The following is a 72,089-nucleotide window of genomic DNA, read 5'->3' on the forward strand; positions in this document are numbered from 1 at the left end:
TGACTATACCTGTGTCAGCCTTTATAGTGACTATACCTCAGTGAGCCTTTATATTGACTACCAGTATACCTCTACGTCAGCCTTTATACTGACTATACCTGTGTCAGCCTTTATACTGACTATACCTCAGTGAGCCTTTATATTGACTATACCTGTGTCAACCTTTGTATTGACTATACCTGTGTCAGCCTTTATATTGACTATACCTCAGTGAGCCTTTATATTGACTATACCTGTGTCAACCTTTGTATTGACTATACCTGTGTCAGCCTTTATATTGACTATACCTCTGTCAGTCTTTGTATTGACCATACCTCTGTGTCAGCCTTTGTATTGGCTATAAGAGTGTGTGGACCTAGTAAGAGTGTGGGGACCTAGTTAAAATGTGTAGACCCAGTTAGAGTGTGTGGACCTAGTTAGAGCGTGGTGTGTGGACCTAGTTAGAGTGTGTGGACCTAGTTAGAGTGTGGTGTGTGGTGTGTGGACCAAGTTAGAGCGTTTGGACCTAGTTGGTGTGTGTGAGTGTGCCTAGTAAGATTAACGTGCTATAGCTGGATGTCATGGTGGAGGAATGACTCAACACTGGTTGATGATTGTAGGATTTTAACACATTTGTACATACTGCAAACACAGATGGCCCAACAAAGCCAAAATCGACCTCCCAAGATATTGAAGAATGCTAAGGGCATTAAACAACCTTCCATATCACAAATGTTCAAAACCTAGACACTGAAATGTCATCAAGTGTGAAGTTGAACACATCTCCAAGCGGGTCAAATGAAACTCCCAGGGGTCTCTGGTTGTTGTCAACAAGAACAAGAACCTCACAGTAATGGCTGTACAATCTTCAAAGCCCTTCCTGGGTCTAGCCATGTTTCATTCCCATGTCTTGGTTCAGGATCCACCTCAGTCTTATTTACATGTCGTCGTTCTCTAGTTTCGATGCGGTTTAGACGTGCGTCATGCTACGTATCCTTGTCCTGTCCAGGTGCCGTCACCATGTGTATCAACACCTCGATTGACTTCTGAACTCCCAGTTTCTTCACCATTGTTGAGAACACCTCCGGTGTTTCAGCCAACGTGTCATCCTTGTCATAGTCAGCCACTGCAGCAGAAAATCCCCGAGTTGTCACCAATAAATACATGGTTGGCAATCAAGAATAACAGAGAATTGTGGCAACAAGTACAGAACACATTTTCATTATAATGAGTGAGGTTGATGTCACAGCTCGTAGGCTTATCTTTGCCTTGGACAACACTGATGGAACTGACCCATGATGGAACTGACCCGTGATGGAACTGACCCGTGAAGATCCTGGTTAGAATAGGTCTTCAGCAACCCATGCTTCCCTTAAAAGGCCACTATGCTTGTCGTAAGAGGTAACTAATGGGATCGGGTGGTCAGACTCGCTGACTTGGTTGATGCTTGTCATTGTATCCCAGTTGTGTAGATTGATGTTCATGATATCAATCATTGGATTGTCTGGTCCAGACTCGATTATATACAGACCGCTGTCATATATTCAGCTAGAATATTGCTGAGTGCAGCAATAAACAACAAACAAACAAACAAACTGATGCCAGGTGTCAACATAGTCAGACTGTCATTGTGGTCATCAGAAGCCCGGCACCTCTCATCAGAAAGAAGTACAAAAGAACTAATTCTTCCATGTACTCAAGTTAAGGGTTTACAACGAATACAACAGGTCTTACTTTTCTGTGGCACCTTTACGGCAAGGGTGAGATGTCGATCAATGCGGTACAGCGGACTGGCCATGAACCCCCACTCCAACACACAGCTGGGTCTACAACACAAGGAACATGGTGTCACTCGGAGTAGATACACTAAATTAGTCACTGATAAGTGAGACTGGACTGGTCTCCTGTGGTGGTCCTGATTAGTGTGTCAACAGTGGTGGCTTTGGCCGATTAAGTTGACTGTCACCTGTTGTGGTCCTGACTGATAAGTAAGTCATCTGTTGTGGTTCTGACTGATTAGTTAGTCACCTGTTGTGGTCCTGACTGATTAGTTAGTCACCTGTTGTGTCCTGACTGATTAGTTAGTCACCTGTTGTGGTCCTGACTGATTAGTCACCTGTTGTGTCCTGACTGATTAGTTAGTCACATGTTGTGTCCTGACTGATTAGTAAGTCACCTGTTGTGTCCTGACTGATTAGTTAGTCACCTGTTGTGGTCCTGACTGATAAGTAAGTCATCTGTTGTGGTTCTGACTGATTAGTTAGTCACCTGTTATGGTCCTGACTGATTAGTTAGTCACCTGTTGTGTCCTGACTGATTAGTTAGTCACCTGTTGTGGTCCTGACTGATTAGTTAGTCACCTGTTGTGTCCTGACTGATTAGTTAGTCACATGTTGTGTCCTGACTGATTAGTTAGTCACCTGTTGTGTCCTGACTGATTAGTTAGTCACCTGTTGTGTCCTGACTGATTAGTTAGTCACCTGTTGTGTCCTGACTGATTAGTTAGTCACATGTGGTGTCCTGACTGATTAGTTAGTCACCTGTTGTGGTTGTTGTCGTGGATGACCAGGCCGTGCAGCTGATCCTGGTGGATGCGGCGGACGTGGTCAGGGAACTTCTCCACACAGTAGCTCATCACCTCCTCCCGCTCCTCTCGCCATCGCAGGAAGGACACAAGGATTGTGAAGAATCCTGGGATTTCTCGGTCCTCTGTCAACCTACACAGAAATACATGATACAAAGACAGCTGGACTCCCTCCTGTAGCTGGGTCAGCTAAGGGTTACAATATAAGTAAGCTGGAGGGGCATATGGTGTGATGTACCCTGTGTGTGAGCCTACGTACACCAAGCCATCACATATGCCCCATGGGGTCGGTTGACAGTGAATTATCTTACTGACTTTCATTCATACAGACCCCTAATATATGTCTGAAGTTTCACTGAGTACAAATAACTTGTTACACTTGACTTGAGTAAAAACAACAACACAACCGATACTGAAGTAGGCAGCCAATTTCACAGCTAGCACACAAACATACCGAGTAACTTCCATTTACCAAGTGCAATCGGATAAACATCGGTTCATTTCAGCTCGACAATACTTATGTGAGATAAGAAAGTTACCTTTGGTGTGTTCCGATTGATTTCTCTGTGGGCTACATGAGCAGGCTATATGGAAAATAATTGCCCTTTCCTTATACAATCAGGAGCAAGAATTTTAATATAAGGCGAGATAATGACAGTTAATATTAGATGGACTCCTGTAGCTAGGGTTATCAGTTAACCTCAGACGGACTCCTGTAGCTAGGGTTATCAGTTTACGCCAGACGGACTCCTGTAGCTAGGGTTATCTGTGAAAGTCAGATGGACTCCTGTAGCTGGGGTTAACAGTTAAAGTCAGACGGACTCCTGTAGCTAGGGTTATCAGTTAACCTCAGACGGACTCCTGTAGCTAGGGTTATCAGTTAACCTCAGACGGACTCCTGTAGCTAGGGTTATCAGTTAACCTCAGCTGGACTCCTGTAGCTAGGGTTATCAGTTTACGTCAGATGGACTCCTGTAGCTAGGGTTATCAGTTTACGTCAGACGGACTCCTGTAGCTAGGGTTATCAGTTTACGTCAGACGGACTCCTGTAGCTAGGGTTATCAGTTAACCTCAGACGGACTCCTGTAGCTAGGGTTATCAGTTAACGCCAGACGGACTCTTGTAGCTAGGGTTATCAGTTTACGTCAGACGGACTCCTGTAGCTAGGGTTATCAGTTAACGCCAGACAGACTCCTGTAGCTAGGGTTATCAGTTTACGTCAGACAGACTCCTGTAACTAGGGTTATCAGTTTACGCCAGACGGACTCCTGTAGCTAGGGTTATCAGTTTACGTCAGACGGACTCCTGTAGCTTGGGTTAAAAGTTTACGTCAGACGGACTCCTGTAGCTAGGGTTATCAGTTTACGACAGACAGACTCCTGTAGCTGGGGTTAAAAGTTTACGTCAGACGGACTCCTGTAGCTAGGGTTATCAGTTTACGTCAGCCAGACTCCTGAAGCTAGGGTTATCAGTTAACGCCAGACAGACTCCTGTAGCTAGGGTTATCAGTTTACGTCAGACGGACTCCTGTAGCTAGGGTTATCAGTTAACGCCAGACAGACTCCTGTAGCTAGGGTTATCAGTTTACGTCAGACAGACTCCTGTAACTAGGGTTATCAGTTTACGTCAGACGGACTCCTGTAGCTAGGGTTATCAGTTTACGACAGACAGACTCCTGTAGCTGGGGTTAAAAGTTTACGTCAGACGGACTCCTGTAGCTAGGGTTATCAGTTTACGTCAGCCAGACTCCTGTAGCTAGGTTTATCAGTTTACCTCAGACGGACTCTTGTAGCTAGGGTTAACAGTTAACCTCAGACGGACTCCTGTAGCTAGGGTTATCAGTTTACATCAGACGGACTCCTGTAGCTAGGGTTATCAGTTTACGTCAGATGGACTCCTGTAGCTAGGGTTAGTAGTTTACATCAGACGGACTCCTGTAGCTAGGGTTATCAGTTTACGTCAGACAGACTCCTGTAGCTAGGGTTATCAGTTTACGTCAGATGGACTCCTGTAGCTAGGGTTATCAGTTTACATCAGACGGACTCCTGTAGCTAGGGTAATCAGTTTACGTCAGACGGACTCCTGTAGCTGGGGTTAACAGTTTACGTCAGACGGACTCCTGTAGCTAGGGTTATCAGTTAACGTCAGACAGACTCCTGTAGCTAGGGTTATCAGTTAATGTCAGACGGACTCCTGTAGCTAGGGTTATCAGTTTATGTCAGACGGACTCCTGTAGCTAGGGTTATCAGTTTATGTCAGACGGACTCCTGTAGCTAGGGTTATCAGTTTATGTCAGACAGACTCCTGTAGCTAGGGTTATCAGTTAATGTCAGACGGACTCCTGTAGCTAGGGTTATCAGTTTATGTCAGACGGACTCCTGTAGCTAGGGTTATCAGTTTACGTCAGACGGACTCACTGTTGGAGCTGCGTCCCTATTGTAGCCTCAATGTCGTCCTCCACATACAGTGTGACCTCTGTGACTTTTGTACCTTGACTCTTGACACTCTGTAAAGAATACAGCATTATGTAACCAACAAGAGCTACCTCAGGATCCACGAGATGATACATTTCCTGGACCTGCTGTCATGTTTTACACAGCATGTTAACTCTCTGATTTCATACTCGTGAAAAACATAAACAAGCATACAAACTCCCATTGTCGCCATGACCCCAACATGAGATGCACAGTCAAGCAGTGCACAGTAAAGCACATGTAAAGGGAAGTAACTGCATGCTATTTTGGATCACATTGTTCTTAAGTATAAGTATTTTTTATTTTTCTTGAAAATGGCGGAGTGAGTGAGTGAGTGAGTGAGTGAGTGAGTGAGTGAGTAAGGTTTTACGCCGCTTTTAGCAATATTCCAGCAATATCACGGCGGGGGACACCAGAAATGGGCTTCACACATTGTACCCATGTCGGGAATCGAACACGGGTCTTCGGCGTGACGAGTGAACGCTTTAACCAGGCTACCGACCGCCCCTGAAAATGGCGGACGTTATGATGATGCGGGGGTGCCTGAGAACCAAGACTATCATTTTTTTAGGGTTTATATGACGCAGAAATGTGCATCAAGCCAGGACACATGTCCGGAATGGACGCGGAAACACAATACAGTGTCCCTCAGGATGCACAATATGTATTTACCAAATCCTTGACAAGAAATCTAAAGGCCCTGTAATTACGCTAATTATCAAATCTTACAGTACAGTACACTATATCATGTTATTACTTTACAGGAACCTAATATTGCTTAGAAGGACCTTTGATCTACATTACCTATCTACACAGTCCTTCTACATATATATTACCCTCGAGTCAGGACTTACAAAATCCTCCAGTATGTCGTACGTGAGTTGGAAGGGTGTCCCGTTGCAGAAGCCTTCAATGAAGTGCTGTCTGCTTAACACATCCTGGTCTGTAAGACAAACAGTGAGAAACATCAGAACATACTGACAGACAGACGGACAGCCAGACAGACAGACATGTGACAGACAAACAGACATGTGACAGACAGAAATGTGACAGACAGACATGTGACAGACAGACAATTGGTAATTGAATCTAGGCCTTTGGCATGACAAGCGAAAAAAGTTAACAACTAGGCTACAACACCGTACACTGTTTAGCATAGACTCACCTTGTTCCAATGGGATCCAGTTAACAACTAGGCTACAACACCATACACTGTTTAGCATAGACTCACCTTGTTCCAGTGGGATCCAGTTAACAACTAGGCTACAACACCATACACTGTTTAGCATAGACTCACCTTGTTCCAGTGTGATCCAGTTAACAACTAGGCTACGACACAGTACACTGTCTAGTATAGACTCACCTTGTTCCAGTGTGATCCAGTTAACAACTAGGCTACAACACTGTACACTGTTTAGCATAGACTCACCTTGTTCCAGTGTGATCCAGTTAACAACTAGGCTACAACACCATACACTGTTTAGCATAGACTCACCTTGTTCCAATGGGATCCAGTTAACAACTAGGCTACAACACCATACACTGTTTAGCATAGACTCACCTTGTTCCAGTGGGATCCAGTTAACAACTAGGCTACAACACCATACACTGTTTAGCATAGACTCACCTTGTTCCAATGGGATCCAGTTAACAACTAGGCTACAACACTGTACACTGTTTAGCATAGACTCACCTTGTTCCAGTGGGATCCAGTTAACAACTAGGCTACAACACCGTACACTGTCTAGTATAGACTCACCTTGTTCCAATGGGATCCAGTTAACAACTAGGCTACAACACCATACACTGTTTAGCATAGACTCACCTTGTTCCAATGGGATCCAGTTAACAACTAGGCTACAACATCTTACACTGTTTAGCATAGACTCACCTTGTTCCAGTGGGATCCAGTTAACAACTAGGCTACAACACCGTACACTGTCTAGTATAGACTCACCTTGTTCCAGTGTGATCCAGTTAACAACTAGGCTACAACACCATACACTGTCTAGTATAGACTCACCTTGTTCCAGTGTGATCCAGTTAACAACTAGGCTACAACACCGTACACTGTTTAGTATAGACTCACCTTGTTCCAATGGGATCCAGTTAACAACTAGGCTACAACACCATACACTGTCTAGTATAGACTCACCTTGTTCCAGTGTGATCCAGTTAACAACTAGGCTACAACACCGTACACTGTCTAGTATAGACTCACCTTGTTCCAGTGTGATCCAGTTAACAACTAGGCTACAACACCATACACTGTGTAGCATAGACTCACCTTGTTCCAATGGGATCCAGTTAACAACTAGGCTACAACACCGTACACTGTTTAGCATAGACTCACCTTGTTCCAATGGGATCCAGTTAACAACTAGGCTACAACACCGTACACTGTCTAGTATAGACTCACCTTGTTCCAATGGGATCCAGTTAACAACTAGGCTACAACACCGTACACTGTCTAGTATAGACTCACCTTGTTCCAATGGGATCCAGTTAACAACTAGGCTACAACACCGTACACTGTCTAGTATAGACTCACCTTGTTCCAATGGGATCCAGTTAACAACTAGGCTACAACACCGTACACTGTCTAGTATAGACTCACCTTGTTCCAGTGGGATCCAGTTAACAACCAGGCTACAACACCGTACACTGTTTAGCATAGACTCACCTTGTTCCAATGTGATCCAGTTAACAACTAAACTACAACACCATACACTGTCTAGTATAGACTCACCTTGTTCCAATGGGATCCAGTTAACAACTCGGCTACAACACCGTACACTGTTTAGCATAGACTCACCTTGTTCCAGTGGGATCCAGTTAACTAGGCTACAACACCGTACACTGTTTAGCATAGACTCACCTTGTTCCAGTGGGATCCAGTTAACTAGGCTACAACACCGTACACTGTTTAGCATAGACTCACCTTGTTCCAGTGGGATCCAGTTAACAACTAGGCTACAACACCGTACACTGTTTAGCATAGACTCACCTTGTTCCAGTGTGATCCAGTTTGTGGTGTTGAACTGCAGGCCGGTCAGCTTCTGGTTCATGTCAAGCTGAGGAGGCCAAGAGCAGTGGCAGATGTGTAAAATACTCATGTTAGAACTGTCATATCTCTCAACATTTGACATCAGCTTCATTTGTTTTATGTGTAAACTGCGCAAATTTAACAACTTATACAAGTTTGTAATATGAAACGCAATCATGTAATTAAGGTTAGTTCAAGAAAATTTATAAATTTTATGTTCATTTTGGTCTTAACCTCTGTATGTTTAAAAATGTCAGGATATTTTTATATAATAATTTATGCAATAATTTTCTTTCAGGAATAAATATGTGAAATATTGGTTCATTTGTCCCGTGTTTAATGAAGCCTCGACTGTTTGAAAGCACCCACCCCCTTTAAAATCACCTTATGATAAAGTAATCCAGCAGGCAGGGGTGAAAAGTGTGTCTACTTCACCAAATATAGAACAAATACTATGTGCATGTTATGTGGAGGTGTGCATGTTAGGAGGAGGTGTGCGTGTTAGGAGGAGGTGTGCATGTTAGGAGGAGTTGTGCATGTTAGGAGGAGGTGTGCATGTTATGTGGAGGTATGCAAGTTACGAGGTGTGCATGTAATTAGATGTGCATGTAATGAGATGTGCATGTTACAAGGAGGTATGCATGTTACGAGGAGGTGTGCATGTTAAGAGGTGTGCATGTTACGAGGAGGTATGCATGTTATGAGGAGATGGGCATAACATGTTAGGAGGTGTGTATGTTAGGAGGAGGTGTGCATGTTATGTGGAGGTGTGCATGTTAGGAGGAGGTGTGCATGTTAGGAGGAGGTATGCAAGTTACGAGGTGTGCATGTAATTAGATGTGCATGTAATGAGATGTGCATGTTACGAGGAGGTATGCATGTTACGAGGAGGTGTGCATGTTAAGAGGTGTGCATGTTAAGAGGTGTGCATGTTACGAGGATGTATGCATGTTATGAGGAGATGGGCATAACATGTTAGGAGGAGGTGTGCATGTTAGGAGGAGGTGTGCATGTTATGTGGAGGTATGCAAGTTACGAGGTGTGCATGTAATTAGATGTGCATGTAATGAGATGTGCATGTTACGAGGAGGTATGCAAGTTACGAGGAGGTGTGCATGTTACGAGGTGGTATGCATGTTATGAGGAGATGGGCATGTAACAAGGAGATGAGCATGTGACGAGGAGGTGTGCATGTTAGGAGGAGGTATGCAAGTTACGAAGAGGAATGCACTTTACGAGGTGTGCATGTAATTATATGTGCATGTAATTATATGTGCATGTTAGGAGGAGGAATGCATGTTACGATGAGGTGTGCATGTAATGTGGAGATCTGCATGTTACAAGATGTGCATGTTACGAGGAAATGGGCATGTAATGATGTGTGCATGTTACGAGATGTGCATGCTACGAGATGTGCATGTAACGAGGAGATGTCCATGTAATGAGATGTGCATGTGATGAGGTGTGAATGTAATGTGGAGGTGTGCATGTTACGAGGAGGTGTGCATGTTACGAGGAAATGTGCATGTTACAAGGTGTGCATGTAATGTGGGGATGTGCATGTAATGAGATGTGCATGTTACGAAGAGGTGTGCATGTTAGGAGGTGTGCATGTAAAGAGGTGTGAATGTTAGGAGGAGGTGTGCATGTTACGAGGAGGTGTGCATGTTAGGAGGAGGTGTGCATGTTACGAGGAGTTGTGCATCTATTGAGGAGGTATGCATGTAACGAGGAGGTAAGCATGTTAGGAGGAGGTAAGCATGTTAGGAGGGGGTAAGCATGTTAGGAGGAGGTGTGCATGTTACGTTAGGAGGAGGTGTGACTGTAATGAGGTGTGCATGTTACGAGAGGGTGTGCCTACCATCTCCTCCAGCTTGTCAATCTCCTCCTGCACCTCTTCCAGGCTCAAAGCCGACACATCGGCATCTCTGCAACAGATCCAGCCATCAGATACAGTGGGGGTAGATACAACCTCAACCTCATTTCAGAAATTCTCTTTGCTGCTTTCATATTTTTATTAGCACTAGATATTTTATTCAAATAAGGCCAAGGTAGAGACATAATTTAGCAATTTTCTGTTAAGAGATGCTATCTCACTCTCAACACCATCTTGCTGCTGTTCACCTCAACCAAGCTCGAAAATCTTCTTCCTTCCCAAATGATCTTTTCTTTTCAAGGTCAATCTTCACCTCAAGGTTGGAGATCTCTTGTTCAAGTTGTAGAACCTGTGTATGAAGCTGAGATCCGAGCCCTGTGAGTTCTCTCCCTTGGTCAAGTGATGATGCGTTGTCCAGGTTGTCTGTGTGTCCTGTGTCTGTGTGTCCGGTGATGTCCGTCTGCTGCTGCAGTACAGACATACCTGGCTCAGTGTCACTTGTGTCCATTCTGGGAAGAAAGACTTTCATTGTCAGCATAGGATATGCTTGACTGACATTTGATCTCAATTCCAAAAAGTCAAACACATCTTCCCGAGGCAAGGGAGGAAACTGACTAAAAGTCCAGTTTCCACCCTTGCCAAACTTGGCTGGAATTTCTGGTCTCGATAGTAGCACCATCAGTGGCAATTACGAGTTATGTCCCTCCTACTGACTAATCAGATTCCACCTCTCATATCACTTGCATTTCCTTCAAACAAAATGGTGGCACCGAGTCTAGCCAATCTGATTGATAATCAAAATCTATGTTGTAATAAAACAGGTCTTACTTTGCGAAGTGATCAAATCATGTGAGCACCTTGATTAAAGACATGAAAAGATTTGGAAAATATCTGTTGACAGCGAGCTAGCGGTACACATGCTTTGCAAATCCTGCAATCCACCGAAATCTGCATTGCAGTTTACAATTCAGATGTTGATTTCGTTATGCAATTATGATTTGACTATGCATAGACTTGTTAGTCCAGCCAAAATATAACTCCATAGTTCCAGCCTGGTTTGGCAAGGGTGGAAACTGGACTTTTATAGTCAGTTCCCTCTGTTGCCTCGGGAAGATGGACACTGAATAACATACTTGACAGCAATCACACATGTACGCCATGAAAATGTCAAGTCTTCCAGTCACCAAGTCAGTCATCAATCTCAAAAATGATGGTAAAAGTTGACGGTACTGAATTCTTGAGGTAGGTCAAACTGAGACATTGTCTCTGTGTACTTAGGGTCATCACTAACTGTTAGACTGATACAAATCATAAAACTGGAACTAACTGACTGAGATCGTAGCGCCACCAGTGGCTATTATGAGTTATGTCCCTTCTTTGTCCCTCCTATAGACCAGTCAGATTCCATTCTCATATCACTTGCATTTGCTTCAAACAAAATGGCGGCACTCAGTGAAGACGATGGGATCGATAATCAGGATCTATATTGTAACAAAACGGGTCTTACTTCGCGAAGTGCATCAAATCACTTGACCACCTTGATTAAAAACATGAAAAGATTTGCAAAATATCTGTTGACGCTGAGTTGACAGTACATATGCTTTGCAAATCCTCCAATCAAACGAAATCTGCACGGCATTTTATGAAACGGACGTTGATTTTGTTACGCGATTTTGATTGGACTATGCATAGACTTGTTAAACGAGCCACAATATAACTCCATAATTCCAGCCTAGTTCAGCAAGGGTGGAAACTGGACTTTTATAGTCAGTTAACTCTCTTGCCTCGGGAAGATGTGTTTGAGGAACTTGAACTACATTTGCTGGCACTGTCAAATAGACCAAACCTATAGTCCCCTTTAATGTCTTAGTGGGGTTTTAGCTAAAACAGCATATCAGCAAAAGGTCACGAGCAAAAACAGCACCAATTGGAGAGAACAGAACCTCGTCAAAAGCAAAAAATGGCTACCATTGTTGGACAAAAAATGGCACCTATTTTTTTCTCTCTTCGCTTTAAAAACAAGATATAAATGAAAATAAATACAGTGACAGGGGTAACCTCTTTGGTCATGTGGATAAGGCTTCCACTCTCAAATCAGGTCTGTGGTTCAGATCCCATCACGGGACTTGGACATTTTATGGCCTCTACTCCCATTTACTTGCTGACTTTGATCAGGAGGCGCAACAAGTCATTGTGAAAACATCACATACATGTACAGGAAACTACGTTTATAACAAACACGCGATATGATGAACTGACGGATATACCGAACTGACGGATGTAACAAAATGAGGGATATGATGAACTGATGGATATAACAAACTGACGGATATAACGAACTGATGGATGTGATGAACTTTCGGATATAACAAACTGACGGATACAATGAACTGACGTCTATACTGAATTGACATATCTGACAAACTGTGTTTCGGGGGCCTGGACATTTGCTGTACATTTTATCATATAAAATTGATGGATATAATGAACACGCCATACTGAAATATTGGATACCGCGAACACACTTTGTGGTCCTGTTTATGTTTATATTCATAAAGAACTGTAAATGTCTGAGATGGTCACATGTCAGCAATCAGCCTATCAAGTGGTTAACTGGATGAAGTACCGATACCTCAATATACACCTCCAATGAATCATAGTGTCATCGAAACTGTCTGAAAACACTGATGACATTGTGACAACCGATCACAACAGATCACAATTCAAAATGTATTGATGTGTGTCAGGGAATATCAGCATACTTTATCATGTAATGAGCGTGACCAGTAGACAGATTGTGTTTGTGGTGCTGGATTTGCTGTAGCTGGGTAGAAAGCACTGTGGCTTCGGTTTAGAAGATGAAGATGATGGAGTAGTGCACTTTTTCAGATTTCAATTAGCGCCTTGTGGAGGATTGAACTCATGCTGCTTAGCCATACTGATGAGGTTTTCCAATCAGCCAACACTTTACTGTCGGCATTATTAGGGCTGGGATGGGTAACTCAGATACTCAGGTCGGGTGGGTCCTGACTAGGACCCGGGTACCCACATGACTACCCGGACCCATGGTTAGTCACATGATATATTGTTTAATGACAAAAAGCTCAGTGGTCACACTACAAGTCGCCAATGTTCGCATCTCTTTCTGATGCACACATTCCTTTTGAATTGTGTAGGTTTGAGTATAGATAAAGCTTTAGTCAACTTCAGTGAACACATGATCTGATCGTTTGATACAAGTATCTAAATAATTTTGTCCTGGGCTGCGGTAAAACAATTCCCAATCAGACATTTTGTTCCCAACTCTTATGACCTGCAGTGGGTACCTGGGTAGGGTTGTGTAATAGGGGGTCAGGTACCCGGGTAGGGTCGTGTAATAGGGGGTCAGGTACTCGGGTAGGGTTGTGTAATAGGGGGTCAGGTACCCGGGTAGGGTCGTGTAATAGGGGGTCAGGTACCCGGGTAGGGTCGTGTAATAGGGGGTCAGGTACCCGGGTAGGGTCGTGTAATAGGGGGTCAGGTACCCGGGTAGAGTCGTGTAATAGGGGGTCAGGTACCCGGGTAGGGTCGTGTAATAGGGGGTCAGGTACCCGGGTAGGGTCGTGTAATAGGGGGTCAGGTACCCTGGTAGTAAATTTGGACACATCCCAGCCCGAGGCACTATCACAATAATTACCAAGTGATCAGCCTTGGTTAAGGGGATGAAGGGGCGAGGGGTAGAGTTGGGGGTAACCTACCCTACCACAAATATCTCTAAGGATCAAAGGGGCACGTGAGATCTGTGAAGTGAGAGCCACAGCCTGCAGGTTGAGCCAGTTAATGCTGTATAAGCTGCTCCCGGTAAACTCCATTGTTGCCGAAGATGACTATGCCATTATTATTTTAAAAGGATATAATCTTCGAGTTCTCTATTTTGGAACGATGCCTTTTATTGAACAGCCATATCAATTGTCATTTATTGCGTTATAACGCTAAATCTGACCACTTGTGAGTGCACACATTCGGCCTGTCAACATTGGGTTCATGTGAAGTATTGTTATCTGTCAAAACCTTTGGTGCCCCTGTCATAGTGAAATTAAAGAGCAAAATAGTGTGACGGGGCAATGGAGGTCACGTCTTTTATCTTGTAATTTTCCTTTCGGAATATAGTTGAATTCTATTTTTGAAGATACCACTTTCTGGTACGAAGCAATGTTATCTTAAATGTTCGAAAATTGGGTACGTCAAATATTTATTAGTGGAAACCATGGTTCACTAAACTAACATTCTTTTGTTCATGACGCGTTCGTTCATAGGTTTAAACGTCATCATATCAAACAACACTAACGTGACAAATTAATAATCCCTACTGGTCTATTTTTCGCTGTACCGAACTTGCGATGGTATCAATTTCCAAAGAACCCGCCATCTTCTTGTAGAATAAGGACCATTCATTGCTTTGTGACACACTGAAGATTTGAATTTGGTAAAGGCAAAAAAACGCATGGAGGTCATGTCTAATTACCATATGGACAATTATAAGAACGTATCACTGATAATAACAAATACACTTACAGTCGGTTTTGACCTTTCTCATGTAAGTCAGATAGAACGCTCAATAATATAAAATGATACGTCCCGTCGTTGGACAAACCGATAATGACTGACATTCGTCCTATATTCTTTACAGTTCGTGCAAAAATGACACGTACCCCATCTTTATACTTTAGAGTAATTTATTCTAAGATTGTCAGAACAAAGTGACATTCTTGCAAACATTAAAGCGGATTAAATGTACATACTTTTCTTATTGAATTTGGGATTTTAGGAAGCGAATTACGATTTTAAAATAAGACATACGTCTTGAAACCAAAGACAATATAAAGAACACTACAAAGATACTATTTGTTATTGAATAAAATACTTAACATATTGAAAAAAAATAACTCATATGTATATCCAGAATAATCTGTCCCAGTTAGTGTCGATGTTCTGGTTCATTTGGTTTCTAGTTTCAATGAAAACCCAAAATGGCAGCCTCCATGATAACAATGTGGTGAACATGAGCTAATCGTGTTGCTGGTTGTAAGTTGACGACATATCAGATCGCCGGTAGTTTGACAAACAGAAATTTAGCGACGGGTCAGAGGTAAATTTTCAAATGTTTAACACACTGAATGTAGCAAGAAGAACAAAGGGTACATTATAGAATCAGAGCTCCAGATAAGCTCTTGGTGTTGTGGGTGTTTTACCCATGCATTTTAAAATCATTGGGTATCAGTAATTCTATCTGGGTATTCAAATTTCTGTTACCCACTAGTTTTTACACATGTGGGTATTTAAGTTAAATATCTAAAAACACTATTCATCTAGTCCCTGCAAACTGGTGTCGTGTGGGTTCGAGAGCTTTATAGGACTAAAAAATACCACGATACTTCCACAAGAAAGTGTGATGGCAAATGATCAGGATGTAACTGTCATCGTGGAGTTTGGCAAGGTTGACGGAATGCCTGTTTATAATTTCAAAATAAGTTGCTGATTTGCTAATCGAATACACAGGGTTACTTCACAATATTTTGATGATACGTACAAGTTTTAATTTTGTAGCGTATCTGTAATGTTCGTTGCGTATTTGATACGCTTGGATTTTATTTTACTGCATATTTCTGCATTTCTGACGCATATTTTATGCAGATACACAGCTTATCTGGAGCTCTGATAGAATATACACCACAAATGAATGACGTCACATAATAGGACCTAATAGTCTGTTTTAACACATTTTGTCAGTTGGTTACTCATTTTGATGGACAATGGCAGACGTGGCTTCTTCAAAAAGGGGAATGGAGTGCGTGTGACGTGCAAATGACCTGACAAACGAGCATGAATTAAAAGTGATGGTGATCTTGGTCCAGTGCTAGACCTGTGAAGATCCGGGGTAGAATAGGTCTTCAGCAACGCAAAAAGCGACTATGCTTGTTGCAAGAGGCGACTAACGGGATCGGGTGGTCATGCTCGCTGACTTGGTTGATGCATGTCATCATATTCCAATTGTGTGGATCGATGCTCATAATGTCAATCACTGGATTGTCTGGTTCAGGCTCGATTATTTACAGACCACCGTCGGACTATTAATGCTCTAATTAGCCAAGCCGGTTTGCCCATTTGAGCCCCTTCAGAGCTAATTGGATCTGAAAAAGTGCGTCCAGTAAAGTGCACTATTACGCACTTAGTTTCCACATGATCCAGTATGGTGTGTCTTCCTCTGTTCTAGAGATATTTATCTGCGGAGATGACTGCTGCCGAAGCCAAGCAGACCAGGAGAATCTACGTCGGGGGTCTCTTCCCCGAGATACTTCCCGACGACCTACGCAACAAGTTTGCCAGGTTTGGTTCTGTGGAGGATGTCCAGATCAAAGTTCGCAGGGATGAGCAAGGTAGGCTTCAGCATGTCTGCACTGTGTCTCTGCTAATTCAGTCTTGTGTCTGCACTGATTTAACTCTGTTAGATCGTCATCTGGTGTACATGTTGCCTGAAATGTGTACAACACTGACTGATATCAGTACTCAGATGCTGTTGATGTGAAATGCTGTATGATCATCCCACCCTCTGTAGCTTGCTGATGAAGAGAAGATTCTTAACATTCAACTTGTATTGCCCTTTGTGGGTTTTTCAATGGTTTTTTCTTCAACGTTTTTACTTTTAAATTTTGCAGGTGAACCCGTGAAAACCTTTGCCTACCTCAACCTAAATGGAACAAAGAAAGAACTTGACACATGTAAGTAATATGAACGACACATGTAAGTAATATGAACGACACGTATATAAGTGACACATATGAATGACACACGTCAGTAAAATGATCAACATGTAAATGTCAGTGACATGAATGACACGTATATGAATGACACACATAAGTAATATGAACGACACGTATATGAACATGATGAATGACACACGTAAGTAATATGAACGACACGTATATGAATGACACACAAGTAATATGAACGACAGGTGTATGAATGACACACGAGTAATATGAATGACACACGTAAGTAATATGAACGACACATATATGAATGACACACAAGTAATATGAACGACACATACAAGTAATATGAACGACACGTATATGAATGACACACATGAGTAATATGAATGACACACGTAAGTAATATGAACGACACGTACCGTATTCGACGTAATAAGTAATAAGTGGTTTATGCTGACACACTGAAATGTTTATATGCGACATAAATTTTTCCAGAATTTAATTGCCCATAATTAAGAATGCATATAACACACGAGTGCGTATTATACGCGAATAAATAAGTCTTGTGTACATTGATAAATCGGAAGGAGTGCTTATTGGGATTGTTCACTAGCCAATATATCAGCAAATATCGCCGTGGACGCTTATTAGAGTGGGGCGCTTATTATGTCGAATACGGTATATGAATGACACACAAGTAATATGAACGACACACGTAAGTAATATGAACAAGGAATGTCGGTGAAAAGAATGACACATGAGTAATAAGAGCGACACATATATGAATGACTTCACTCTGTCTTTCGATGTGCTTTGTTCATGTTGTTCGTAGGTAGTGCTGGCTTCACACTGTCTTGTACTATATGCTTCGTGCATAGGTAGTGCTGACTTCACACTGTCTTGTACTATATGCGTCGTTCGTAGGTAGTGTTGACTTCACACTGTCTTGTACTATATGCTTCGTTCGTAGGTAGTGTTGACTTCACACTGTCTTGTACTATATGCTTTGTTCGTAGGTAGTGCTGGCTTCACACTGTCTTGTACTATATGCTTTGTTCCTAGGTAGTGTTGACTTCACACTGTCTTGTACTATATGCTTTGTTCATAGGTAGTGTTGACTTCACACTGTCTTGTACTATATGCTTTGTTCGTAGGTAGTGCTGGCTTCACACTGTCTTGTACTATATGCTTTGTTCGTAGGTAGTGCTGGCTTCACACTGTCTTGTACTATATGCTTTGTTCCTAGGTAGTGTTGACTTCACACTGTCTTGTACTATATGCTTCGTTCGTAGGTAGTGTTGACTTCACACTGTCTTGTACTATATGCTTTGTTCGTAGGTAGTGCTGGCTTCACACTGTCTTGTACTATATGCGTCGTTCGTAGGTAGTGTTGACTTCACACTGTCTTGTACTATATGCTTTGTTCGTAGGTAGTGCTGACTTCACACTGTCTTGTACTATATGCTTCGTTCCTAGGTAGTGTTGACTTCACACTGTCTTGTACTATATGCTTCGTTCGTAGGTAGTGCTGACTTCACACTGTCTTGTACTATATGCTTCGTTCCTAGGTAGTGCTGACTTCACACTGTCTTGTACTATATGCTTCGTTCCTAGGTAGTGCTGACTTCACACTGTCTTGTACTATATGCTTTGTTCGTAGGTAGTGCTGGCTTCACACTGTCTTGTACTATATGCTTCGTTCGTAGGTAGTGTTGACTTCACACTGTCTTGTACTATATGCTGTGATATGCGGAACTATTGTTGCTGTGTTGTTGCAGGTTTCAGCACGTTCTCCAGGGCTAAATGGAAGGGTTCGACTATGGTCCTGCAAACAGCCAAAGAGAATTTTCTCACCAAGTAAGATACCAGAGACAAATGGCAATCAGAAACATTTTTTCCTTGATCATTATGATGGTGATACAGCAAGTACCAGATTGTGAAGTTACATTCCAGGATAGGGGCTATTTCACAGCCTGCTGTAGTGTGATGTTGTAATGGAGGGGTTATTTCACAGCTTGCCGAAGTGTGATGTTGTAAGGGAGGGGTTATTTCACAGCTTGCCAAAGTGTGATGTTGTAAGGGAGGGGTTATTTCACAGCTTGCCGAAGTGTGATGTTGTAAGGGAGGGGTTATTTCACAGCTTGCCGAAGTGTGATGTTGTAAGGGAGGGGTTATTTCACAGCTTGCTGAAGTGTGATGTTGTAAGGGAGGGGTTATTTCACAGCTTGCCGAAGTGTGATGTTGTAAGGGAGGGGTTATTTCACAGCTTGCCGAAGTGTGATGTTGTAAGGGAGGGGTTATTTCACAGCTTGCCGAAGTTTGATGTTGTAAGGGAGGGGTTATTTCACAGCTTGCCAAAGTGTGATGTTGTAAGGGAGGGGTTATTTCACAGCTTGCCGAAGTGTGATGTTGTAAGGGAGGGGTTATTTCACAGCTTGCCGAAGTGTGATGTTGTAAGGGAGGGGTTATTTCACAGCTTGCTGAAGTGTGATGTTGTAAGGGAGGGGTTATTTCACAGCTTGCCGAAGTGTGATGTTGTAAGGGAGGGGTTATTTCACAGCTTGCCGAAGTGTGATGTTGTAAGGGAGGGGTTATTTCACAGCTTGCCGAAGTGTGATGTTGTAAGGGAGGGGTTATTTCACAGCTTGCTGAAGTGTGATGTTGTAAGGGAGGGGTTATTTCACAGCTTGCTGAAGTGTGATGTTGTAAGGGAGGGGTTATTTCACAGCTTGCCGAAGTGTGATGTTGTAAGGGAGGGTTTATTTCACAGCTTGCTGAAGTGTGATGTTGTAAGGGAGGGGTTATTTCACCGCTTACTGAAGTGTGATGTTGTAAGGGAGGGGTTATTTCACAGCTTGCTGAAGTGTGATGTTGTAAGGGAGGGGTTATTTCACAGCTTACTGAAGTGTGATGTTGTAAGGGAGGGGTTATTTCACAGCTTGCTGAAGTGTGATGTTGTAAGGGAGGGGTTATTTCACAGCTTGCTGAAGTGTGATGTTGTAAGGGAGGGGTTATTTCACAGCTTGCTGAAGTGTGATGTTGTAAGGGAGGGGCTATTTCACAGCTTGCTGAAGTGTGATGTTGTAAGGGAGGGTTTATTTCACAGCTTACTGAAGTGTGATGTTGTAAGGGAGGGGTTATTTCACAGCTTGCTGAAATGTGATGTTGTAAGGGAGGGGCTATTTCACAGCTTGCTGAAGTGTGATGTTGTAAGGGAGGGGTTATTTCACAGCTTACTGAAGTGTGATGTTGTAAGGGAGGGGTTATTTCACAGCTTACTGAAGTGTGATGTTGTAAGGGAGGGGCTATTTCACAGCTTGCTGAAGTGTGATGTTGTAAGGGAGGGTTTATTTCACAGCTTACTGAAGTGTGATGTTGTAAGGGAGGGGTTATTTCACAGCTTGCTGAAGTGTGATGTTGTAAGGGAGGGGTTATTTCACAGCTTGCTGAAGTGTGATGTTGTAAGGGAGGGGCTATTTCACAGCTTGCTGAAGTGTGATGTTGTAAGGGAGGGTTTATTTCACAGCTTACTGAAGTGTGATGTTGTAAGGGAGGGGTTATTTCACAGCTTGCTGAAATGTGATGTTGTAAGGGAGGGGCTATTTCACAGCTTGCTGAAGTGTGATGTTGTAAGGGAGGGGTTATTTCACAGCTTACTGAAGTGTGATGTTGTAAGGGAGGGGTTATTTCACAGCTTACTGAAGTGTGATGTTGTAAGGGAGGGGTTATTTCACAGCTTGCTGAAGTGTGATGTTGTAAGGGAGGGGTTATTTCACAGCTTGCCAAAGTGTGATGTTGTAAGGGAGGGGTTATTTCACAGCTTACTGAAGTGTGATGTTGTAAGGGAGGGGTTATTTCACAGCTTGCTGAAGTGTGATGTTGTAAGGGAGGGGTTATTTCACAGCTTGCTGAAGTGTGATGTTGTAAGGGAGGGGTTATTTCACAGCTTACTGAAGTGTGATGTTGTAAGGGAGGGGCTATTTCACAGCTTGCTGAAGTGTGATGTTGTAAGGGAGGGGTTATTTCACAGCTTGCTGAAGTGTGATGTTGTAAGGGAGGGGTTATTTCACAGCTTACTGAAGTGTGATGTTGTAAGGGAGGGGTTATTTCACAGCTTACTGAAGTGTGATGTTGTAAGGGAGGGGCTATTTCACAGCTTGCTGAAGTGTGATGTTGTAAGGGAGGGGTTATTTCACAGCTTGCCAAAGTGTGATGTTGTAAGGGAGGGGTTATTTCACAGCTTACTGAAGTGTGATGTTGTAAGGGAGGGGTTATTTCACAGCTTGCTGAAGTGTGATGTTGTAAGGGAGGGGTTATTTCACAGCTTGCTGAAGTGTGATGTTGTAAGGGAGGGGTTATTTCACAGCTTACTGAAGTGTGATGTTGTAAGGGAGGGGCTATTTCACAGCTTGCTGAAGTGTGATGTTGTAAGGGAGGGGTTATTTCACAGCTTGCTGAAGTGTGATGTTGTAAGGGAGGGGTTATTTCACAGCTTACTGAAGTGTGATGTTGTAAGGGAGGGGTTATTTCACAGCTTACTGAAGTGTGATGTTGTAAGGGAGGGGTTATTTCACAGCTTACTGAAGTGTGATGTTGTAAGGGAGGGGTTATTTCACAGCTTACTGAAGTGTGATGTTGTAAGGGAGGGGTTATTTCATAGCTTCCTGAAGTGTGATGTTGTAAGGGAGGGTTTATTTCACAGCTTACTGAAGTGTGATGTTGTAAGGGAGGGTTTATTTCACAGCTTACTGAAGTGTGATGTTGTAAGGGAGGGTTTATTTCACAGCTTGCTGAAGTGTGATGTTGTAAGGGAGGGGTTATTTCACAGCTTACTGAAGTGTGATGTTGTAAGGGAGGGGCTATTTCACAGCTTGCTGAAGTGTGATGTTGTAAGGGAGGGTTTATTTCACAGCTTACTGAAGTGTGATGTTGTAAGGGAGGGTTTATTTCACAGCTTACTGAAGTGTGATGTTGTAAGGGAGGGGTTATTTCACAGCTTGCTGAAGTGTGATGTTGTAAGGGAGGGGCTATTTCACAGCTTGCTGAAGTGTGATGTTGTAAGGGAGGGTTTATTTCACAGCTTACTGAAATGTGATGTTGTAAGGGAGGGGTTATTTCACAGCTTGCTGAAGTGTGATGTTGTAAGGGAGGGGTTATTTCACAGCTTACTGAAGTGTGATGTTGTAAGGGAGGGGTTATTTCACAGCTTACTGAAGTGTGATGTTGTAAGGGAGGGTTCATTTCACAGCTTACTGAAGTGTGATGTTGTAAGGGAGGGGTTATTTCACAGCTTGCTGAAGTGTGATGTTGTAAGGGAGGGGTTATTTCACAGCTTACTGAAGTGTGATGTTGTAAGGGAGGGGTTATTTCACAGCTTGCTGAAGTGTGATGTTGTAAGGGAGGGGCTATTTCACAGCTTGCTGAAGTGTGATGTTGTAAGGGAGGGGTTATTTCACAGCTTACTGAAGTGTGATGTTGTAAGGGAGGGTTTATTTCACAGCTTGCTGAAGTGTGATGTTGTAAGGGAGGGGTTATTTCACAGCTTGCTGAAGTGTGATGTTGTAAGGGAGGGGTTATTTCACAGCTTACTGAAGTGTGATGTTGTAAGGGAGGGGTTATTTCACAGCTTACTGAAGTGTGATGTTGTAAGGGAGGGGTTATTTCACAGCTTACTGAAGTGTGATGTTGTAAGGGAGGGGTTATTTCACAGCTTACTGAAGTGTGATGTTGTAAGGGAGGGGTTATTTCATAGCTTCCTGAAGTGTGATGTTGTAAGGGAGGGTTTATTTCACAGCTTACTGAAGTGTGATGTTGTAAGGGAGGGTTTATTTCACAGCTTACTGAAGTGTGATGTTGTAAGGGAGGGTTTATTTCACAGCTTGCTGAAGTGTGATGTTGTAAGGGAGGGGTTATTTCACAGCTTACTGAAGTGTGATGTTGTAAGGGAGGATTTATTTCACAGCTTGCTGAAGTGTGATGTTGTAAGGGAGGGTTTATTTCACAGCTTACTGAAGTTTGATGTTTGAAGGGAGGGTTTATTTCACAGCTTGCTGAAGTGTGATGTTGGAAGGGAGGGTTTAGTTCACAGCTTACTGAAGTGTGATGTTGTAAGGGAGGGGTTATTTTGCAGCTTGCCGAAGTGCCGTGTAGTTGTGGAAGGGAAGCTGTGACCCTATTGCAGTGTTCCTCCTCCGTAACTCATCCTCACATTGTCTGCAGGCTGGAGAAGGAGCGAGGTGAGGCTGCCCTCCCCCAGGATGACGGCAGGACCGCCCATCTACACGACCCCCTCGCTGAGGCGCCAGGGGTGCAGGACTTTGTGATGAGGGGAGCTGTCCCAGGCACCCCCATCCCCGGGGAGAAGGTCGGTGCTTTAGTTGTTTGTTTGTTGTTTAATGCTGCACTCAGCAAAAATCCAGCTATATGACGGCGGTCTGTAAATAATCGAGTCTGGACCAGACAATCCAGTGATTGACAACATGAGCATTGTTCCACATAATTGGGATACGATGACATGCACCAACTAAGTCAGCGAGTCTGACCACCCGGTCCTGTAGTCGCCTCTTGCGACAAGTATAGTTGCCTTTTAGGCAAGCATGGGTTTCTGAAGACCTATTCCAACCCTGATCTTCACGGGTTTACCTGAGTTGTAGATGGCTACAGTTGATTCCAGCCATGTAGGCTGACTAGTATGTATCATTGTATTGTTGACGAATACATGTGATTGTATTGTGGACTAAAGTACTGTCAGAAATGAAGAAAAATGCTTTTTGCCTGTTAAAGTGAAACAACACTCCAACTTTCAGCTGTCTAGCCGACCAAGTTTTAATTATTCCGCGTAATCACCAGATGCCACTTAGTGTCAGTGGCCAAACAAACTGGTCTTTGGACCGGCAAGTGTGTGATTGGAGGACCTTGTTGACAGCGAGGTGGAATCCCCTTGAATTATCACATATGACTCAATGATGCTTACTATAACCTTTCACCTTGCAAGTTCATCTGCGTGTGTAAATGTGGACGTACAAGTTTGTAATTTGGTATACAACCATTACTACTCCCTTCTTGTCAGGACATAGAAGGGACAGATTTTGTAGTAGCCACTGGTAATAGCATTACTCAACAACAAAGTCAGTTTGGCTGGTGCTCTTCATTGTATATTCTTTGTTATGAGGGGGGCACGGGTGGCCCAGTCGTCTAAGGCGCCGCGATTCGCTGTGCAGAATTGCGTCCCTTGGGCACGCCAGAAATCTATGATTGTGGGTTCGAATCCCGGTTCGCCCCGATTATGTTTCTAGGTTTGTCAGCACCATACCCGTGCCCGTGGGTTTCACCGAAGTGGTAAACGTCTGTGACCTGCATCACTTCGGGCTTTCCTCCCACATTAAGCTGACACGCTGCGATATAACTGGAATACTGTTAAAAGCGGCGTTAAACCCAACTCACTCACTCACTCTTTGTTATGATACACAGCTTCTCATTTTTCAATTCCCCCGATAGGTGTCGCTTCACGCAGCGTACCGAGAATGTTGCCGAACAAAAGTCAAACCAGTCAAAATTATAGTCCATTATGAGCAAATTTTGAATGCTCAAAGAAAAAGCCGATTTGTATTTCAATACTTTAAAAGTTGGAGTGTTGTTTCCCTATCAAACAAGAAAGAATACAGAATGTTTCACAGACTGTTGCTATTGAAATATCGAGTAACTGCTGATCTGCCTACCTGTGGTATAAAGTATTTCAGTCACAAGGCGTCCTGTTGACAATTTTACAGGAGAAAAATTCGACCTAAAACAGCAAGTTTAGATATACTCTGAGTCCAATGAGGGAAGTCTGAAGTGGATTATAGAAATATGTGCATGCCACTCTGTTATAATCATCATTATGTAGTCTGTGTGAAAGCACGGGCCGGTGTGAGGTCATCACCATCGGGACGGGTGTTAGGTAATTACCTCAGGCTATAAGCCATCTCATACATGCATGACAACACAAGAATATTTTCTAAGTTTATCATCATTTTACCTGTAAAATTACCCTGATCACAGTGTCAGTTAGGATAGGCCAGATTAGGTAGATTTGCTGTATTTTGAAATGTACTATTTACACAGCCCTGTGATTCGTATTTGATAAATGACGCCAAAAAGCATTTTTTCTAGCATTTCTGACAGTACTCCGATAGATATATTTATATTGTGGACTAGTAGTAGACTAACACATAGCCTATGAAAACATTTCCTTAAAATAATTGTAATTTTTAAAAAAAAAGATTTTTACCTCCTCTGCTTCGAATCAACTCTAAGACTTTGATCTAGACATGCCTAGGTTTTTTGGTAAGGAAATTAGGTATATATAAATTCCACATTAACATGATTATTGGAGTAGAACTAGACTAGTAAATATCAATGTACAGTCGACAAGTATATATGACTGGCATTATGTTTTCAGAATTGGGTAGTCGGCAAGTACGGCCGAGTCCTCCCCATCGTCCACCTCAAGAAGCAAAGCCAGCACAAGGTAGCCATCAACACCCCTGGTGGTCAGTCCTGCTGGGTTTAACTTGCCCGTCACAGGCTGCCTCGTCCTCATGGCACCTTCATGTGGATGGAAACATCCTAGAAGTTTCCAGCTTCAAAATACAACTCCCCCCAACACATCCCCTGCATCAGTACTATCATCACGGTGCTCATGGGTCACGCACCACTTCCGTCCCAGGGGATGCGATCCCCAGCCATCCGATCCCCAGCCATCCGATCCCCAGCCATCCGATCCCCAGCCATCCGATCCCCAGCCATCCGATCCCCAGCCATCCGATCCCCAGCCATCCGATCCTCAGCCATCTGATCCCCAGCCATCTGATCCCCAGCCATCCGATCCTCAGCCATCCGATCTCCAGCCATCCGATCCCCAGCCATCCGATCATCCAATGTTCCCTACAACCTCATTCTCTTTCTTATTGCCTGGAGAATAGGATGTTCTTAAGAAGTGAGAATACATTTTCTTTTCTTTTTTACGGAGCAGTCAATTCTCTTTATCATTTCCAACTGCTACGAAGTTATATACATGACATGAGTCAATGGAGCCGTCACGCCCTCGCTGTAAGGAATGTAAGGGATGTTATCCCCCTCATGACCCCCATACTGTGTGTTGTGATTGTCGTGGTGTCTGTGGTACTGATAGATGTAAAAAAATGTTGTAACCTTTTCGGGATTCGAATTAAGACTTATCTTCTTAAGAGCATCAAACGGTCGGTTGATCGGCGATCCAACGCCTCCGAACATGGTCCCTCGTCTGTTAAGAAACCGAAACGTAAGGTTTTCTCCACCGTTACAGTTTTTCCCTCATCTTCTGGCAAGACCGCTTCCACGACCATTTCGTCGTTGTCAATTGAAGAGGACGTACTCTCAGATTCTTTTCTTACTGCTGACTTACACGCTTTGACGACCACATTCCGGTCGATGTCTCGGTCGCATGTGACAGGTCCCAGTCACCTTCAGGTGCAGGTAGGTGTCTCAGGAAGTTGCTCAGTTGCAAGTTTCCGTTGATCTGCTCAAAGTTCCATGGGGATGCTTTTGTCTGACATGGTCCTTGCCTCTCATTACCGTGATGTCTCGGTCGCCGATGTCCACGTCCTGCATCACTTTGGTCCTCTTGTGTTGGCCCTACAGCCTGCAGTGCAGATGAGGATACCTCGTGTGCTAAAGTCCCCCGCCTCGTCTCCTGTATATATGACAATGAATACTTGAAGTTATTATCCTCCGCCACAAAGTTGAAGGGGGATACAGGAATGGGTGCTGTCTGTCCTTCTGTCTGTCATGTTTCATTTCCGGAGCAGAACTAAAAAACCATGAGAAATATCTTACACAAACTTGGCACATAGATAGGTCTAGTGGTGAACAGGCCCCTTTTGATAGTTTGGGATTTTTGAAAACATTATTTTTCGAGTTTCCATTGCAACGACTTTGACTTGGACTGAAAGTGGCGGTAGTGCTCGTTTCTGGAGCAGATATTGGCGGGGGATATGAGTATTTCATGCTTGTTTACTTGTTCTTCTGATTTATTTGGGTTTCCAGTCAAGTTCCCGGGTTTAGCCTACATATGTTTGTCTGTTGAGACTCCGGTCTACCTTATAGAAGTCACCATCCGATGCAGCCATTTGTTTAAATGGTGTCCCAATCTTCTAACTGCTCACCTCTGTCTTGTGATGTCTCAGTAGTTGGTTGTCCATCTCTCGTTCTCAGTGTACTCAATCTCTGCGCTTGTGATTGATAGCTGTGATGAAGTGAATAAAATAGATAACAAGCTGATCCACTTTATGTCCATTGGTGGGTATGTGTGAGACCTTTCTTGTTTATTTGTTTATTGGTGTTTGTGACAGAACACCTCCTTTTATATGGGGTGAGGTTAAGTCGAGGCTGAGTAGGCACAGAGTTACGTGATCGTTCTTTGGATCGACGTCCTGTGTGAAACCACGGAAAACACATGATTACCCGAGTCCATGCTGTCAAAGAGGGTGCCTGAAGCAATCCTTACATAAGTTCTTCTCCATTGAGACTTTGGGACAATCCTTGGATCAAGATTTAGAACCAGCTCCCTCGTGTACATCACATGGTTGAGGTCCTGTTACAGACTAGGATATTTGCGTCCCATTTCCAACCATGGGATAAATGGGATGGTGTGAGATAGGATGAATTTATGAATTTGAAAATTTTATGATAAATTGTATATTTGTCTACTTATCCTCTCACAGGATTAACTCCCACCCAACAATCCCCGTATCATGGTCACACAAGACTGTATGCCCCAGAAAGTCGAATGAGGGTGTAGGGAATAACTCGTGATCGGATTGCTTGGGGGTCACATCACACAAGATCTCATCGCACAGGATCGCATCCCACAGGATCACATCCCACGGTTTGGCAGTGGTGTGTGACCCATAAATACAGTGTTGATAGAAGTGATGTATGCATTTTGAAGCTGGAAACTTGGTTCTAGGACGTTTCCATGCCAGGATGGAAGAGTACAGAGGAATGCATATTGTGAGATAGGATAAGTATATAAATAAAAGATTTCTTGTAAATTATCAAAAGTGGTAATATCCTTTGAAAGCACAACTGTCTACATTTAGGTGAATTGTTTTATCTGTTAACCATAGTGTCTGATCATGACACGTATATGATTGTCAGATTGTCCGTGTTGACCCGTCCAAGCTCTGTCACAACCTGAAGAAGCTGAAGGATGATGGCCTTGCAGAGAAAGGTCGGGTCAGCCTCACATGGACTATTGGTGACCAGGACTCGGACATCACGCGGAAGCGGAAAGGGGAATTCCCTGTGGAGCACAAGAAAAGCAAGAGGGCCGCCAGCCAGATGGTGATGGACTTCCTGACTCAGCAGAAACACAGACACGCTAAAGTCGTGAAAGAAGCCAACAACTTCGAGATTCTGCTCCGAGACGGGACGGTGAAGAACAACTCAAGTCAACAAAATGGTGGCAGCAGAGGTAAAGGCTCCTTGGACAAAGTGATGGCTCCAGAGAAAGGCTCCTCCGATCAGGAGTCTGCTGATACTGACGAAATCATCGCTGCTACAAAGTCAAAGACAGCTGGCAAGAAGAAGACAAACGCTGTTCGTCAGCCAAGTAAAAGGTTCCAGGAACACTACACCAGTTCTGACAGTGAGAGTGAGACCGGCGATGTCCAGTCTGAGTCATTTGTGTATGTCGCAGGGAAGAAAGGAGCAAAGCCAGGATCTCATGTTAAGAAATTTGCATCTAAGACACCCAGTAAGTTAAACTTGAAGTCATCAGCTTCAGACTCCTCCAGTGGAGACAGCAGTGGTGCGGAGGAGGAGGGATCGTCCCAGGAGAAGGGAAGTGGCAGACCAACTGATTGTTCTAACAGGGAGTCAAGTGAGTCGGAATCTGCGTCGGACAGTTCCAGTGATAATGCGTCCTCCATGGAACTTGAGGACGGACAGCTTGGGAGCTCAGGCAGCTCCAAGTACGAGAATGACGATAAGGACTCCGGCTCTGACTCCGACTCCAACCCTGACTCTGACCCCGACTCCGACTCTGACCCCGACTCCGACTCTGACCCCGACTCCGACTCCGACCCCGACTCCGACTCTGGCAGGAATGAGCCTCAGTCTCGAAGGAAGTCTGGGATTCCAGAGTTCCGAGGGAGAGCTGTGTTGGATCAGGGGGATGTCTCCGGCACACCTCCTGGGAAAGTTGCGAAAAAGTCCAAAGACCAAAAACCAGGAGCAGTCAATGACAGCAAGAAACCAGATAGACAAAGCACGGATGCTGAAGACAGTGACTCCACTGGGTCAGCAGACACTGATGAGATTCTGGCCAGCTTCAGAAAGTCTTCAAGGACCACAGTCCCACCTGCTGGCCAAAGCAAGATGACGTCTGCTCCGTCGTCTGCTCCGTCGTCTGCCCCGTCGTCTGCCCCATCGTCTGCTGGTCTGTCCAGGGCAGTGGATGAGTTCTCCTGTGGCTTTTCTGTAGATGGAGGCAGGATTGTGTATCCACAACGAGTGATCGACAGCGGAGAGGAGAGTGACAGTTCTCAGGAATATCGACCTTCAAAAAAGCAGAAGAAGTCCCTGAAAGAGGAATCTGGGATTAGAGGTGACAGGTCTGCCAATCAGAAGACAAAACTGGCCCCTGGTGCGGAGAAGATGGTGGACAGACAGGCCGGGAAGTCGGAGGAGGGTCAGCGGGGTAAAGATGTTCCAAAATCTTCAGATAAAAGTAGGACTGATTTCAACAACACAGGCAGAGAGAAGCTGAGTCAGGCGGAGAAGCATATGGATGACAACCGGCGCCGTCTGGAAACGATACGAGAGAGGAAGAGAGAGGTACAGAGTCGCAAAGCTGCAGTGCGTGACGCTCTAGCTCATGTGGTAAGTCTCGACCTCACTCAGTCTGATAGCTCTAACTTAAATGTTTAACTTCAAACTCTGGTGTTCTTTGAAATGTGGTAACAGTTATAAACAACAATATTCATTGTGAAATGTGGTAAAAAGAAATAATTTTTTAATTTGAAGTTTACGTGATATACAGCTTTTCAATTGGACAAGAGGTCGGTCACCTGTCCATGAAATTGACGTTCTTGAAATGACGTAAACACTGACGGACTACTTCCACATTCCTGGGGAAACACCTGGGAAATCCCTAGCACGAATACATACAGAAGCGTTCTTTCTGATCATTAAGACCATTTAATCTTGAACTCAGCATTTTAGTATACACTGAGAAACGTCAGAGTTTGACTGCATGATCGTTCATGAATATCCTCGTACGACCCATCCTGGGTCCATCCTGAACATCCTGAACAAAACCTAGAAATGCACATCATAGACTGATGGCCAAACTGTATGAACGTTGTCACAAGCTCCTACGTTCATACCGTTTGGCCCTCACTCTATGAAGGTTCATTCTCCAATGAACTAACGTAGTGAAGTCAATTCTTAATTAACCACAGTATTCATCATAATATAACAAGTATTGACAACAGTATTCATCATAATATAACAAGTATTAACAACAGTATTCATCATTATATAACAATTATTAACAACAGTATTCATCATAATATAACAAGTATTAACAACAGTATTCATCATAATATGACAAGTATTGACAACATTATTCATCATAATAAAACAATTATTAACAACAGTATTCATCATAATATAACAAGTATTGACAACAGTATTCATCATAATATAACAAGTATTAACAACAGTTTTCATCATAATATAACAAGTATTGACAACAGTATTCATCATAATATAACAAGTATTAACAACAGTATTCATCGTAATGTAACGAGTAACAATGTAACACATGGTAGCAGGACACATGATAGCAGGACACATGGTAGCAGGACACATGATAGCAGGACACATGGTAGCAGGACACATGGTAGCAGGACACATGGTAGCAGGACACATGATAGCAGGACACATGATAACAGGACACATGATAGCAGGACATGATAACAGGACACATGGTAGTAGGACACATGATAGCAGGACACATGGTAGCATGGTAGCAGGACACATGGTAGCAGGACACATGGCAGCAGGACACATGATAACAGGACACATGATAGCAGGACACATGATAACAGGACACATGATAGCAGGACACATGATAACAGGACACATGATAGCAGGACATGATAACAGGACACATGGTAGCAGGACACATGGTAGCAGGACACATGGCAGCAGGACACATGGTAGCAGGACACATGATAACAGGACACATGGCAGCAGGACACATGATAACAGGACACATGGTAGCAGGACACATGATAACAGGACACATGATAGCAGGACACATGATAACAGGACACATGGTAGCATGGTAGCAGGACACATGATAACAGGACACATGGTAACAGGACACATGGCAGCAGGACACATGATAACAGGACACATGGTAGCAGGACACATGATAACAGGACACATGATAGCAGGACACATGGCAGCAGGACACATGATAACAGGACACATGATAACAGGACACATGATAACAGGACACATGGCAGCAGGACACATGATAACAGGACACATGGTAGCAGGACACATGATAACAGGACACATGATAGCAGGACACATGGCAGCAGGACACATGATAACAGGACACATGATAGCAGGACACATGGTAGCAGGACACATGGTAGCAGGACACATGATAACAGGACACATGATAGCAGGACACATGGTAGCAGGACACATGATAACAGGACACATGGTAGCAGGACACATGATAACAGGACACATGATAGCAGGACACATGGCAGCAGGACACATGATAACAGGACACATGATAGCAGGACACATGGTAGCAGGACACATGATAACAGGACACATGATAGCAGGACACATGATAACAGGACACATGGCAGCAGGACACATGATAACAGGACACATGGTAGCAGGACACATGGTAGCAGGACACATGATAACAGGACACATGATAGCAGGACACATGATAGCAGGACACATGATAGCAGGACATGATAACAGGACATATGATAGCAGGACACATGATAACAGGACACATGATAGCAGGACACATGGCAGCAGGACACATGATAACAGGACACATGATAGCAGGACACATGATAACAGGACACATGATAGCAGGACACATGGCAGCAGGACACATGATAACAGGACACATGATAGCAGGACACATGATAACAGGACACATGATAGCAGGACACATGGCAGCAGGACACATGATAACAGGACACATGATAGCAGGACACATGGTAGCAGGACACATGATAACAGGACACATGATAGCAGGACACATGATAACAGGACACATGGTAGCAGGACACATGATAACAGGACACATGATAGCAGGACATGATAACAGGACACATGGTAGCAGGACACATGATAACAGGACACATGATAACAGGACACATGGCAGCAGGACACATGATAACAGGACACATGGTAGCAGGACACATGATAACAGGACACATGATAGCAGGACACATGGCAGCAGGACACATGATAACAGGACACATGATAGCAGGACACATGGTAGCAGGACACATGGCAGCAGGACACATGATAACAGGACACATGATAACAGGACACATGATAACAGGACACATGATAACAGGACACATGGTAACAGGACACATGGTAGCAGGACACATGATAACAGGACACATGATAGCAGGACATGATAACAGGACACATGATAGCAGGACACATGGTAGCAGGACACATGGTAGCAGGACACATGATAACAGGACACATGGTAGCAGGACACATGATAACAGGACACATGATAGCAGGACACATGGTAGCAGGACACATGGTAGCAGGACACATGATAACAGGACACATGGTAGCAGGACACATGGTAGCAGGACACATGATAGCAGGACATGGTAACAGGACACATGGTAGCAGGACACATGGTAGCAGGACACATGATAGCAGGACATGATAACAGGACACATGATAGCAGGACACATGGTAGCAGGACACATGGTAGCAGGACACATGATAACAGGACACATGGTAGCAGGACACATGGTAGCAGGACACATGATAGCAGGACATGGTAACAGGACACATGGTAGCAGGACACATGGTAGCAGGACACATGATAACAGGACATGGTAACAGGACACATGGTAACAGGACACATGGTAGCAGGACACATGATAACAGGACACATGGTAGCAGGACACATGGTAGCAGGACACATGGTAGCAGGACACATGGCAGCAGGACACATGATAACAGGACACACGGTAACATGACACATGATAGCAGGACATGATAACAGGACACATGGTAACAGGACACATGGTAGCAGGACACATGGTAGCAGGACATGGTAGCAGGACACATGGTAACAGGACACATGGTAGCAGGACACATGGTAGCAGGACACATGGCAGCAGGACACATGGTAGCAGGACACATGATAACAGGACACATGATAGCAGGACATGATAACAGGACACATGGTAGCAGGACACATGGTAGCAGGACACATGGTAGCAGGACACATGATAACAGGACACATGGTAGCAGGACACATGGCAGCAGGACACATGATAGCAGGACACATGATAACAGGACACATGGTAGCAGGACATATGGTAGCAGGACACATGGTAGCAGGACACATGGTAGCAGGACACATGATAACAGGACACATGATAGCAGGACACATGGCAGCAGGACACATGGTAGCAGGACACATGGTAGTAGGACACATGATAGCAGGACACATGATAACAGGACACATGATAACAGGACACATGATAACAGGACACATGGTAGTAGGACACATGATAGCAGGACACATGATAACAGGACACATGGTAGTAGGACACATGGTAGCAGGACACATGATAGCAGGACACATGATAACAGGACACATGGTAGCAGGACACATGGTAGCAGGACACATGATAACAGGACACATGGTAGCAGGACACATGATAGCAGGACACATGATAACAGGACACATGGTAGCAGGACACATGGTAGCAGGACACATGATAACAGGACACATGGTAGCAGGACACATGATAGCAGGACACATGATAACAGGACACATGGTAGCAGGACACATGGTAGCAGGACACATGGTAGCAGGACACATGATAACAGGACACATGGTAGCAGGACACATGATAGCAGGACACATGATAACAGGACACATGGTAGCAGGACACATGGTAGCAGGACACATGGTAGCAGGACACATGATAACAGGACACATGGTAGCAGGACACATGATAGCAGGACACATGATAACAGGACACATGGTAGCAGGACACATGGTAGCAGGACACATGGTAGCAGGAAACATGGTAGCAGGACACATGATAACAGGACACATGGTAGCAGGACACATGATAGCAGGACACATGGTAGCAGGACACATGGTAGCAGGACACATGGTAGCAGGACACATGATAACAGGACACACAGTAACATGACACATGATAACAGGACACATGGTAGCAGGACACATGGTAGCAGGACACATGATAACAGGACACACGGTAACATGACACATGATAACAGGACACATGGTAGCAGGACACATGGTAGCAGGACACATGGTAGCATGGTAGCAGGACACATGGTAGCAGGACACATGGTAGCAGGACACATGATAACAGGACACATGGTAACAGGACACATGGTAGCAGGACACATGGTAGCAGGACACATGGTAGCAGGACACACGGTAACATGACATGATAACAGGACACACGGTAAAACCATGCACGGTAACAGGACACATGGTAACAGGACACATGGTAACAGGACACATGGTATTGGGTAACAGGACACACGGTAACATGACACATGATAACAGGACACATGGCAGCAGGACACATGATAGCAGGACACATGATAACAGGACACATGATAGCAGGACACATGGTAGCAGGACATGATAACAGGACACATGATAGCAGGACACATGGTAGCAGGACACATGGTAGCAGGACACATGATAACAGGACACATGGTAGCAGGACACATGGCAGCAGGACATGGTAACAGGACACATGGTAGCAGGACATGGTAACAGGACACATGGTAGCAGGACATGGTAACAGGACACATGGTAGCAGGACACATGGTAGCAGGACACATGATAGCAGGACATGGTAACAGGACACATGGTAACAGGACACATGGTAGCAGGACACATGATAACAGGACACATGGTAGCAGGACACATGGTAGCAGGACACATGGTAGCAGGACACATGGCAGCAGGACACATGATAACAGGACACACGGTAACATGACATATGATAGCAGGACATGATAACAGGACACATGGTAACAGGACACATGGTAACAGGACACATGATAACAGGACACATGGTAACAGGACACATGGTAGCAGGACACATGGTAGCAGGACACATGGCAGCAGGACACATGGTAGCAGGACACATGATAACAGGACACATGATAGCAGGACATGATAACAGGACACATGGTAGCAGGACACATGGTAGCAGGACACATGGTAGCAGGACACATGATAACAGGACACATGGTAGCAGGACACATGGCAGCAGGACACATGGTAGCAGGACACATGGTAGTAGGACACATGATAGCAGGACACATGATAACAGGACACATGATAACAGGACACATGATAACAGGACACATGGTAGTAGGACACATGATAGCAGGACACATGATAACAGGACACATGATAGCAGGACACATGGTAGTAGGACACATGGTAGCAGGACACATGATAGCAGGACACATGATAACAGGACACATGGTAGCAGGACACATGGTAGCAGGACACATGATAACAGGACACATGGTAGCAGGACACATGATAGCAGGACACATGATAACAGGACACATGGTAGCAGGACACATGGTAGCAGGACACATGGTAGCAGGACACATGGTAGCAGGACACATGATAACAGGACACATGGAAGCAGGACACATGATAGCAGGACACATGATAACAGGACACATGGTAGCAGGACACATGGTAGCAGGACACATGGTAGCAGGACACATGGTAGCAGGACACATGATAACAGGACACATGGTAGCAGGACACATGATAGCAGGACACATGGTAGCAGGACACATGGTAGCAGGACACATGATAACAGGACACACGGTAACATGACACATGATAACAGGACACATGGTAGCAGGACACATGGTAGCAGGACACATGGTAGCAGGACACATGATAACAGGACACACGGTAACATGACACATGATAGCAGGACACATGGTAACAGGACACATGGTAGCAGGACACATGGTAACAGGACACATGGTAGCAGGACACACGGTAACATGACATGATAACAGGACACACGGTAAAACCATGCACGGTAACAGGACACATGGTAACAGGACACATGGTAACAGGACACATGGTAACAGGACACATGGTATTGGGTAACAGGACACACGATTACATGACACATGATAACAGGACACACGGTAACACTGCACATGGTAACAGGACACATGGTAACAGGACACATGGTAACAGGACACATGGTAACAGGACACATGGTATTGGGTAACAGGACACACGGTAACACTGCACATGGTAACAGGACACATGGTAACACTGCACATGGTAACAGGACACATGGTAACAGGACACATGGTAACAGGACACATGGTAACAGGACACATGGTAACAGGACACATGGTATTGGGTAACAGGACACACGGTAACACTGCACATGGTAACAGGACACATGGTAACAGGACACATTGTTTCAGGACTCCGGCAGCAGACTCAACAAGAAGATCGTGTTCGACTCTGATGATGACAAGGAGGAAACACCAGCAGCAGCGGCATCAACATCAGTAACAGCTGTCAGCACCACGCTGTCGTCTCCTTCATCTGATGATGATGATAACAGTAGTGATGACAGTAGTGAGGACAGTAGTGAGGACAGAGATTCATCTCTGGTAAAGGTAGGTCAGTCTGTCTGTCACAGTCAATACACAGTCAATAACCACTGGTGGCGCCACGATCGAGCCTAGGAATTCCAGCCTAGTTCAGCAAAGGTGGAAACTGGACTTTTAGAGTCAGTTAACGAGGTGTGTCTGCTGTAACGAGGTGTGTCTGCTGTAACAAGGTGTGTCCTCTGTAACGAGGTGTCCGCTGCTATGAGATGTGTCTGCTGTAACGAGGTATCTGCTGTAATAAGGTGTTTCTGCTGTAACAAGGTGTTTCTGCTGTAACAAGGTGTTTCTGCTGTAATGAGGTGTCTGCTGTAACAAGGTGTATCTGCTGTAACAAGGTGTATCTGCTGTAAAGGGTGTGTCTGCTGTAAAAGATGTGTCTGCTGTAACTAGGTGTGTCTGCTGTAACTAGGTGTGTCTGCTGTAATGAGATGTGCCTGCTGTAACGAGGTGTGTCTGCTGTAACAGGTGTGTGTTTATGTTTCAGAAGCGCATGCCCCTCTTCGGTAGCTCAGGATCATCGGAGGAGGAGGACGAGGAGGAGATGTTCCGTGTTCGGCCTCAGTATGAAGGGGAGAAGGGCAGCAAGGTAGGGATCACAGGGATCAGGGCTCCACTTGGTCTTAAGCTACCCATGCTTGTCCCCGGGAAGATCGGGGTTAGAATTGGTCTTCAGCAACCCATCGTGTCGAAAGATTGTGTGGATCCATGCTCATATCAATCACTGGATTGTCTGTTCAGACTTGAATATTTCCTGAACGGCGTCATATACCTGGAAAATTGCTGTGGCGTTAAATAACAAACAAACAAAGAAGTCTTGACACTTCTGTTTCAATGTTATTCAGGTGTATAGGAAACCCATAGTTCCTGTCAGTTTTATGTAGATGTGAAACGATACAGCAATGTCACGATACGATACGTATCACGATATGTTTGTTTACGTTAAATCACATGGAAATGTCTTGACTATAAATATTTCAGAGCAGGTTCAAAAGGAAAAGCTGGCTGTGGACACTTGTTCGTTACGGCTAATTTTAAGAGTGAACGAAATTACAACACATTTTGTGATTTTTGACTGATAAAAATGTCGGGGAGTCGTAATGAACAGGAATGTATTTTAGCAAGTGTATCGTCTTGAATAGATACAGACAAAAATGTATCATGTATCGTATTGGCGCATAAAAACTCCGGATGCACCGGTGCATCAATGTATAGCTTTGCGTCTAGTTTAATCCCTGTGTATTGTTTGTCTGAAGCCCATTTCTGGTGTCCCCCAGCGGGATATTGCTGGAATATTGCTAAAAGTGGCGTAAAACCCTACTCACTCACTCACTCATTGTATTGTTTGTCAGTTGATGCAGCTTCAGGCCCGTCTGGGAAGTGATCACCGGTTCCGTCTGGACGAGCGCTTCGTGGAGAGCGATGAGGAACAGGAGAAAGGTAGGTCATTTGTGTGTGTGACAATTCGCTCTGCAGAGTTGCGGCCCTTGAGCACACCAGAAACCTATGATTGTGGGTTCGAATCCTGATTTTTTCAAGGTTTGTCAGCACCAGAGCCATGCTTGTGGGTTTGACCGAAGAGCTAAATGTCTGAGACCTGCATCACTTCGGGATTCATCCCAGATTAGGCTGACAATAAGAAGAATTCTGTTTTTGGAGGCATTTAACACAACTCACTGACGGTCACATCCTGAAGAAAAGTTTCTTTCCTCAAAGTCTTTCATTAGAAAAAGGTTGCCACTTCAGTGACATTCCTGCAGAATTGTTTAAGTTGTACGACTAGTGACTAAAATCGGATAATATCAGAAGTAGGTCATGGTGGCCATGTTTTTGTGGTTACTTTGTATTCCACCGAGGGATTTCAGTTGGTTTGTGTGCAGCCCATGGCAATGTTCTTCAGATACTTGTCACTGGAAATGAAGGTCACATTCACTCTCAAGGTCATACATGAAGAATCGAGAAGTGGTTAGATGTTTGGTGACCTTCATTACATGCCAAGGTCACTGGAATGGTCATTTGTGAAATGCTTCTGCATCTGTACTGAAGGCCAACGTCATTTACCAAGGGCAGATAACTCTCTTAAGCTAACCAGAGGCATGGGATGGTGTTTTAGAATATATTGAGGGATGTAGCTGAAGACTGGAAATGTATTTTGGTCCCTCCTGACGCTGGCTGGAAGCAAGGCACTTGTCTTGTTTGAGATTGTGGTAGGCTTTTCTGTCTCCAAAATGAAGGTAAGGGTGTCAGTCTGGAAATATGTTGTGATATGTCATGATGTCGAGACCATGCAGTGAGATGACATGCGGTGAGGTAGAGAAACTGTTTCAATCTGACTGTAGCTATGTGGAATATGCACACGGCCCAGTCACAATTTGAGTTACGTTGAGTCCATCTTTTCCTACACTGTATTGTGTAGTTATTCCTCATCGCAACATCTGATGCTGATGTTTAGATGCTGATGTGGAGGGTATGTGTTGATGCTGATGTGGAGGGTATGTGTTGTTGCTGATGTGGAGGGTATGTGTTGTTGCTGATGTGGAGGGTATGTGTAGATGCTGATGTGGAGGGTATGTGTTGTTGCTGATGTGGAGGATATGTGTTGTTGCAGAGGATGGCAACGTAGGGGATGTTGACATGGAGGGCGAGCGGGCGAGGGCGCTGCGGATCCTGGAGGAGGTGGTCGGGAGGCAGCCGATGGCGAGGATGCAGAGGCAGGAGAGTCAGAGGAAAACCTTCAAGTGAGTTTCAAGTGACCATGACAGCGTCACTCTGGCCGACCTTTGAGAAAATACAGCAACATCATTCAAAGTTGTTTAAATTGCTAGCTCCATGAGAATGATATATGAAATCATTCTGATCCACTTATATTTTCACTGAAGTCTTTCAACCTACCACCATAATGATGGGTCTGGGTTGGTGCTGGTGCTGTGGCTGTGGCTGTGGCTGTGGCTGGTCCTGGGGCTGTGGCTGTGGCTGTGGCTGTGGCTGTGGCTGTGGCTGGTCCTGGGGCTTGGGCTGGGCTGGTCCTGGGGCTTGGGCTGGGCTGGTCCTGGGGCTGTGGCTGTGGCTGTGGCTGTGGCTGGTCCTGGGGCTTGGGCTGGGCTGGTCCTGGGGCTTGGGCTGGGCTGGTCCTGGGGCTGTGGCTGTGGCTGTGGCTGTGGCTGGTCCTGGGGCTTGGGCTGGGCTGGTCCTGGGGCTTGGGCTGGGCTGGTCCTGGGGCTGGGGCTGGGGCTGGGGCTGGTCCTGGGGCTTGGGCTGGGCTGGGCTGGGCTGGTCCAGGGGCTGGGGCTGGGGCTGGGGCTGGGGCTGGGCTGGGCTGGGCTGGGCTGGGGGACACTTGTGTTATGCTGCCACTAATCGGAACCGGTTTTCATTCATTGTGTGTCTGTCTCTCGCTAGGGATGTGAGCACCCTCCACTTCGACCCAGCATGCGAACAGCACAGACAACTGGAGATGCAGACAACGCCAAAGGAAAAGATTCCAAAAAAGAAAGGCTCAAAAAAGAAGTAAGCTCAATATACATTGTACTTTAGTTGACATCAGTAATTGTCCACAACCATACGCTTGTCGCCATGTGTGCTGTTGACTGACAAGTATTAGTGCTATGTACTGTGAGGTCAGTAGCATGTGTCTGATGACCCATCTTTGAGGTCAGTAACTTGTGTGTCTGATGACCTGTCTTTGAGGTCATGTACTAATGTGTCTGATGACCCATCTTTGAGGTCATTTACTTGTGTGTGTGATTACATGTCTTTGAGGTCAGTTACTTGTGTGTCTGATTACCTGTCTTTGAGGTCATTTACTTGTGTGTCTGATGACCTGTGTTTCAGGTCATTTGCATGTGTGTCTGATGATCTGTCCTTGAGGACATTTGCTTGTGTGTCTGATTACCCATCTTTGAGGTCAGTTACTTGTGTGTGTGATTACATGTCTTTGAGGTCATTTACTTGTGTGTCTGATGACCCATCTTTGAGGTCAGTTACTTGTGTTTCTGAGGACCCATCTTTGAGGTCAGTTACTTGTGTTTCTGAGGACCCATCTTTGAGGTCATTTACTTGTGTGTCTGATGACTTGTCTCTGAGGTCAGTTGCTTGTGTGTCTTTCAGCAAGGAGGCTGAGGCCCCTGAGATCGTTGTGCCCGAGGTCAGCAAGGAGCGGTTTTTCGAGGTGAGCTCTGCAATCCAGGACGTGTTCAACAAGACGCATGATGACAAGGCGGCAGCATCAGGCTTCTCCCTCATGGCGGCCTTCGGGGGGCAGAGTCAGACCGACACCAGGTCTCAATCTGGGGGTGAGTTATTGGGCATGGTGGCCTTGGTGGGGGGCAGAGTCAGACCAGCACACGGTCTCAATCTGGGGGTGAGTTATTGGGCATGGCAGCCTTAGGATTGGGGGGAGGGGGTAAGGTATGTTTGTGATTGTGGCAGACGAACACCCGGCTTGTATTTGGGGGTGAGTTGTTGGTCATGACCCCAAACACCCGCAGGATTATGACTGGGGACAAGGTGATGGGGATGTCATAAAGGGAAAGGGGGGAAATTACTGAGGGTATGGGGAATCTTGAGGTTACCTGGAGCAGGGCGCTTAACACAGCGAATACGGTATAACATTCAATGATTTTATGAAGGGCTTGTCACTTCTGAAGTGTTCATCAGTTGTCACAAATCTGTAAAGTACTCTTGATATGTGTCAATTGGATTGATTTGTTACCTCTTCCCAGAATACAGTGCTCCTGAGGTTAAGGCGCCCTCTGGTGCCATGAATCCTTGGCAGTCCCGGTTTTCGGTGGATGTCACTGACGACTCCAGTGACGACGATCAGGAGCAACAGAGGTGAGTGTGGCCGTCATTGTGAGAGACTCCATACTTGTTGTCAAATCACCACAGCTGTAACTTTAATTCAATAGTCACAAACAAATCATTGTCTGTATGGAGAGGGGGCACGGGTGGCCCAGTTGTCTAAGGCACCACCATTTGCTGTGCAGGGTTGCATCCCTTGGGCACGCCAGAAACCTATGATTAAGGTTTCGTATCCCAGTTCGCCCCGATTATGTTTCTAGGTTTGTCAGCACCATACCCGTGCTCATGGGTTTCACCGAAGTGGTAAACGTCTGAGACCTGCATAACTTCAGGCTTCCCTCCAACATTAAGCTGACACGCCGCGATATAACTGGAATAATGTTAAAAGCTGTGTTAAACCCAACTCACCCACTCCTCACTCACTGTATGGAGAGTCTGTCTCCGTGGTCTAGTGGTAGAGTGTCCGCCCGGAGAGCGGAAGGTTGGCGGTTCGGCCCCAGCTTGTGTCATACCAAAAGACGGTAAAAGATGGTACTTGTTGTTACCCTGTCTGGTGCTCAGCATCAAGGGACTAAAACAAGGACTGGTCGTCTCGGATTCAGTATACTGTGTCTGGGTGGGGTATTCATGTTAAAACAGCGCCATGGTATCTCACTTTAAAAATTGGCACACAGACACAGACACACACACACAGACACAGACACAGACACAGACACACACACACACACACACACACACACACACACACACACACACACACACACACACACACACACACACACACACACACACACACACACACACACACACACACACAATCGCTATATTAGTGCAATCTTGGATGCGACTTTAAACCCCATTTCACCTCATCTCACCAATACTCACAAACAAGTCAATGTCTGTATGGAGAACAGTTCATTCCAATTCCAAGTGCCGACACTGGTTGCATCTCACAGTTACTTCAACACTGGTGTCATTACAGCTCGGCGCCGTCAGCTCACACAGACAGTGTTGTGTGTCCTGTCAGGAAGTTGACGTTTTTCTTCTCTGAGGATGACGACCGTCTTCAAGGTAAGCCACTCCACCAAGGAGTCTCTGGGTGCACTACCTGAGCTGTGGCCATGACCTGTTGGAAAATATTGCAGTCAGTTTGAATGTTTTAAGCCTAAATTTGTTCTCAGTCACTGCTCATCATGAGGTTTACAAGTGAACATGGTCCATTTGATGTAGATTTGCTGGAGGTGCAGCTGGTTTAACTTACCTGTAAAATGACCAGGGAACTAAATGTGACAAAATAATAATTATTCAAGGAACTAAACGTGATTACTAGGGATGTGCGGTTTTATTGGTATACCGGTATATTGCAATATAAATTCATCACGATACGTATCGCGATACGTTTTTGGCGTATCGGTTTTTCCCTCATTATTCAAACACCACCTGATAAAAATACGTATTTTACAATCGGAAATCATTGGGAACGAACGTTGCTGACAACTTGGAACTAGAGTTACTTCCCTTGATTGTTTATCCAACATGGCTGACGCCTTTGACATTGTGCGGAACAAAAAGGGAAAATCTTTTGACATTGAGTGTAATTTTTTTCACAATGTTTGATGAGAGACAATGACTGACATGGAATTTGTCATGATGTATAATTCTTATCAAATTTATGTTAATGTTAATGTTTCATTGTTTTTCAAACTGTTTCAGAGAGTTAACATTATTCAAATGTGATTGAAAAAGGTTGGAGACTGTGACTGACATGTATATGCCATGATGTATAGTCTTACCTTATTAAATCAAAACAAAGACAAAACAAATGCTTCATACTCTTTATTTGATTGTAGATAAAAATAATAGTACAATTTATTAAAATTGGTTCATAATTTTGACCAAATTGTTAACATTGCAGCTTTCATATTAATATTTGTCAAAGGGATATGAATAAAAGCTTTTCTCTTGGTTGAAATTATTTCCCAATATATTGCAATAATATTGCAATATGTTTTTGAAATATTGCAATATATCGCATTACACTTTTTGGTCCAATTCCCAACTCTAGTGATAACCTATTAATTATTCAAGGAACTAAATGTGATAACCTATTAATTATTCAAGGAACTAAATGTGATAACCTATTAATTATTCAAGGAACTAAATGTGATAACCTATTAATAAACAATGGAAGATCTCCAAGGAACTGAACATGATTCTCTTCATTATGTGACAAAAAGATGAATAAACTTCAATGAAAGAAACTAAATATCTTCTGCTAATTGGCTTAGAGTATGGGTATGTCCCCCCCTACGGTAGTCTAACGCTAACTAACTGACCGATGCCTGCTACCGTCTTATATCTGTCCACAACCATCGCATTTCACGTGCAGTTGCAGCCGTACGTTGGTGTGTTCATGAGATGCGATCTTTATGCATCGGGTCCGTTTTGGAGAACAGCTCTATAATTAAAACCAACGTCTTCAGAACATCGAGTCCTTGCCTCGAATATGGCTGTACAGTGAGTGAACACTTTACACTCTTGTTTTTTCAGAGGGTGTGGATTTCTTCAAGAGACCTCAGGACTTCGACTCGGTGGTTGAGAAATGGAGGGAACAGAGGCCGAAGCTGATAGAGGTAGGTAATGGAGGGAACAGAGGCCGAAGCTGATAGAGGTAGGTAATGGAGGGGGCGGCCGGTATGTCAGGGTGAACATATAAACATATACACCAGAAAGGGACATTTTTTGCTGCAAGTTATTAATACATTATGTTTATTTTTGTGTTAGTCCTACCGGGAAAAGTGGAGAAAAGCTGTGAAAAACAAGAGGAAACTGCAGAAAACATCGACTTGGCACAGTGGCGGCCATCGAACACCAAGCAGACGGGCCAAGGTCAACAGAAGATCATTCTAATCAGCTCCAGATATTGTTGACTTCAATAAATGTTTCATTGTTGATATTTGTTGTTCGTTTTTTGAGTCACCAGGAGGAGGTGTTTTGCACAAGGGCTCCAGGAACAGATGGGTGTGTTCATGTTGCCCTCCTGGGAAAGACTGTCCAGTGGCTTATATGTGCAGGGTCAGGGGCCTGACCACCAGATGTAGAATGGAAATCACTGCGTGTTATTTTACTTTCATTTCACATCCTGGATCGTATTTCATCATCCATTTTGACACTCCATCTTACTTCACTGCAAGAGTCAACTTCTACGTTATATCAACAGCTCCAGCCTTTAGTGTCCTTTGAGGTACAATCGAGCATGCTCTTTCTACGAATATTACAAAGACTGTCTGTCATTCTACTCTTGCTCAAGAGACGGTAAATCAAGGTTACAAGATTTAAGGCCTCAGTAAAGCTTTCTAAATGAATTACAGAAGACATGTGGAGGACATTTCCTAATTTCCTGTTTTGACTTGTACCCTCTGTTACCATGTTTGGTGAGGTGAACAATTGACTTACCTTTGCGGAGATCAGCCGATGTAATTACACATGGTGCACAGGAAATCCAGTCAATAACCACTGTCTAGGAGGGATGTGACCAGGGTGTGATGATGCACTGAGTGCAGGCTTCATGGGACACCTAAGGGACGCAACTCTGACCAGTTTTCCCTTTCACAAAAGAACAGTATGGCAGACTGTATAGGGATTGGTATATGGTCTCTGGTATGGACAATAAGTTCCACTTAATAAAATAACACAACACTAAAGAAAATAATACATTGTGAGCTTCTATAAGGACCCAAAACTCTGGAATGTAACATGCATTGTTTCATCGAAGTTTAACATCCAAACTTTATTTGATCTAAAGTTAGCGCATGAATCCGACCTGTGGCGATGGTGGGTATACCATTAGCTGCTGTTTGTGAGGCGATGGTCAGGCGTAGTGATTTGGTTGATTGTCTGTCAATGATGCTCATAATGTCAATCTTTGGATTGTCTGGACCATGCTGGATTATTTGCTGTTGTCAGGTAGCTGGAATGTTTCTGAGTGGGTGTACAACATCAAACGTACAACGAGTATCCATCCACCGTTAATGTTCACATCTGCCTTGAAAAGTTCTGGCAACAAAGTTTATGTGATGTCAGTTTTTCACATTGTTTTGCAATCGCATGGCAGGTTCAAACTGGATGAAATTAACGTAGCATACAAAAACATCTGGGGTAGTCAAACGTGACACACAACGTACCCAGACATCCACGGAAATCAAACCTGACACACAACGTACCCAGACATCCGTGGAAGTCAAACCTGACACACAACGTACCAAGACATCCATGGAAGGCAAACATGACCAACAACGTACCAAGACATCCGTGGAAGTTAAAGGTGACACACAACGTACCAAGACATCCGTGGAAGTCAAACCTGACACACAACGTACCAAGACATCCATGGAAGGCAAACATGACCAACAACGTACCAAGACATCCGTGGAAGTTAAAGGTGACACACAACGTACTCAGACATTCGTGGAAGTCAAACATGACACACAACGTACCAAGACATCCGTGGAAGTCAAAGGTGACACACAACGTACCAAGACATCCATGGAAGGCAAACATGACCAACAACGTACCAAGACATCCGTGGAAGTTAAAGGTGACACACAACGTACTCAGACATTCGTGGAAGTCAAACGTGACACACAACGTACCCAGACATCCGTGGAAGTCAAACGTGACCAACAACGTACCCAGACATCTGTGGAAGTCAAACGTGACACACAACGTACCAAGACATCCGTGGAAGTCAAACGTGACACAAAACATACCCAGACATCCGTGGAAGTCAAACGTGACACACAACGTACCCAGACATCCGTGGAAGTCAAACGTGACACAGAATGTACCCAGACATCCGTGGAAGTCAAACGTGACACAGAATGTACCCAGACATCCGTGGAAGTCAAACGTGACACACAACGTACCCAGACATCCGTGGAACTCAACGGTGACACACAACGTACCCAGACATCTGTGGAAGTCAAAGGTGACACACAACGTACCCAGACATCCACGGAAATCAAACCTGACACACAACGTACCCAGACATCTGTGGAAGTCAAACGTGACACACAACGTACCCAGACATCCACGGAAATCAAACCTGACACACAACGTACCCAGACATCCGTGGAAGTCAAACCTGACACACAACGTACCAAGACATCCATGGAAGGCAAACATGACCAACAACGTACCAAGACATCCGTGGAAGTTAAAGGTGACACACAACGTACCAAGACATCCGTGGAAGTCAAACCTGACACACAACGTACCAAGACATCCATGGAAGGCAAACATGACCAACAACGTACCAAGACATCCGTGGAAGTTAAAGGTGACACACAACGTACTCAGACATTCGTGGAAGTCAAACATGACACACAACGTACCAAGACATCCGTGGAAGTCAAAGGTGACACACAACGTACCAAGACATCCATGGAAGGCAAACATGACCAACAACGTACCAAGACATCCGTGGAAGTTAAAGGTGACACACAACGTACTCAGACATTCGTGGAAGTCAAACGTGACACACAACGTACCCAGACATCCGTGGAAGTCAAACGTGACCAACAACGTACCCAGACATCTGTGGAAGTCAAACGTGACACACAACGTACCAAGACATCCGTGGAAGTCAAACGTGACACAAAACATACCCAGACATCCGTGGAAGTCAAACGTGACACACAACGTACCCAGACATCCGTGGAAGTCAAACGTGACACAGAATGTACCCAGACATCCGTGGAAGTCAAACGTGACACAGAATGTACCCAGACATCCGTGGAAGTCAAACGTGACACACAACGTACCCAGACATCCGTGGAACTCAACGGTGACACACAACGTACCCAGACATCTGTGGAAGTCAAAGGTGACACACAACGTACCCAGACATCCGTGGAAGTCAAACATGACACAAAACGTACCCAGACATCCGTGGAAGTCAAACGTGACACACAACGTACCCAGACATCCGTGGAAGTCAAAGGTGACACACAACGTACCAAGACATCAATGGAAGTCAAACGTGACCAACAACGTACCCAGACATCTGTGGAAGTCAAAGGTGACACACAACGTACCCAGACATCCGTGGAAGTCAAACATGACACAAAACGTACCCAGACATCCGTGGAAGTCAAACATGACACACAACGTACCAAGACATCTGTGGAAGTCAAAGGTGACACACAACGTACCCAGACATCCGTGGAAGTCAAACGTGACCAACAACGTACCCAGACATCTGTGGAAGTCAAAGGTGACACACAACGTACCCAGACATCCTTGGAAGTCAAACATGACACACAACGTACCAAGACATCCGTGGAAGTCAAACGTGACACACAACGTACCAAGACATCCATGGAAGTCTAACGTGACACACAACGTACTCAGACATCCATGGAAGTCTAACGTGACACACAACGTACCCAGACATCCGTGGAAGTCAAAGGGGACACACAACGTACCCAGACATCCGTGGAAGTCAAACGTGACACACAACGTACTCAGACATCCGTGGAAGTCTAACGTGACACACAACGTACCCAGACATCCGTGGAAGTCAAAGGTGACACACAACGTACCCAGACATCTGTGGAAGTCAAAGGTGACACAGCCCAACCAGACATCCGTGGAAGTCAAACGTGACACACAACGTACCAAGACATCCGTGGAAGTCTAACGTGACACACAACGTACCAAGACATCCATGGAAGTCAAACCTGACACACAACCCACCCAGACATCCGTGGAAGTCAAACGTGACACACAACGTACCAAGACATCCTTGGAAGTCAAACTTGACACACAACCCACCCAGACATCCGTGGAAGTCAGACGTGACATACAACGTACCAAGACATCCGTGGAAGTCAAAGGTGACACACAACGTACCCAGACATTCGTGGAAGTCAAAGGTGACACACAACGTACCAAGACATCCATGGAAGTCAAACGTGACACACAACGTACCAAGACATCCGTGGAAGTCAAAGGTGACACACAACCCACCCAGACATCCGTGGAAGTCAAACGTGACACAGCCCAACCAGACATCCGTGGAAGTCAAACGTGACACACAACGTACCAAGACATCCGTGGAAGTCTAACGTGACACACAGCCCACCCAGACATCCGTGGAAGTCAAACGTGACACAGCCCAACCAGACATCCGTGGAAGTCAAACGTGACACACAACGTACAAAGACATCCATGGAAGTCAAAGGTGACACACAACCCACCCAGACATCCGTGGAAGTCAAACGTGACATACAACGTACCAAGACATCCGTGGAAGTCAAACTTGACACACAACGTACCCAGACATCCGTGGAAGTTAAACGTGACCAACAACGTACCAAGACATCTGTGGAAGTCAAAGGTGACACACAACGTACTCAGACATCCGTGGAAGTCAAACATGACACACAACGTACCAAGACATCCGTGGAAGTCAAACGTGACCAACAACGTACCCAGACATCTGTGGAAGTCAAAGGTGACACACAACGTACCAAGACATCCGTGGAAGTCAAAGGTGACACACAACGTACCAAGACATCCGTGGAAGTCAAAGGGGACACACAACCCACCCAGACGTCCGTGGAAGTCAAACGTGACACACAACGTACCCAGACATCCGTGGAAGTCAAACGTGACACAAAACATACCCAGACATCCGTGGAAGTCAAAGGTGACACACAACGTACCAAGACATCCGTGGAAGTCAAACGTGACACAGAATGTACCCAGACATCCGTGGAAGTCAAACGTGACACACAACGTACCCAGACATCCGTGGAAGTCAAACGTGACACACAACGTACCAAGACATCCGTGGAAGTCAAACCTGACACACAACGTACCCAGACATCCGTGGAAGTCAAAGGTGACACACAACGTACCAAGACATTCGTGGAAGTCAAACGTGACACACAACGTACCAAGACATCCATGGAAGTCAAACGTGACACACAACGTACCAAGACATCCGTGGAAGTCAAAGGTGACACACAACCCACCCAGACATCCGTGGAAGTCAAACGTGACACAGCCCAACCAGACATCCGTGGAAGTCAAACGTGACACACAACGTACCAAGACATCCGTGAAAGTCTAATGTGACACACAACGTACCAAGACATCCATGGAAGTAAACCTGACACACAACCCACCCAGACATCCGTGGAAGTCAAACGTGACACACAACGTACCAAGACATCCTTGGAAGTCAAACTTGACACACAACCCACCCAGACATCCGTGGAAGTCAAACGTGACATACAACGTACCAAGACATCCGTGGAAGTCAAACTTGACACACAACGTACCAAGACATCCGTGGAAGTCAAACGTGACACACAACTGACGGCCTGAACTGTTTATATACAACAGATATATTTTTCCAGAATTTAATTACCCATAATTAAGGGTGCACATAACACACGTGTGCGTATTATACACGAATAAATAAGTATTGTGTACATTGATCAATCGGAAGGAGTGATAATTGGGATTGTTCACTTGCCAATATATTAGCAAATATCGGCCGTGGGCGCTTATTAGAGCGGGGCGAATACGGTAGTTATTTTGTCTCTGCTAATTCAATAATCACGATGCTGTGCATATCCGACAAGGACCGTTGGAGAGTTATTGGAATGTTCAGAACATCACATCAGGAAGTGCAGAGAAACACAATCTGGAGTCTCCAGCTACTTAGGTAACACACCACACAAGAGATCAGCCATTGAGCTACATTATTTACAATCCCCGACAGCTGGTATGTTCAGTAGACATGTCATGACTTGCCCGTCTGCTCATTTAGGAGATGAACGGACTATGTTTGTAATTTGAGGTGAAATGGGGTTTAACGTCGCGTCCAAGATTATTGCACTTGTATAGCGACTTGCATGTACGTGTGTATGTGTGTGTGAAATGATTCTTTTTTTGTTTTCAATAGCTTTTTTCGTGTTTTCAGAAAACGTCATGTTTTCGCCCCTCAGTATATTTGTATGTGTTTTTATCGGAATGTTGAAACATAACATTTATCATATGATAGTCGTGGTGTTCAGAGATAACGTCAGTATTGGTGAGAAGCACCGTCTGGTTGTGTTTGATAAGATTTCAGCTCTCGCGAAATACAATGGCGTCTGACGGTGTTGGAAAATCTGTGACATTTCTGACCATCTTTGTTGTCCTCAACACCATCGCCCTGGTCGTTGTCTCCATCCTGCAGTGCAGCAACATCAACAGCCTCGAGCTTCAAGATTCAGATCTTCAAAGTAGCCTTGAGTCACTACTGCAGAACGGTGAGCATGGTTTTAGCCTCGTGTTTGAACTGTCGTCTAGTGTGAAGCGTGATGCGGCGCAGTCCCTCGCCCGCAGCAGGAAATCAGGCCTTGAGGATGTCTTCCTGAGTCTCCTGAAGACGGAAGAAGCTGTCATCGAGCGACACTGCAAGAACACCACCAAGGTGTGCAAGAAGGGTCAGAAGGGGGCGACGGGGACACCTGGACAGCAAGGGGTCAAGGGTGACCAGGGAGTATCCGGAGTGAAGGGGGACCGAGGATACCAAGGTCCAGAGGGAGGAAAGGGCAACGCGGGGCCGCCGGGGGAAGCAGGCGTTGTGGGGGCAACAGGTCCTATAGGATCCCCCGGGACTGCCGGGCTGCAGGGGGAGAAGGGGGACCCAGGCTTGAAGGGAGTGAGGGGACGGAAGGGAGAGGATGGAAGCCCGGGGGTGAAGGGAGACGCAGGGGAGAGGGGAGCACCAGGAGCCACGGGCAAGGCTGGCTCTAAAGGCGAGAGGGGACCGGAAGGAGTTGAAGGCAACATGGGCGTGGTTGGTGTGAAAGGTGAGCCAGGGGACGTGGGTGCGAGGGGCGCGGACGCCGACAAGCTGAACCCAGGGTGCGAGTGCCTCAAGAAGCCAACTATCTCCGGACCTGCCAGTGAGACGCTTGTAGTTCCGTACGGCTCAGCAGCCACCCTTAACTGCAGCTCTAGCGGAATCCCCCCGCCAGCCATCTCTTGGGTGGGCAATGGAATCCGTGGTCCATCTTACACCATACCCATTACGACGTCATTCGACTATAAAACGTACCAGTGTGTCGCATCGAATATTTTTGGTACGGACACGAAAAATATCACGGTTAGTCGCTCTTAATACTGACTTGTGAACCTAACGATTGTAATAAAGAGTCTGATCAATGCGTCTGAAGTAGTAAATTTCATGTTCCACAACATATGATAACATGCAATGTCCTTGTGCTGCATCAGGATCACCTGGCTCCTTGTGCTGCATCAGGATGTCCCGGCTCCTTGTGGTGCATCAGGATGTCCCGGCTCCTTGTGCTTCATCAGGAAGTCCCGGCTCCTTGTGGTGCATCAGGATGTCCTGGCTCCTTGTGCTTCATCAGGATGACCCGGATCCTTGTACTGCATCAGGATGACCCGGTTTCTTGTGCTGCATCAGGATGACCTGGCTCCTTGTCCTGCATCAGATGAACTGGCTCCTTGTACTGTATCAGGATGTCCCGGCTCCTTGTGGTGCATCAGGATGACCTGGCTCCTTGTGGTGCATCAGGATGACCTGGCTCCTTGTGGTGCATCAGGATGACCCGGTTTCTTGTGCTGCATCAGATGACCTGGCTCCTTGTCCTGCATCAGATGAACTGGCTCCTTGTACTGTATCAGGATGACCCGGCTCCTTGTGCTTCATCAGGATGACCCGGCTCCTTGTGCTTCAACAGGATGACCCGGCTCCTTGTGCTTCATCAGGATGACCCGGCTCCTTGTGCTTCATCAGGATGACCTGGCTCCTTGTGGTGCATCAGGATGACCCGGCTCCTTGTGCTTCAACAGGATGTCCCGGCTCCTTGTGCTTCAACAGGATGACCTGGCTCCTTGTGGTGCATCAGGATGACCTGGCTCCTTGTGGTGCATCAGGATGTCCCGGCTCCTTGTGGTGCATCAGGATGACCTGGCTCCTTGTGGTGCATCAGATGACCTGGCTACTTGTGGTTCATCAGGATGTCCCGGCTCCTTGTGCTTCAACAGGATGACCTGGCTCCTTGTGGTGCATCAGGATGTCCCGGCTCCTTGTGGTGCATCAGGATGACCTGGCTCCTTGTGGTGCATCAGGATGACCTGGCTCCTTGTGGTGCATCAGGATGACCTGGCTCCTTGTGGTGCATCAGGATGACCTGGCTCCTTGTGCTGCATCAGGACGTCCCGGCTCCTTGTGCTTCATCAGGATGTCCCGGCTCCTTGTGGTGCATCAGGATGACCTGGCTCCTTGTGGTGCATCAGGATGACCTGGCTCCTTGTGGTGCATCAGGATGACCTGGCTCCTTGTGGTGCATCAGGATGTCCCGGCTCCTTGTGGTGCATCAGGATGACCTGGCTCCTTGTGGTGCATCAGGATGTCCTGGCTCCTTGTGGTGCATCAGAATGACCTGGCTCCTTGTGGTGCATCAGGATGGCCTGGCTCCTTGTGCTGCATCAGGACGTCCCGGCTCCTTGTGCTTCATCAGGATGTCCCGGCTCCTTGTGGTGCATCAGGATGACCTGGCTCCTTGTGGTGCATCAGGATGACCTGGCTCCTTGTGGTGCATCAGGATGACCTGGCTCCTTGTGGTGCATCAGGATGTCCCGGCTCCTTGTGCTGCATCAGGACGTCCCGGCTCCTTGTGTTTCATCAGATGACCTGGTTCCTTGTGGTGCATCAGGATGACCTGGCTCCTTGTGGTGCATCAGGATGACCTGGCTCCTTGTGGTGCATCAGGATGACCTGGCTCCTTGTGGTGCATCAGGATGTCCCGGCTCCTTGTGCTGCATCAGGACGTCCCGGCTCCTTGTGTTTCATCAGATGACCTGGTTCCTTGTGGTGCATCAGGATGTCCCGGCTCCTTGTGTTTCAGCAGGATGACCTGGCTCCTTGTGTTTCATCAGGATGACCTGGTTCCTTGTGGTGCATTAGGATGACCTGGCTCCTTGTGCTGCATCAGGATGTCCCGGCTCCTTGTGCTGCATCAGGATGTCCCGGTACAGCAGCTGTGTCCCACGTGGCGGGACCGCCTCCGTGGTCTCGTGGCAAAGCGTCCGCCCTTCCTCCGTCACCCAATAGTAAACACACGTGCACACACCGGCTCCCCAGCCTGTACACCCCGCCCCCTTCCTCCGTCATCCAGTAGTAAATACACGTGCCCACAACAGCTCCCGATTCTTTTACGCCCTCTTCCATCACTGAGTATAAACCACACGTGCCCACAACAGCTCCCCAATCCGTTCACCCTCTCTCATCACTGACTAGTAAACACACGTGCATACAACAGCTCCCCTATCTGTACACCCTCTCCCATCACTGAGTAGTAAACACACGTGCATACAACAGCTCCCCTATCTGCACACCCTCTCCCATCACTGAGTAGTAAACACACGTGCATGCAACAGCTCCCCTATCTGTACACCCTCTCCCATCACTGAGTTGTAAACACACGTGCATACAACAGCTCCCCTATCTGTACACCCTCTCCCATCACTGAGTAGTAAACACACGTACATACAACAGCTCCCCTATCTGTACACCCTCTCTCATCACTGAGTAGTAAACACACGTACATACAACAGCTCCCCTATCTGTACACCCTCTCCCATCACTGAGTTGTAAACACACGTGCATACAACAGCTCCCCTATCTGTACACCCTCTCCCATCACTGAGTAGTAAACACACGTGCATGCAACAGCTCCCCTATCTGTTCACCCTCTTCCATCACTGAGTAGTAAACACACGTGCATACAACAGCTCCCCTATCTGTACACCCTCTTCCATCACTGAGTAGTAAACACACGTGCCCACAACAGCTCCCCTATCTGTACACCCTCTCTCATCACTGAGTAGTAAACACACGTGCCCACAACAGCTCCCCTATCTGTTCACCCTCTTCCATCACTGAGTAGTAAACACACGTGCATACAACAGCTCCCCTATCTGTACACCCTCTCCCATCACTGAGTTGTAAACACACGTGCCCACAACAGCTCCCCTATCTGCACACCCTCTCCCATCACTGAGTTGTAAACACAGGTACATACACGTGTGTTTACTACTTAGTGATGGAAGAGGGTGATTGGTTGGTTGGTTGGTTTGTTGTTTAACGCCGCACTCAGCAATATTCCAGCTATATGACGGCGGTCTGTAAATAATCGAGTCTTGATCAGACAATCCAGTGATTGATATCATGAGCATCAATCCATGCAATTGGGATACGATGGCATGCATCAACCAAGTCAGCGAGCCTGACCAACCGATCACGTAAGTTGCCTCTTTCGACAAGCATAGTCGCAATTTACGGCAAGCATGGGTTGCTGAAGACCTATTCTTCCCCGGATCTTCACGGGTATATTGTATAATAATATTGTATAATATTGCAGTCTTCACACAGAACAATATGGTTACTATCAAGAGATCTAATTGTCGTGTCTAAGTTGTCATAGGAATCCACACCGTCTCTATTTGGTCCAGCAATAGCAACAGTTGCTAGCTTGTATCGTTAAAGTCCATTTCTACAATAAGCACATAGCCATTAACATCGCATATTTTGTTTTCGATTTTACAGTCAACATGATTGACTCACAGTACGGCTAGAAATAGAAATAGAAATCTTTAGGTCCCCATTCTTCTTTGATATTTTATCCATACTATTTGTCACGTGCACATCTTTCAAACTAGATAACTGCTTTCAATTTCTTTAGAAATATAAACATTTCCTTACGTTTAGTTTTATCATTGTTACCTCTTCAATTTGGGGATATGATCTTCAGTAAGTTACCCATTAATTAATTCACGACCGGTAGACGTGTAGTTGGAGAGTTAGGTTTCTGGCGTGCCCAAGGGACGCAACTCTGCACAGCGAATCGCGGCGCCTTAGACGACCGGGCCACACGTGATCCCTGTAGTTGAACATTTGTGAGGCATACCAGAATTCAGGTGTAGATACATAGACAGTGAAAACGGTATATTTAGAGTAAACATACATCAGGCTGTTTGTTCCAGTTTAACCAAGTTGTGGTCAATGCATGAAATGAAGTAAAAACAAAATAACATTAAAAACATTTAAACGGAGAGACATAACATTGTCAGCAATGAGAAGACCACGCCTCCCCACTGATTTTATCGATAATTACCATCTAGAAATTGTGCCGTTATAAGATTTGAAAAAAAGAATTGTACTCCAAAGGAACACCCACATGGACGTCACGTCACGTCACAGCACACCAAAAGAACAGGAAATAGGAGGTTGTTGAATGGAGAACGTCGACATGACGACATGGTGTGTACGCATACATATATAAGTGTATGAATAACAGTCACAAGAAAGAACGAAGACCAAGTGATAAGACTGATTTGGTAGACTTTTGGCCCTCTTTCAGCAACCATTGGGACTGCACAAAGTCAGATCAAGACTGTACTGTTGGTAGATTTTATTGATAGATTTTCAATTTAGATTCCTGCATAGAATGATATATACAAAAAAAAGAACTGTATAAAATGAAACTTGTCGATGATGATTTATGTGAATTTTGAAAGATAGAGAAAGAAAACTTGATGCATATATTTTATGACTGTGAATATGTGTTTGAATTCTGGCAGAACTTGGAGTCTTTTTTTAATTCTGTTGGAACTTGTCATATACTTTTTACAAGGTTTTCTGTATGTTTTGGTGAAATAAGCGCAAAACCTGCAAAAAATCATATTATTATGTTAGCTAAGAGACTTTTATTTCTAGTTTAAAGAAAACGAAACCTTCAATGGACGTTTTTAAACAAGTATTAAAAGATGCTATTTATCTAGAATATCTGTCAGCAAAAACTAATAAAAAGCTTTGTACTTATAACAGAAAGTGGAAATCGTATTTTGGTTTACATGATGCCTTGAATCTTACATAGATTGCTGACTGTGTGTTATTATTGATTATTTCCAATCACTTTGACTCTATTGCCAAAGAAAAACTACAATGTTTCTCCAATATAATGATTACAATATTATAGTTTGGTATTGTTTAATCTTTTATTATTAGCTTATCTTTCCATGATTGCTCATAAATATGGCGTTAACAAAGTTCATGCCAGAACATCTTGCTCGATCCTACATGATCAAGGCCTATCCAATTTTTTACGCTTAGAAAATATGCTGTGTCAAATTGTTAATAATGCTATATATATAGATATATGAATTGATGCTTTACGAAAATAATCACTGTACAAGCTCCTACGTTCATACAGTTTTGCCCTCACTCTATGAAGGTTCATACCCCAATGAACTCACACAGTGAAAGTCAGTTCTTAATTACACATGGCGATCGTCACTGAAGTTAGTTGACGTCAAACGTCTTTATGACGTCAAAGCACAATTGTATCCTGGCACCCATAAGGTCCCTTTTATCCTGGTGGGTCACATAAGATATCGATGACGTGACGTCATTATAAAACACGCGATTGTTGCATTTTGTCACATCGTGACAATAACACAATTTTCTACCAGAAAAGGGCTTCACACATTGTACCCATGTAGGGAATGGAACCCGGGTCTTCGGCGTGACGAGCGGACACTAAAACCACTAGAATACCCAACCTCGCGCCGCTGGGAAGAAACACCCGCGGTTTGAATGTAACTCAGACCATCTCATGTCATTCCCTTGTGGAGACATCGTTCATCTGGAAGGTGTTGTGTCGAACAGTTGTCGAGCAGTGTCGAGAAGGTGTCGAGCAGGTGTCAAGCATGTGTCAAGCAGTGTCGATCAGGTGTCAAGCAGTGTCGATCAGGTGTCGATTAAGTGTCGATCAGGTGTCGATCAGGTGTCAAGCATGTGTGAAGCATGTGTCAAGCATGTGTCAAGCAGTGTCGATCAGGTGTAAAGCAGTGTCGATCAGGTGTCGATCAGGTGTCAAGCAGTGTCGATCAGGTGTTCCTCGCGTGTATTTGTTGTGGTAATGTTGAAATCTTATGTATTAAATATTCCGAAACAGTGGTAACGATGATGGCCTAAACCACCACCACCCCCTCCACCCCACCCCCACCCCCACCCCCTCAGCCCCATCCTACCGACCTTATCCCCGCATTTGGATGGAAAGTTAGACCCCTCCTGTTTTGAACACCCTCCCCCTTAAACCTACCATGCATTCGCCTCTGATCTATGTTTCGACTACGCAGTGTGTTTGAGTAATTATTGACAAATGCTTATTATTATAAATACCACAGCCTCGAGTCCAAATCAACAGTGGAACCTCAGTGATAACAAATACCGTGACTACAACATGCTGACTTTGGTCGATAGATCATTCTGTGTTGGTCTGACGCCATGTACTCAAGCGTACACCATGTTCATCTGGTATACATCTACTGCCGTGCTCTGAAGATTACCTATATCGATAAATGTTTATACAGGAAATGAAATCCAATCTATACACGTCCTGTGTCAGATTAATGAAGAATGAACGAACCAGACGACTGGCAAGAAGTTACCATGACGACCACACGACCCTATCTTAGAAGTGTTGCCAGGACAAGAGGGTACATCCTCCACACGAGTGATGTGGTTGACGACTGGGACACGTGACTATATGCACTATGTTTTAGAAGTATTAATGTTAGGGTAAATCACATCAATCACATCAATCACATCAATCACAGCGACAAGATCCTTTCCATATTCAAAAGAAATCTCTGCCAAAAACGGAGTCGATTGTACGATTTCGACTTTTTCATGAACATGTGTTTTTGAATCATTATGAGATACGATGATACCAGGTGTTCACGAAAAGGTGAGCGTATCCTGCTCCACCGGTGGCACCCCATACAAACACATGCAACGGCAAGTCAATTGTTCACTTGAAAAAAACCATGAAAACATATCGAACAAGTCAAAATGGGGAATTGCATCGGACATAATGTTTGTCAGTGAGGGGTCAAATATGGAAATGTCCTCACACGTCTACCATACAATGTTTGTCAGTGATGGGTCAAATATGGAAATGTCCTCACACGTCTACCATACAATGTTTGAAAGCTTTACTGAGGCCTTGGATGTTGCAACCTTGATCAAAGAACTTCTGAGCAAGAGTTGTATGACGCTCTTGGTAGAAAGAGCATGTTTGCTGGTACACATAAAGTTGTGAAATGTAAACACCAAGGGCTGGAGCTGCAGGAATATTGCTCCACATGAAGGGAAAGTTGTTGTTTTGAAAGTTGAAGTCATCCTTCTTGTCATACAGTCTTGTGGAGAGTGTTTTGTCTCTCTGAATCATTGTACATATATTTAGATATGGAACAGATGAAGCGGCCTCGCTGGTCTCCTGTATTTCCTGTTCAGGTGGGTAAATCAGTGGAAGGGACTTGGCTATTTGATTGTTTCTGAACGATATCAGATCATCGATATACCCGAAGCTTAAGATAAACTTCTTGGCCAAATTACTTATCTTGGCTTTGCCAATCCGGGCGGATATTCTGATTCATATGCACAAAGAAACAGATAAGCAAGAAGGGGAGCACAATTGATGGACATGGGGATGCTTTGTCTTACCCCCAAATTTTAAATAGATGTAAATAAAATGCTAATGACTGTTCGCGCTTTAATGTCGACTGACATCTTCAGTTAAGGTGAGCTACGCCGGGACACGTGTGTGTGTGTGCCCTGATCTCGCTGTTCTCTCCTCGTCAATCGATGATATTACCTACAGCGAAACATTAACTCACATCCACCTTCAGTTAAGGTGAGCTACGCCAGGCCACGTATGTGTGTGTGCCCTCATCTCGCTATTCTCTCCGCGTCAATCGATGATATTACCTACAGCGAAACATTAACTCACATCCACCTTCAGTTAAGGTGAGCTACGCCAGCCCACGTGTGTGTGTGTGCCCTGATCTCGCTGTTCTCTCCGCGTCAATCGATGATATTACCTACAGCGAAACATTAACTCACATCCACCTTCAGTTAAGGTGAGCTACGCCAGGCCACTTGTGTGTGTGTGCCCTCATCTCGCTGTTCTCTACGCGTCAATCGATGATATTACCTACAGCGAAACATTAACTCACATCCACCTTCAGTTAAGGTGAGCTACGCCAGGCCACGTGTGTGTGCCCTCATCTCGCTGTTCTCTACGCGTCAATCGATGATGTTACATACAGCGAAACATTAACTCACATCCACCTTCAGTTAAGGTGAGCTACGCCAGGCCACGTGTGTGGGTGTGCCCTCATCTCGCTGTTCTCTTCGCGTCAATCGATGATGTTACATACAGCGAAACATTAACTCACATCCACCTTCAGTTAAGGTGAGCTACGCCAGGCCACGTGTGTGTGTGTGCCCTCATCTCGCTGTTCTCTACGCGTCAATCGATGATGTTACATACAGCGAAACATTAACTCACATCCACCTTCAGTTAAGGTGAGCTACGCCAGGCCACGTGTGTGTGTGTGCCCTCATCTCGCTGTTCTCTACGCGTCAATCGATGATGTTACTACAAAAGAATAACATGTCAATAAGCTGATTATAACGTGAAAGGCAATCACAACATCCTGGGATTTTTTAGTCTATTGAAGTTGGATGAAGTTCACATACCATTGTTGGTTCTGCCCGCACTGAACACACGAACTGGTGCGACTATATGACATGTGAAGTCGTTCGGACGCATTCTCAAGAAGTGCAACATTGTGACAAGGATCTCACCAGAAGTGAAACATTGTGACCACGATCTCACCAGAAGTGTAACATTGTGACAAGGATCTCACCAGAAGTGTAACATTGTGACAAGGATTTCACCAGAAGTGCAACATTGTGACCACAATCTCACCAGAAGTGAAACATTGTGACAAGGATTTCACCATAAGTGTAACATTGTGACAAGGATCTCACCAGAAGTGCAACATTGTGACAAGGATCTCACCAGAAGTGAAACATTGTGACCACGATCTCAACAGAAGTGTAACATTGTGACCACAATCTCAACAGAAGTGTAACATTGTGACCACGATCTCACCAGAAGTGAAACATTGTGACAAGGATCTCACCAGAAGTGCAACATTGTGACCACGATCTCACCAGAAGTGCAACATTGTGACAGGGATCTCACCAGAAGTGAAACATTGTGACAAGGATCTCACCAGAAGTGCAACATTGTGACAAGGATCTCACCAGAAGTGCAACATTGTGACAGGGATCTCACCAGAAGTGAAACATTGTGACCACGATCTCAACAGAAGTGTAACATTGTCACAGGGATCTCACCAGAAGTGTAACATTGTGACCACGATCTCACCAGAAGTGAAACATTGTGACCACGATCTCACCAGAAGTGTAACATTGTGACCACGATCTCACCAGAAGTGCAACATTGTGACCACGATCTCAATAGAAGTGTTACATTGTGACAAGGATTTCACCAGAAGTGCAACATTGTGACAAGGATCTCACCAGAAGTGTAACGTTGTGACCACAATCTCCAGAAGTGAAACATTGTGACCACGATCTCACCAGAAGTGCAACATTGTGACCACGATCTCACCAGAAGTGTTACATTGTGACAAGGATTTCACCAGAAGTGCAACATTGTGACAAGGATCTCACCAGAAGTGAAACATTGTGACAGGGATCTCACCAGAAGTGAAACATTGTGACCACGATCTCAACAGAAGTGTAACATTATGACCACAATCTCACCAGAAGTGTAACGTTGTGACCACGATCTCACCAGAAGTGTAACGTTGTGACCACGATCTCACCAGAAGTGCAACATTGTGACCACGATCTCACAAGAAGTGCAACATTGTGACCACGATCTCACCAGAAGTGTTACATTGTGACAAGGATTTCACCAGAAGTGTAACATTGTGACAAGTATCTCACCAGAAGTGTAACATTGTGACAAGGATCCCACAGAAGTGCAACAGTGTGACAAGGATCTCACCAGAAGTGTAACCTTGTGACAAGGATCCCACAGAAGTGCAACAGTGTGACAAGGATCTCACAGAAGTGCAATATTGTGACAATGACCTCACAGAAGTGCAACAGTGTGACAAGGATCTCACCAGAAGTGTAACCTTGTGACAAGGATCCCACAGAAGTGCAACATTTTGACAAGGATCTCACAGAAGTGCAATATTCTGACAACGACCTCACAGAAGTGCAACAGTGTGACAAGAATCTCACCAGAAGTGTAGCATTGTAAGAGAAAGTCGCCAGAAGTGGAATATTAATGACGTAATTGCAGCCTTGGACAGATTGTTTCACAATTGTGGAGATCGAAAGCACTGGGATTGTTCAGCTGAATAGCATAACTTTGCGTCCTCCAGCCGTCATGGCCCTGTCCTGGATGATGTGTGTGTGGGGACACGCGGTCTCCTTGTACGTCATGGCCCAGGCAGTACGTCAAGGACACTTCCTGCGTGTGTCTGACGTCTCCCCTCTGACGCCCCATATACATGAATACAGTTTGGGTGTGACAAAGTGTGCAGCGCGGTGCCTAGAAACGCCACAATGTGAATCAATTGGAACAAATACAGATGGAATGCTCTGTCGTCTTTATGACAGCTGCCCCCTCCGTCCCGGGTCCAACCACTCCGGCTGGAGGTTCTACTCCCCTTGTAAATGCAGAGGAGGTAAGATGTACTTATCGTTTCCACAGAACTAAGAACTGGGTTTTTGTGCATATAATTTGGTAAAGAACTGTAGTGACCTTGTCGAACAGATGACGTCCACACATCAGTTAAATGCTTGTTTGTGTTTTGTTTGTATGTTGTTTTACGTCGCACTAAGCAATATTCCAGCTATATAAACCAGTCTGTAAATAATCGAGTCTGGACCAGACAATCCAATCCAGTGATTGATATCATGCGTAATGATCTACACAATCGGGATACGATGACATGCATCAACCAAGCCACCGAGCCTGACCACACCATACCGTTAGTCGCCTCTTAAGCATGGGTTGCTGAAGACCAATTCTGACCCGGATCATCACGGGACCAGTCAAATGTAACCACACCTACCTTCCCGCTGGATACCGAGGTTTTTTTTCTGACGCGCATTTTCCTAAGATCTCAAAAGTGAAGGTGGTGCGAGAATTGCGCTCACGCGGCACTGGCTCTACCTCCGGCTATAAAATTACGCAGAGATGTAGGATATTAAATGTCCTATCTGATGGTGTAAAATTAACTGCAAGTATTAAACAGGTGCGAATTCCGGGTCCCGAGCAACCTGAACTGACATAATGAACTTAATGGATCGCGTAGTCAGATATAATGACTCGGTTAATAGCATACCAGGATCGTTTCCCGTAAAACCAGTCACTGGTTTGTCTGGTCCAGACTTGGTTATTTACAGCGATACAGATGGGATATTGCTGAGAGCGGCTTTTAACAACAAAACAAAAGCAGCAAAAATAAATTCTATGGAATTATTTACCAATGTAACATCCACAATGTTGTAGTTGTAATGTGGACATGACGTAATGTGATAGTAGTTGTGGACATGACGTCACTATACTGGTAGTTGTGGACATGACGTCACTCTACTTGTAGTTGTGGACATGAAGTCACTGTACTGGTTGTTATGGACATGGCATCACACTACTGGTAGTTGTGGACATGACGTCACTGTACTGGTAGTTGTGGACATGACGTCACTGTAATAGAAGTTGTGGACATGACGTCACTGTACTGGTAGTTGTGGACATGACGTCACTCTACTGGTTGTTGTGGAAATGACGTCACAGCACTGGTAGTTGTGGACATGGCGTCACTGTACTGGTGGTTGTGGACATGACGTCATTGTACTGCAAGTTGTGGACATGACGTCACTGTACTGGTAGTTGTGGACATGACGTCACTCTACTGGTAGTTGTGGACATGACGTCACAGCACTGGTAGTTGTGGACATGGCGTCACTGTACTGGTGGTTGTGGACATGACGTCACTGTACTGGTAGTTGTGGACATGACGTCACTCTACTGGTAGTTGTGGACATGACGTCACAGCACTGGTAGTTGTGGACATGGCATCACTGTACTGGTAGTTGTGGACATGACGTCACTGTACTGGTAGTTGTGGACATGGCGTCACTGTACTAGTAGTTGTTGACATGACGTCACTGTACTGGTAGTTGTGGACATGACGTCACTGCACTTGTAGCTGTGGCATGACGTCACAGCACTAGAAGTTGTGGACATGACGTCATTGTACCGTTAGTTGTGGACATTGTTAATATTGCCTGTCTTGGAAGTTTACGAACATTCAGAAGAACCTTTTGTTACTGTAGTGTGACGTCATCAGAGAATTATAAGTATTATACACACCCGTGGCGTATTGACGTTGTCGATACCAGATGATAGAGTCTGATGTTTTGATAAATACGGAGGTAGTCCTTTCATATAACGGGCAAAAGAATAATCAGATAATCGAAATCGATTTTTCACAAAAACTGGAACGCCACAATCCAACCTTGATAGTATCGGAGTGATTATGGTTTTACGCCGCTTTTAGCATATTTTCAGCAATATCACGGCGGGGGATAGACGATATGGGATTCACACATTGTACCTATGTGGGAAATCGAACCTGGGTCTTTGGCGTGACGAGCGAATGCTTTCACCACTGGGCTACCCACCGCACCTTATACAATCAGAGACTTTTGTGAGATAAAACCGGTGGAGATCCGGGGTAGATCCGGTCTACAGCAACCCATGCTTGCCGTAAGAGGCAACTATGCTTGCCGTAAGAGGCGACTAACGGGATCGGGTGGGGTCAGGCTCGCTGAATTGGTTAAGGCATGTCATCGTATCGATGCTAATGTCAATCACTGGACTGTCTGGTCGAGACTCGATTATTTACATACCGCCGTCATATAGCTGGAATATTGCTGAGTGCCGCGTTAAACAACAAACAAGTGTGAGATAAGTAAGGAAACATGAACTCACGTCGCATTTCACTGTGCAGAGTTGCGTCCCTTAGTGACGTTCACTCACACATTCACGCTGAACGCTCTTAATATTTCAGTGTGAGTGACAAAAATGGCCCTTCTGAGTGACATGTATACACACTCTACCTTACCCGACATGTAATGCTGGCAGGAATGTGTTATTAGTAGTATATAGACTCCCTCATGCTACTGCTCCGGTGATCCATACATATTGTTAACTCTTTACCAGTTATAGTTACGTCATTCCAGTAAAGTCGAAAATAGGAAATGTCCGATTTTCTATTTACTGCACTTTTAATTACAAATACACATTCACTACACATTCAGATTTCATTCGAGTTGACGGCTGGATTCTGGGTTTCCGGGGAGTGCCCCACATCAACAGTTCCATGTATGACGTGTACACAACATCCGGTCTGTCACATGACACCTGCGCTGACAATATTCCACACGACTGCCTGTCACTGCAGTCGTCTAGCGGGTCATGTGACCGACATTTCAGGAGCAAGATTCTGGATATGTGGGATCGTGCAGACGTCACCGAGGTAGGTGGGAACAATGACGTCATATTGTAGATATATAAAACAAACTAGAATGGCGAGTCACCCGGTAGGACGAGGAAGACATGACATGACATCAGCTTACTCTCACGAGCGAAATAAATGTATTTGAGAGAGGAATTATAAGGTGGTGATGCCACTGAGGACAGAAATAAAGCTGTCGAAGAAGGTATATGACATATGGCAATATTCGAGGTTGTGAAATATGAGATATCAATCATAACCTGTAAAGTAAATGCCGAAACACGTCAACTGCCCAATATGTCCATATATGAAGAAAGACAAGTTCTATGGATGAACAACTTCTTTATTACAATTGGTGCTGAAGAAAGACAAGTTCTATGGATGAACAACTTCTTTATTACAATTAGTGCCTTGTTCATCCATAGAACTTGTCTTTCTTCAGCACTAATTGTAATAAAGAAGTTGTTCATCCATAGAACTTGTCTTTCTTCATCACACCAACTTCTAAATGCCACTGAAAGAAGTTGTCCATATATGGCCGTGCATGTCTGCAGTCTTGGGTTTGTTTACGTTTATGTTTATCGACCCCTTTCCAAAAAGATTTCTTAAAGATTTCTTAACACTTAGACGATCCTAACTCCCATAAATAGACTTGCGACAGTTGCAGCGCTAAGATCCTGATGTGGAATAGAGCCCTGAAGAGTAACAATTTCAGGAACTTAGAAATCAAACTGCTCGAAAGTATTCGAATTTACTTTTGCAAATGGAGAAATTCCGTTACCTTATTTGTAGATAAGAAAAGAGTGTTGAATAAAATCATGTTATGATTGTGTGTGTGTTATTATGTCAGCTTGGAGATGTCTTTGATCAGTATTGCAAGTACTTTTTAACAAGAAAATTAAGCTTTTCCATTAAGGTCACCTTCAAAGGTTAAGTAATTCCAGAAACATGACACGTGGCTTGTCGGCTGATGCGCTGTGCTAATCTGTGATCTTTACAGGGAGTCTTCACACCTCTGGCACATGATCACTGGACTTCCGGTGCAAGAAGTGAAATTGGCGACGGGCGCTTCCGGTAGAACAGGGCACGCGTACCCTTGTCGCTAACGCCTGGCCCATTCATATAGTTTTTAAACGCCTGGTCCATTCATATAGTTTTAATCACTATTTTAACTAAGTGGAATTTTCGCGAGACAATCGAGACAGAATATTCTTTTGCGTTGACGTTTATATTCAAATGACACTGATCAATTACAATATGACCCTACTGTGTAATAATGACGTCACGTGGCTCACACCATAAAGCAACGAGGACCGTGTGAAATGACAGTGGTTGCATCTCAAAATATCACGGATTCTTAAACACCTCTTCTTGTAATCTGAGGGCGGTCGGGTAGCCTAGTGGTGAAAGCGTTCGATCGTCACGCCGAAGACCCGGGTTCGATTCCCGACATGGGTACAATGTGTGAAGCCCATTCCTGGTGTCCCCCGTCGTGATATTGCTGGAATATTGCTAAAAGCGGCGTAAAACCCTACTCACTCACTCTTGTAATCTGAATTCGATCAATAACATATGCAGCATTAGTTTCGTCAGATACTTGTATTGCCTTAGATATATACACACCTCCGATTTCCATCCCTGTTGACGTGTAATCGACAGATAATGTGTTTCTTACCCCCAAGGGAGCCGGATGGAGGGTACAAAATGTTCCGTAAAGCTCACAGGAATTAGTGTTTTTCTTTAAATAAATCGGGTTTTTTCATTGGTCGCCGTTACTACTTTCCATTCGTTCATTCTTTAAGTCTATCATCGGTCCACGTGCTGATATGGAATGAGACGTCGCATTCTGGATTTGGATTCTGAATAAGTATCTGCAACTTGATTCATCAGTGGTGGTATATCTGACATCACATTGTTTAGGTTCGAAAACTTTACAATTGACTCAATGACTCGCTATGACGTTACGTGAGACCCACTTCAACTGATATTCTCGCACTCGCTAATCTTGACATATAAACTTGTTAACTTGCATTTGGTAAAGTTAATGATTTAAATGCAACAATACATGTCCTACGTTTGTACAAGAGTTAGTGATACAAATATACTAAATTTAAATGGTAATAACGAACTATTAACTACATAATCCGATGTGACGTGTCATTAATGACATAAATTCCCTCGAGAAAGATCAACTGTAATTCCTCGTAGGTCGTTTGCTATTATCATCACCTTCAGTATATCATGGAACGCCTAATCCACTCCACAGAATGCTGGTTAGACATAATGTAACGTGTGTTTGACGATTCTTCTTCCCAAATGCCACAGGTTCGACTCCTTCTTTACAAAGACTCCCTCGTCGTTGGAAACGTCACCTTCGGTGCTGCTGGCTACTCCATGACGTCTTGGATGTCGGTCAGTAACTTCATTTCGTCCTCCTCCTGGCCCGACGTTAGCAAGGCCAACATCAACTACTGCAGCTTTGAGGGGTAAGAAATCGTATACTACAGCAGCTTTGAGGGGTAAGACATCGTATACCACTGCAGTCTTGAGGGGTAAGACATCGTATACTACTGCAGCTTTTGGGGGTAAGACATCGTATACCACTGCAGTCTTGAGGGGTAAGACATCGTATACTACTGCATCTTTTGGGGGTAAGACATCGTATACTACAGCAGCTTTGAGGGGTAAGAAATCGTATACCACTGCAGTCTTGAGGGGTAAGACATCGTATACTACTGCATCTTTTGGGGGTAAGACATCGTATACTACAGCAGCTTTGAGGGGTAAGACATCGTATACCACTGCAGTCTTGAGGGGTAAGACATCGTATACTACTGCAGCTTTTGGGGGTAAGACATCGTATACTACTGCAGATTTGCGTGTTTAGGCATCGTATAATCAGAAGAAGATCACGTCCCGGCGCCTGTACTTCTTGCTCTCTGTCCAGTCACCCCATCACGTCCCGGCCCCTGTTCTTCTTGCTCTCTGTCCAGTCACCCCATCACGTCCCGGCGCCTGTACTTCTTGCTCTCTGTTCAGTCACCCCATCACGTCCCGGCCCCTGTTCTTCTTGCTCTCTGTCACCCCATCACGTCCCGGCGCCTGTACTTCTTGCTCTCTGTCACCCCATCACGTCCCGGCGCCTGTACTTCTTGCTCTCTGTTCAGTCACCCCATCACGTCCCGGCCCCTGTTCTTCTTGCTCTCTGTCCAGTCACCCCATCACGTCCCGGCGCCTGTACTTCTTGCTCTCTGTCCAGTCACCCCATCACGTCCCAGCGCCTGTACTTCTTGCTCTCTGTCACCCCATCACGTCCCGGCGCCTGTACTTCTTGCTCTCTGTCCAGTCACCCCATCACGTCCCGGCGCCTGTACTTCTTGCTCTCTGTCACCCCATCACGTCCCGGCGCCTGTACTTCTTGCTCTCTGTCCAGTCACCCCATCACGTCCCGGCGCCTGTACTTCTTGCTCTCTGTCCAGTCACCCCATCACGTCCCGGCGCCTGTACTTCTTGCTCTCTGTTCAGTCACCCCATCACGTCCCGGCGCCTGTACTTCTTGCTCTGTCCAGTCACCCCATCACGTCCCGGCGCCTGTACTTCTTGCTCTCTGTTCAGTCACCCCATCACGTCCCGGCGCCTGTACTTCTTGCTCTCTGTCCTGTCACCCCATCACGTCCCGGCGCCTGTACTTCTTGCTCTCTGTTCAGTCACCCCATCACGTCCCGGCCCCTGTACTTCTTGCTCTCTGTCCAGTCACCCCATCACGTCCCGGCGCCTGTACTTCTTGCTCTCTGTTCAGTCACCCCATCACGTCCCGGCGCCTGTACTTCTTGCTCTCTGTCACCCTATCACGTCCCGGCGCCTGTACTTCTTGCTCTCTGTTCAGTCACCCCATCACGTCCCGGCCCCTGTACCTCTTGCTCTCTGTCACCCCATCACGTCCCGGCGCCTGTACTTCTTGCTCTCTGTCACCCCATCACGTCCCGGCGCCTGTACTTCTTGCTCTCTGTCCAGTCACCCCATCACGACCCGGCCCCTGTACTTCTTGCTCTCTGTTCAGTCACCCCATCACATCCCGGCGCCTGTACTTCTTGCTCTCTGTCACCCCATCACGTCCCGGCCCCTGTACTTCTTGCTCTCTGTCACCCCATCACGTCCCGGCCCCTGTACTTCTTGCTCTCTGTTCAGTCACCCCATCACGTCCCGGCGCCTGTACTTCTTGCTCTCTGTCACCCCATCACGTCCCGGGCCCTGTTCTTCTTGCTCTCTGTCCAGCCACCCCATCACGTCCCGGCGCCTGTACTTCTTGCTCTCTGTCCAGCCACCCCATCACGTCCCGGCCCCTGTACTTCTTGCTTTCTGTCCAGCCACCCCATCACGTCCCGGCGCCTGTTCTTCTTGCTCTCTGTCCAGCCACCCCATCACGTCCCGGCGCCTGTACTTCTTGCTTTCTGTCCAGCCACCCCATCACGTCCCGGCGCCTGTACTTCTTGCTCTCTGTTCAGTCACCCCATCACGTCCCGGCGCCTGTACTTCTTGCTCTGTCCAGTCACCCCATCACGTCCCGGCGCCTGTACTTCTTGCTCTCTGTTCAGTCACCCCATCACGTCCCGGCGCCTGTACTTCTTGCTCTCTGTCCAGTCACCCCATCACGTCCCGGCGCCTGTACTTCTTGCTCTCTGTCCAGTCACCCCATCACGTCCCGGCCCCTGTACTTCTTGCTCTCTGTCCAGTCACCCCATCACGTCCCGGCGCCTGTACTTCTTGCTCTCTGTTCAGTCACCCCATCACGTCCCGGCCCCTGTACTTCTTGCTCTCTGTCACCCTATCACGTCCCGGCGCCTGTACTTCTTGCTCTCTGTTCAGTCACCCCATCACGTCCCGGCCCCTGTACCTCTTGCTCTCTGTCACCCCATCACGTCCCGGCGCCTGTACTTCTTGCTCTCTGTCACCCCATCACGTCCCGGCACCTGTACTTCTTGCTCTCTGTCCAGTCACCCCATCACGACCCGGCCCCTGTACTTCTTGCTCTCTGTTCAGTCACCCCATCACGTCCCGGCGCCTGTACTTCTTGCTCTCTGTCACCCCATCACGTCCCGGCGCCTGTACTTCTTGCTCTCTGTCACCCCATCACGTCCCGGCCCCTGTACTTCTTGCTCTCTGTCACCCCATCACGTCCCGGGCCCTGTACTTCTTGCTCTCTGTTCAGTCACCCCATCACGTCCCGGCGCCTGTACTTCTTGCTCTCTGTCACCCCATCACGTCCCGGGCCCTGTTCTTCTTGCTCTCTGTCCAGCCACCCCATCACGTCCCGGCGCCTGTACTTCTTGCTCTCTGTCCAGCCACCCCATCACGTCCCGGCCCCTGTACTTCTTGCTTTCTGTCCAGCCACCCCATCACGTCCCGGCGCCTGTTCTTCTTGCTCTCTGTCCAGCCACCCCATCACGTCCCGGCGCCTGTACTTCTTGCTTTCTGTCCAGCCACCCCATCACGTCCCGGCGCCTGTACTTCTTGCTCTCTGTCCAGTCACCCCATCACGTCCCGGCGCCTGTACTTCTTGCTCTGTCCAGTCACCCCATCACGTCCCGGCGCCTGTACTTCTTGCTCTCTGTTCAGTCACCCAATCACGTCCCGGCGCCTGTACTTCTTGCTCTCTGTTCAGTCACCCCATCACGTCCCGGCCCCTGTTCTTCTTGCTCTCTGTCCAGTCACCCCATCACGTCCCGGCGCCTGTACTTCTTGCTCTCTGTCCAGTCACCCCATCACGTCCCGGCGCCTGTACTTCTTGCTCTCTGTCACCCCATCTCGTCCCGGCGCCTGTACTTCTTGCTCTCTGTCCAGTCACCCCATCACGTCCCGGCGCCTGTACTTCTTGCTCTCTGTCCAGTCACCCCATCACGTCCCGGCGCCTGTACTTCTTGCTCTCTGTTCAGTCACCCCATCACGTCCCGGCGCCTGTACTTCTTGCTCTGTCCAGTCACCCCATCACGTCCCGGCGCCTGTACTTCTTGCTCTCTGTTCAGTCACCCCATCACGTCCCGGCGCCTGTACTTCTTGCTCTCTGTCCTGTCACCCCATCACGTCCCGGCGCCTGTACTTCTTGCTCTCTGTCCAGTCACCCCATCACGTCCCGGCCCCTGTACTTCTTGCTCTCTGTCCAGTCACCCCATCACGTCCCGGCGCCTGTACTTCTTGCTCTCTGTTCAGTCACCCCATCACGTCCCGGCGCCTGTACTTCTTGCTCTCTGTCACCCTATCACGTCCCGGCGCCTGTACTTCTTGCTCTCTGTTCAGTCACCCCATCACGTCCCGGCCCCTGTACCTCTTGCTCTCTGTCACCCCATCACGTCCCGGCGCCTGTACTTCTTGCTCTCTGTCACCCCATCACGTCCCGGCGCCTGTACTTCTTGCTCTCTGTCCAGTCACCCCATCACGACCCGGCCCCTGTACTTCTTGCTCTCTGTTCAGTCACCCCATCACATCCCGGCGCCTGTACTTCTTGCTCTCTGTCACCCCATCACGTCCCGGCCCCTGTACTTCTTGCTCTCTGTCACCCCATCACGTCCCGGCCCCTGTACTTCTTGCTCTCTGTTCAGTCACCCCATCACGTCCCGGCGCCTGTACTTCTTGCTCTCTGTCACCCCATCACGTCCCGGCCCCTGTACTTCTTGCTTTCTGTCCAGCCACCCCATCACGTCCCGGCGCCTGTTCTTCTTGCTCTCTGTCCAGCCACCCCATCACGTCCCGGCGCCTGTACTTCTTGCTTTCTGTCCAGCCACCCCATCACGTCCCGGCGCCTGTACTTCTTGCTCTCTGTTCAGTCACCCCATCACGTCCCGGCGCCTGTACTTCTTGCTCTGTCCAGTCACCCCATCACGTCCCGGCGCCTGTACTTCTTGCTCTCTGTTCAGTCACCCCATCACGTCCCGGCGCCTGTACTTCTTGCTCTCTGTCCAGTCACCCCATCACGTCCCGGCGCCTGTACTTCTTGCTCTCTGTCCAGTCACCCCATCACGTCCCGGCCCCTGTACTTCTTGCTCTCTGTCCAGTCACCCCATCACGT

At 45.7% G+C, this 72,089-nt stretch overlaps 4 protein-coding genes across 6 annotated transcripts; 3 read left to right on the forward strand and 1 right to left on the reverse strand.

Moving 5' to 3' along the window:
- Nucleotides 1-586: 586 nt before the first annotated feature.
- On the reverse strand, nt 587-14,646 carry LOC124111587 (centromere protein P-like). 2 transcript variants are annotated; one of them, XM_048388434.1, is made up of 9 exons: nt 14,514-14,646; nt 10,208-10,468; nt 9,945-10,011; nt 8,045-8,111; nt 5,892-5,980; nt 4,981-5,069; nt 2,520-2,696; nt 1,714-1,805; nt 587-1,105 (listed from the first exon to the last, which is right to left on the reverse strand). In XM_048388434.1, exons 1-9 carry the CDS (start codon nt 14,606-14,608, stop codon nt 966-968), a joined length of 1,077 nt encoding a protein of 358 aa, XP_048244391.1. In that variant the 5' UTR covers nt 14,609-14,646; the 3' UTR covers nt 587-965. The 2 variants fall into 2 exon arrangements, with proteins under 2 accessions (XP_048244391.1, XP_048244392.1); XM_048388435.1 differs by lacking the exon at nt 14,514-14,646 and adding an exon at nt 14,309-14,412.
- A 304-nt stretch (nt 14,647-14,950) lies between these two features.
- LOC124111562 (nucleolar protein 8-like) lies at nt 14,951-44,461 on the forward strand. Of its 2 annotated transcripts, none has more exons than XM_048388433.1 (17): nt 14,951-15,087; nt 16,213-16,375; nt 16,655-16,717; nt 18,490-18,568; nt 22,931-23,075; nt 25,152-25,220; nt 27,890-29,614; nt 36,521-36,718; nt 37,197-37,298; nt 38,062-38,149; nt 39,318-39,447; nt 40,109-40,216; nt 40,817-41,001; nt 41,431-41,542; nt 42,492-42,580; nt 44,060-44,180; nt 44,294-44,461. In XM_048388433.1, the coding sequence occupies exons 2-16, from the start codon at nt 16,231-16,233 to the stop codon at nt 44,173-44,175; spliced, it is 3,354 nt and encodes a 1,117-aa protein (XP_048244390.1). In that variant the 5' UTR covers nt 14,951-15,087; nt 16,213-16,230; the 3' UTR covers nt 44,176-44,180; nt 44,294-44,461. The 2 variants fall into 2 exon arrangements, with proteins under 2 accessions (XP_048244390.1, XP_048244389.1); XM_048388432.1 differs by having other exon boundaries at nt 44,060-44,142.
- A 1,320-nt stretch (nt 44,462-45,781) lies between these two features.
- LOC125376720 (cylicin-1-like) lies at nt 45,782-47,899 on the forward strand. The gene has a single exon (XM_048388443.1). The coding sequence runs from the start codon at nt 45,782-45,784 to the stop codon at nt 47,897-47,899; it is 2,118 nt and encodes a 705-aa protein (XP_048244400.1).
- A 2,716-nt stretch (nt 47,900-50,615) lies between these two features.
- On the forward strand, nt 50,616-51,738 carry LOC124111564 (collagen alpha-1(X) chain-like). Its single transcript, XM_046471313.2, has one exon. It carries the CDS (start codon nt 50,670-50,672, stop codon nt 51,690-51,692), a length of 1,023 nt encoding a protein of 340 aa, XP_046327269.2. The 5' UTR covers nt 50,616-50,669; the 3' UTR covers nt 51,693-51,738.
- Nucleotides 51,739-72,089: the final 20,351 nt, after the last annotated feature.

The sequence above is a fragment of the Haliotis rufescens genome, unplaced genomic scaffold, assembly GCF_023055435.1.
Source record: "Haliotis rufescens isolate VD_foot unplaced genomic scaffold, xgHalRufe1.0.p SCAF_71, whole genome shotgun sequence".
NCBI lineage: Eukaryota > Metazoa > Mollusca > Gastropoda > Lepetellida > Haliotidae > Haliotis > Haliotis rufescens.

What these genes read in the sequence shown, in the direction of transcription:
- LOC125376720 (XM_048388443.1), top strand. Translation starts at nt 45,782, where the DNA reads ATGGAAGGCAAACATGACCAACAACGTACCAAGACATCCGTGGAAGTT.
- LOC124111562 (XM_048388432.1), top strand. Translation starts at nt 16,231, where the DNA reads ATGACTGCTGCCGAAGCCAAGCAGACCAGGAGAATCTACGTCGGGGGT. An exon ending in CCCCCATCCCCGGGGAGAAG is followed by an intron (nt 23,076 to 25,151) that starts GTCGGTGCTTTA and finishes TTATGTTTTCAG; the next exon opens with AATTGGGTAGTCGGCAAGTA. An exon ending in CGATGAGGAACAGGAGAAAG is followed by an intron (nt 38,150 to 39,317) that starts GTAGGTCATTTG and finishes GTGTTGTTGCAG; the next exon opens with AGGATGGCAACGTAGGGGAT.
- LOC124111587 (XM_048388434.1), bottom strand. Translation starts at nt 14,608, where the DNA reads ATGTCAGTCATTATCGGTTTGTCCAACGACGGGACGTATCATTTTATA. An exon ending in GAGAAAGGTCAAAACCGACT is followed by an intron (nt 10,469 to 14,513) that starts GTAAGTGTATTT and finishes CTTTCTTCCCAG; the next exon opens with AATGGACACAAGTGACACTG. An exon ending in CGTAAAGGTGCCACAGAAAA is followed by an intron (nt 1,106 to 1,713) that starts GTAAGACCTGTT and finishes TTTCTGCTGCAG; the next exon opens with TGGCTGACTATGACAAGGAT.
- LOC124111564 (XM_046471313.2), top strand. Translation starts at nt 50,670, where the DNA reads ATGGCGTCTGACGGTGTTGGAAAATCTGTGACATTTCTGACCATCTTT.